The sequence below is a fragment of the Lactuca sativa genome, chromosome 2, assembly GCF_002870075.4.
Source record: "Lactuca sativa cultivar Salinas chromosome 2, Lsat_Salinas_v11, whole genome shotgun sequence".
Taxonomy (NCBI): domain Eukaryota; kingdom Viridiplantae; phylum Streptophyta; class Magnoliopsida; order Asterales; family Asteraceae; genus Lactuca; species Lactuca sativa.
The window spans coordinates 200,479,121-200,550,646 of NC_056624.2; the positions used below are offsets into that span (position 1 = coordinate 200,479,121).

Genomic DNA, 71,526 nt, shown 5'->3' on the forward strand with positions numbered 1-71,526 from the left:
CTCAAAAGCACAAATAACATGCACATAAGGCATCATCCCTAGATCCTTAGTCCTATTCTAGCATGTTGTTCTATCAACTGATAATCATAACATAAACTTGTATGGGTATTTTGGGGTACTTACTTGAGCTCGGCTGATTGCATGCACCACACCCTTTTCTCTTTTCAAAGTTCTTTTCTTTCTGAATTCTTTTTGTTTTTCTAAAACTGTTTTTCGTTCTCAAAATTCTTTTTACAAAAATGTCTTTTCATTTTTGAAAACTATTTATCCGACCCCTCAGTTTGAGTTCAGGTACACCCAAGAGTATGCCCGAATCCCTCAAACCAAGGCTCTGATACCAACCATTCTGGGGTGCCGACTACCCGTGTCAAGCCATTATGGGGTGCTGACTACCCATCGGTCCTAACAACCGATCCTCGGGGACTATTTCACCCCTTACTGCTACTAGCACATATATCGTAACATAACATATTATCAGACATATCTGGGGTGTCTGACCTACCCTTCGGTCCTAACAACCGAACTTGGGGACTGGTCCCCTCCTACTACCTCTATCGCATATAACATAACAGGCCAGCATGCAAACATATCATCACATACTGTCAGACGTTTCGGGGGTGTCTGAATACCCTCCGGTCCTAACAACCGAACTCTACTGATGAGCCATGGAACCCCATCCATGCTCCTACTAATAGTGAGATACGGGCCCAACCCACACTCACTCCTTCCCTAACTTGGGCCTCACCCCTGCTCTGCTGCTACTGAGATGTGGAACACCATCCACACTCTGCTATGGGTGAGATACAGGACCTCGCCCACACTCACCTCCCTACCAGGCACATACAAGTATCACACAGACAACAAGTATAAACTATCACATAAACCATTCCTTGGGCACCTGCCCGCTAACATTGGACCTCGTCCTGAACAACATACTAGCATACGATGCCTATGGCTAACCCCTGGGTCTTCTACTCATATCTACATGGGCCGACATTGTGGCCGTAGACCCATTCACACAAAGAGAAACTCACCTGCACTGGCTGAACTCGCTGATGATCCCACTAGCTGCTGCTCGGCAACTCTCTGAACTCCTGCTCCACTCGCTCCCCGAGCTACCAATATCAATGCAACACTGAGTCTAATTGACCCCCGAAATACAACCAAGTCAACTCTGGTCAAAGTCAAAGTCCTGGTCAAAGTCAACCTCCCAGGTCAACCCTACTCGCCGAGTCACCCTATTGACTCGCCGAGTTCATAAGTTCAAAGTCCTTTTATTCGCGACTCGACTCGCCGAGTCTATCGATTACCGAGTCCTGACCTGACCAACTCACCGAGTCTCCATTCGACTCACTGATTCGAGTCTCAACACGAAGGGTTTGGGGTTTCGCGACCTGACTCGCCGAGTCCAAGAACAGACTCGCCGAGTCCAAGACAACCTTCAATAGACTCTCCGAGTTGTTCATCCAAGTCGCTGAGTTCCTGCCCAACATCATCTGACTCGACGAGCTGTTCATCCCACTCGTCAAGTTTCTCCAAATCTTCATGCTACTCGCCGAGTCCACTCAAAGGACTCGCCGAGTCCATTCAGATCTCCCAACATGCAGAGGACTTTTGAGTCATGCAGGGACTCCAAACCATAGATCCTTACTTCCAAAGCTCAATCCCCACGTAAAGTTGCAAACTTTACGTATAACTAAAGAGATCTAGGCTCAAAACATACTAGGGTTTGGTTTAAGGACAAATGGGCTTCACCAACTACTCATCTCCTGATGCTTTATGACATATTGGACCATCCCAACACTAGATCTGAAGTTGCAACAACATATCTAAGCCCCTAACTCGAATTAGGTCTCCATCAACCATAAAACCCCCAAATCTCATAACAAAATAGATCTAGATGCAAAGAAAGGAAAATGGCAGCTTAATACCTCCAAGATGAACACAAACTGAAGTAGATCTCGGATATACACCTCTCCTTTGAAGCAACCTTCTTGATCTTCAAGTTCCTTTCCAAAATTCCTTCCTCCAAAGCTATATCTCTCAAATGATGGAAGCTCACACGAAATCTAGGGTTTACAGGTTCTCTAGGATGATATGGAGGCTGAGGGAGGGACATAACACCCTTTATATAGGATACAACTCCCGGAATTAGGGTTTTCCTCGCACAGACCAGACTCGCCGAGTCTCCTTGGCCGACTCGCCGAGTCGGTCACTTACTCCTCGACCCAGATCCCGCTCGGACTCGCCGAGTTCCTCCTTGGACTCGCCGAGTCGCCCCTAAAAATTAGGGTTTTTTTCCTTTCTTGGCCTTCCAGATTTTAGGTGTTACAAAACTCTTGTTGGATTATTGTCTAACTCCATAACTATTTTGGTATGTACATGACCCGATTATGAGCATGATCCTTTTGGGTTGCCTTCACCATAGCAATATGTAGGATGAATTAAGGAGAGAAAGGTTTAATTATGATTTATTAATATATTATGAGAATAATATATTAAAGGAGAAATCATATTGTTTAATTAATATTAGTCAAGACTTAATTAAGAATTAATTTTGTGGCTAAAAGTGTCACAATCATGAATTTTTGTGCCTTGTAACTATAATACTTAAGTCAAATTATAAATCCAAAAACATAAGAGCATGTATGATGCTTATTCTATAACAACAAAATTTCAATCAAATACACCATACAAGCATTACAAATGGTCAACAAGCAATTGGAAACCCTAGAAGTTCTTGTTTAGGTCCATTTTGGACTAGGACTTCCTTATTGGGCCCAATGGACCAATAAGCTTCCAATTTGACTATCTTGGGCTTAGAACTCATAAATGGGCTCTAATTGGACCCACTTCCATTTATTTCAACATTTTGGGCCATATTGGGCCTAGAATGAAATAAATTAATTATATGAACCATTTTGGGCCATATTTAACCTTATGTAGCCCTAATAGGTCATAAGAATCATATTTATGGTTATTTGGACCAAACACCACTTAACATAATCATGAAAAAGGCTTAAGCATACAAGGCCCAAATTCTTTTCTCTTCCTCCCTAATTCTCGGCCCAAGCCCATGTAAAAAGGGGAGAGTTGACTTCTCATGGCCACCTCATTTTTACAGTATGGTTTTCCATGCATCTTATCTCATATTTCCATGTATATATCACTTCAAGATCTATCTCTTTCCCTCTCTCTTGCATTCGGCCGACTCCAAACACACACACACACACAATTCTCCCACAAATCTCTCAAATAAACTCCCTCCACTCTTCATCGAGATCTCGAATTTTAGAAGGTTTTTCAAGAAGATATTTCCACAAATTCTTCATCTAAGGTAAGATTATGCTTGGATCTATGATCTAGATTCTTTGTTTTATCAAAAATCTCTTTCTAATCCATGCAAAAATCATGATCACTCTCTTAGAAACTCCTTAAGTTCGAAATCAACAAGGGAAGACTTGTTAGAGCCAAAAACAACATCAAACTTCTTCCAATCTTCTCCAAAACCGAAACCCAACTCAAGGTGAGCTTCATACCCCCTATTTTTCGGTTTTTATAAGTTTTATGGGGGGAGAATACAAGCAAATGTGTAGATCTATGAGTATATGTATGCTTTGTGTGATTTCTATGCTTATATATATGTTCTTATGTGATCGTGGTGTTGGATCTAGTCAAAAAGAGCTTAGAAACCGAGATCTACAATATGTTGAATGAAATAAGTACAACTTATATTATTTCATACAAATCAATTCTAGAAAAATAACCAAGTTGGTTAATATGAACATCTTTGGGCTTAAAACCCATTTTTGGGCTCAAAATGCTAAAAATATAAAACTAAAGGGCCCAAAATGACAAAATACAAATTCTGAGGGTTGAGATGAGTCAAAACAGTTTAAAAATGTATTTTCTGAAAACTTACTCTTTTGAAGGACTAAAATGTGAATTTTTAAACATAATGGGCCAAAAATTAACTTTTCGGCCCAATAAAGCCCAAATTGCGAGATTTTTAATTTGGAGGGGCTGAAACTGCACTTTTCTGTAAAACAGGGGACTACTAGTGTAACAATTCCATTTCAAGGATTAAAAATGCTTTTCAAATTTAAAAGGGACCAAAGATGCAAAAAATTTCCATTTTGGGCCAAAATTGTAAAAATTGCGAAAATAGAGGTTTCAACCGAGAAAACTTCATTTTGAGGGGCTAAAACTGTTTTTCAAGTAAATTTGAGCTGAAAAATACCTTTTCAACAAGTTTTGTTACTAAAGTGTCAAGAAAAATGGTTTAAGGACTAAAATGAAAATTCTTTTATATAAAGGGTTAAAAGTGTAAATTTATCCAAGAAAGGGCTTCAAAAGAAAATTTCTAATGTTTTAAACAATAATTCCTTTAAGATAAAATACGAGTACCACGACTACCGGCGAAACATAATACACCTTCAACACCAAAAATCGTTACCAAACGATTTGATTCGGTCTCGAATCAATAACAAATCAAAAATCAATACACGACGACACTCCAATACACACGCGGAAATTACGGGAAGTCAATACACACGTGGGAATTCACCAGACGTCGATACACCATCTTTGGGCCCGAAAGTTTCAAATCGTGCTTGTTGGGCCTAGCTAGCCCAATGACATGATCTTTAGGCCCGAAGGAAATGCGCTTACATGTTGTTGGGTCTTATATGACCTAATACCATGTAAAAGGACTTTCAATAGCTTTTGTGCTGTTGGGCCCCAAGGGCCCTTTGGCACTGCTAGTAAAGTCGAGAAGTCAAATGTGAGTCGGGCCAAGGGCCTTTCGCATTCACGATAGCCTTTAACGACTCATGGAATTAACGGGGGCTTCGCACCCTCTTTTCTTCTTAGGTTGTGGGGCTATGGGAAGTCAGGGTGGTTGGATTAGGTGAGTAGTACAGACAACGCCTAAGGGATCGTTTGTATAGTTGTAAGCTAGTCATTTTCATTAATGCGTGATTATAACAACTCACCACCCATAATTAATCCGGTGTCACCTGGAATCATCGAATACACACGTCGCAATGGTATCACAATATATAAACGCGTAATTTAAAGTATTAGGAAAACATCGGGTTTTCCTAGGGATTTCAACACTTACACCTACGTGATGCATACCAAGTATAACAATTTTTCACACTTATAGAAATAAACAAGCATACTTACGGATCTTCACACTTTTTCTTACTTACAATAATCTTTTCAGAAAATATCGGATTTTCTGGTTTTCTTTTTTCAAAACAATACAAAACATTATGTTTCAAACATTACTTATGAACTCACTAACATTTCATATGTTGACGTTATTCAAAATACTTGTATTCTCAGGTAACAGGTAAATCGAAGGAAAAATGTACTCGATGATGTCTTGTTGTTTGTTTAACTAGTATCGAACAATCTACTTTTTGGGAATGTAATGTTTTGAAACAATGTACTAAATGTAAACACTACCAGTTGTAATATTTCAATGCATGGTGATGAATGATGTTATGTTTCATGTATATTCACTGTGATGGTATTCAATTGAGTCACAACAGCCCTCGGACGTTTCCGCCGTCTGGTTCGGGGGTGTGACAAAAAGAGATTAATTAAACTTAAGGGACTTATTGTGTAATTATAAGATAATTACATAGATGGGCTAATGGACACTATAGAAGTTGGAGTGGACAAATTCTATGGGGAAACCCATTAGAAATCGTCCAAGGCTTCTAAAGAGGGAGTCCATGAGCTGCTTAGGGCTTAAGCAGTCAGATTAGAGTTTCCTAGCTGTAACCCTGATAGTAAGCATATATAAGGAACCCTTATGGCCCCAAAGACGTGGTGAATACTTCCTTTAGGGTTTCCAGCCGTTTTTGGTGCCTCCTCTCTCCTCCCTCTTCATCCAAGTTGCTTAGTGGTGTTTGTGACTCCATTAGAGGTGCAACACTTGAGGCACTAAGCTTTCTGAAGCCAATGATTGATTGTTATTGCTATATTACAATCAAAGGTAAGATCTAAACCCTAATTTTAGTTATAGTTTATTAGATCTAGGGTTTATGGCTTTGGATTATCAATTGCATGTTCATTAGACAAACTAGATCCAAAGCTATTAGGGTTTGCATGTACACCATATGAATGATGTATTGCTCAAAACCCATCAACTCTAACTTTCTTTTTGGTTCAATCATTGAAAAACTTCCTCCTTCTTGGAAGAATTTCAAAGTTATCTTAAGCACTTAACTGATGACATGAGTTTTGAGCAACTTGTGTTGAGAATTCGTGTGGAAGAAGATAACAGATTGAATGAGAAGGCAGATGCAAATTCCTTGGAACCAAGTGAAAACTTTGTTGGAGAAGCAAGTACTTCAAGGACAAAGCACAACAACAAGAAAAGGAAGCAAGGCTCCAAACACTCTTCAAAAGATGGCAAAACTCATGGCCCTAACAAGAAGAATTTCAGTTCATGTTATGTTTGTGGCAAAACTAGATACAAGGCCAAAGATTGCAAATTCAGGAGGGGTCAAGGAGGAAATAATGGAGGAAACAATGGAAACAATGGTGACAATTATGGTGGAGGAAATTCTGGTCAAACCAACATGGTTGAATCACCAAATCAGTTTGTTGGTGTGATTCAAACCAACATGGTTAGCAATTGTGTGGATTAGTGGATTGATATTGGAGCCACAAGGCACATTTGCAACTCCCGAACCATGTCTTTTACATACCAGAAAGTCTCGGATTCTGAACCAATGTTTATGGGGAATGACTCTACTGAAAAAGTTGAAAGAAAGGGAAAAGTGAAGCTACAACTGACTTCTGAAAAAGAACTTGTTTTATGTGATGTATTGCATGTTCCTGAAATTACTAAGAATCTGATTTCTGGTCCTATTCTTAGTAACAAGGGATTCAAACTTGTATTTGAGTCGGATAAGTTTGTTCTCACCAAGGGTGGGATGTATGCTGGAAAGGGATACCTTAGTGATGGTCTCTTCAAAGTCAGTGTCTTACCTTTGTACTATGGTGTTGAAACACCAAACAATGATGTAACCAATGTTAGCACTAATGCAACAATGAGCACTACTATTCCCCTCTTCTATGTATATGCATGATCCTTCATTTTTATGACATTCTCGTTTGGGACATGTCAATTTTTGTTTTATTCAAAGAATGGCAAAACTTGGCATGTTACCAAAATGTTCATTAGACAAAAACCTAAAATGTGAGGTTTGTGTGGAATCAAATTTTTCACAACATCCTCATAAATCAGTTGAAAAATCTAATAAAATACTTGGCTTAATCCACTATGATTTATGTGATTTTAGAGTAACACGTACAAGAGGAGGAAAGAATTATTATATTTCTTTTATTGATGATTGCAACAAGTATTGTTATATTTATTTATTAAATACCAAGGATGAAGCCTTGAATTCTTTTAAGAATTACAAGGCTGAAGTTGAAAATCAACTTGACAAAAAGATCAAAATTCTTAAGTTTGATCGAAGAGGAGAATATGAATCCAAAGACTTTGCTGAAATTTGTTCTTTAAATGGTATTATACATCAAACAACTGCTCCATATAATGTTGTATGATATACAAATGCTCCTCGTCACAATGTCTGAAGATATAGAAAGATTTGTCAATATAATGGACATCATCGAAGAAGATCAACAATAGAAGAACGAGTGCAAATATCATATATTGTGTGCAACCTAATTAAGAGCTACATGAAACTGTTTGAAAATCATGTAGATATTGTTAGTTTACACCGTATGCAAGTTCAGTTATCTTGGAAATGAACTCTAAATATAGAAAATATAATGTCATTTTAAACTTAAATATTTAAAATAGTATGCTTTTCCAAATGACACGATTTTTCATTTGCATTAGGTAAACCAACCTTACAAAAGCTATTACATAGTTAAATCCTTTTACACGAATTTGGAAATTGTAAGAGATACATATTTTGTTCGCGGTCGATAAAACCTCCTTTAATTTTAACAACATATATAAGACTCTTCTACCTAAAACTTTTCAATTTCCGCATTCACACCTCGAATCCACATCTCAACCTCTTTGAGTTTTACCAAGTTTCGGCCATTTGCCATAACTCTACTCGGACCAATCTGGTTCTAATAATTCGGTGAGTCTCCGGCCAAAAATCTAAAACAATTTAATTTTTTTAGATCAAGAACACACACACATCCATTCTTCAACTTAATCTATTCAAGAACATACACACACTCATGATGCTCCAATCCAGAAAATCGAGCCTCTTTCTTTCTGCTCACAAAAAGAAAATCAAACCTGTGTTTTTTTCCCTTGCTCTCAATATATTGGATGAGAAGAACAAACAAACTCCAAATTGAACATCTTCTTCCTAGAAATTGATGCGGGTGTTCTCGAACATCTTCTTCCCAGATTTCGATTTTGAAAACATGTGTGAGTTCTTGAAAAGAAATTGATGTGTGTTCTTGAACAAAAATCGTTGTGTGCGTTTATATTTTTTTTAGAAATTAAATGGTCTTCAAGGTATGTGTGTGTGTTTATCGTTTCATCTTCTTCACAAAAATCAAAAATCGATGTGTGTGTGTGTGTTCATCGTGTTCATCTTCTTCACATAAATCAAACGATCTCCAGAAGTGTTTGTGTGTATGTGTTCATGCTCGAACATCATATTTGGGTTTATTGAAGCGATTTTCAGATTTGTGTGTGTTCATGTTTGATTTTGAAACAACAGTCATACACTCATTTGATGATTATGTATGTTTGTGTTCATCACAGATCTTGAGTTCATGAGAAAAGATAAGAAAGAGAGAGGGAAGAATAAAAGCCTTGAATCTGAAAGATATCTTATGTGTATGTTGTGTGTTCATCTTCGTCAGAAAATCATAAACGTCAGAGACTCGCCAAATAAGATGACCAAAGCATTGTCGGAGTCGTCAAATATGCTAAAAACCAGCTAAACCTCCGATAGCAGGTCATAAGGATGTTATTTGAATAGTTCAACAAGCTCAATAGGAAAATATGATGAAAAAAAAACGTAATGACTAAATGTATATAATTCAAAAAATATATTATCCTTTTAAGTCATTATTCCTTATGAAAACGGAAACAAAAGAAAATTAGTATAAAAATACATATGATAACAACATAAAAAAAAAAAAAAGTAAAGAGCTAGTAAAGAGCCAAAACGATAAAAATAAAAATAAATGTAATTACAAGAACTCACATAGTTACAAATACAAGATCCAAACCAAAAAGGAAACAATTTTTTTTTCAATGCGTGTACGATTGTTATTTATCCATGTGCGACACAACACGACTCATCGAACAACACAGACAATGAGGATGGGGAGTGTCAAGTGTGTGTCGTTTTGTTAAAAGATTTTATAATGAAAACAGAAACTGTCAGTTTAAAAAATCACAGGACTAATTCTATAAACTATGTAACTGTCAAGGGACTGGTTTTGTAATTTCCGCTCAGAGAGATTGACGATATCAGAAGCCAGCAAGAAAGAAGACGTACATATCACATTCAACGAAATTACGCAGGGACGCGTCCCACAGTCGGAGGATAAGAAGACGCAAGATCTCTCATTGACTTTGTTCCTTCTCATAGTAGGTCATCTGCGTCTGTCGAATTGGGGATTGAAATCCGAAGAAACCCCTAAAATCAGCGAAAGTTTTGAAGTAATTCAGCGATGAGGAGAGTGTTCGGCGTTAAGAAAGACAAGGAACCGCCTCCTTCCCTTAATGACGCCTCTGATCGGGTACTCTCTCTGTCTATCTCATTCGATTATGTTTGATTTCATGTTTAATTTGATCGATCATTGTATATGGGGTTATTATTACGCTTACTAATTGGGAATCCTAAATAGGTAGGGGTGAAACCAATATTTCAAAACAGCATAATACTTTGATAGGCTAAAAAATCCTAATTCCTCTTTAAAGCCCTTATTTACTTATATAAGTTTTATCCATGTAACATAGATTCCTGTATAGTATGCATTATGCAATCGGCATACTATTTTGCATAATAGTTGTGATCCTCATCATGGAATTAAAATTTATATCATTATATGATCATATCTTGGCATCTTATGACATGGGAATGAGTCATAGTATGAATTGATTGCGTTTCAAGCTTATATATCTCCATGCTTTATATCGATCAACTGAATTATGTTCCAACAAACAAACGTAAACAATATTATATGTCATACACCTTCAGTGCTGATAATTAATACAAACTCTAAGTTGATCCATCACCATGGATTATCTACATTAAGTGTTTCTTACAAACTCTAAGTATCGTTTCTTAAAATGTATGCCTGATAAATTTGTATAACTTGTTTTAGATCAATAAAAGAGGTGAAACAGTGGATGAGAAGATCAAAAGACTTGATGGGGAACTTGCTCGATACAAGGAACAGATCAAAAAGACCAGACCAGGTCCCGCTCAAGAAGCTGTGAAGGCTCGAGCAATGAGAGTTCTTAAACAAAAAAGAATGTAGGCTTTGAATATACATACATCATATATATGTGTGGATATGTATTTGCTTATGTAAATTAATATACAATCAATCTTTAATGATTCTTGACAGGTATGAAGGACAACGTGACATGTTGTACAATCAAACATTCAATCTGGATCAAGTTGCATTCGCTTCAGAAGGGATTAAAGATGCTCAGCAAACAGTATGTGTCACAGTTATTAAGCATTTTGTTCAAAGACTTATTTATAAATTTTGTATCTTGCAGATGACAGCTTTGAAATCAGCAAACAAAGAGCTGAAAGGAATGATGAAGACTGTGAAGATTCAAGACATTGATGTTAGTATAATTATTTATGAATGTTGTTGTTTTGATAATTTCTAATTACTGACCAATCCATTTAATCTTGTTTATGTTTAGAATTTGCAAGATGAAATGATGGACATGATGGATATAAGCAATGAGATACAAGAATCTCTTGGTAGAAGTTACAGTGTGCCAGATGATATTGATGAAGATGATCTCATGGGTGGTAAGCACAAATTTATTATTATTATTATTTTATTTTATTTTTTTTTTAAATGTTAACTTCACTTTATCGAAATGTTTCAGAACTTGATGCTTTGGAGGCAGACATGGGTCAAGAAACTGAAGGTGAAGGGGTGCCTTCATATCTTCAACCTGATAATGAGCCTGATCTGAATGAAGAACTTAATCTGCCTTCAGCTCCAAGTGGACATGCAGTGCCAGCTGGCAGAGCTAACAATCAGGTAACTTTTAAATACAATCAGCTTCAAGTGATAATTGATAATGGTAATTTATGTGTTTTTATTTTTTTATTTTTGTTTAATTTTACAGGCTGTGGATGAATTTGGTTTTCCTGCTGTCCCTCATGCATCTCTTCGTAGTTAAGAGGTTTATTTTTTAAGGTGGATTAGGGTCAGTATTGTCTTTTTACGTCTCTTAAGTCTTAACAATAGTGTGCATAATTTGAACATGATACTTGCTGTCACTGCTTGGGGATGTATATGATTTGTTGGCACTTTTTAAGTAATTGATGCTTTATTCATGTAGATGCCTTTGGTTGAAGTTTTGCATTTGGTTTTTGGTTTAAAATTTAAGTTTTATAATATTCCTATAAATTTTTTTTTATATATTTCTTATGTTGGAAAATGGGAAAGAAATTTGTTATTCTTTTTCTATTGTTTTGTACAATATTTTAAACCGTGAAGTTGTTGGAATATTTAATAAAATGGTGAAGTAGTCTTTGTAAATAGACAAATATACAAACAAAATATAAATAATTAAATTGAAAAAACTCTCCTATTGTGGGGGCACATTAATCCTTTTAATGAAAAAATTATAGAAAAAAATTTCTTCTATTGTGGTTGCTTTTGCATCGGCTTTAAATCGTCTCCTTAACATTTTAGGTTATGCAACAACATTAAACCATTTGTAAAAAATTTAGTTAAAATTCAATCAAATGTAATAATATTAAAACCTTTGTAGACAAGTTAGTTAAAAATTAACAAAATATATCGACAACTATTGTATTGTGTAGGTTTTTGAGTAATATATTTTATAAATGATTTATGATTGTTTTATTAAACTGAACTGTAAATGAATTTACCTAGGAGAGTCATCATATAATTTGACTTAATTTTTTGTTTTAAATTTATAATTGTATATACAAAATAGTAGTTAATGAATCATAAAATACATGGCAAATTTCATAAAACGCAACTTATTATATGCATGTTGTTGAAAAAAAAACCTTATATTAAATACATGACAGTTTAAACATTCCCTTTTTTATAATGAATTCTTTTAATAAGAAATTTATAATATATTATGATTTTCCTAACTTTTATAGTTTTATTCTTAAAAGTTAAATATATTGTTATTTTATGATGTCAGTTAGGGGATAAAGTTAGTTTGGGTTTCCACATGACTGATTACTGAATACTGACGACCCCTACAAATTTGGGAATGGAACATGGGCGGATGGGTGTGTTGAATGTTGAGTGTTGTATTTGTATATTTAGCAATCTTTTTTCCTGGTAATATATACAAGCCATTGAAGTATTGCCATTGTTCTTCATTTTTATAACACTTATTTTTGTGTGTGTGTGTGTGTGTGGGGGGGGGGGGGGGGGGGGGGGGGGGTAATCATATATTCGACATAAACATTAAAAATACTTTTATCTTCATAGTTATATTAATTATATTATTTCTTTTAATTATCACAAATAACTATTTTAAACCCAAAATAATAACAAATATACCAATAATTACATGCTGCTATATTCATTGAAAAATGTAGCTTTAAATCTGCAACGCTAGTCTATACTTGTATATGTTTATCATGAGAATTGTTATTAATAAGTGAGTTTTATTCAACATATAACATTTTTTTGAGTTATTATACTTATATATGTTTATCATGAGAAGTATTATTTTATTTATTCATAATGGCCGTTAGGTAGTTTAAATTTAAGATTAAATGTAGTTAAGTTCATTTACTTTTTTAGAATATCAATACACTTTAATATATTTCTAAATTATTTTTGAATTTCATCTATGTCCGGACTTGAACCCTCAAACTTATGGAAAGATATGATTGTTCACTATTTTGATAAAACTGAATTATATAATTAGACTATTTGGTTTGAATATTCGGAATTTTTGATTAGTTTTCAACAAAACAAAATTATTATTTTTAATTTCGGATTGGTTTGGTTTATAAAATAAAAATAAAATATAAAAAACAAAATAACAATTTATTTATTTATTTATATTATTTATTTTTAACATATATTTTTAATAATTTATAAATTTATTAACTTATTTTTTTAATAGATAAAAATTTCATCCATTATAATATTTTAATATGTACTTCTTATCAAAAAAAAATTTGTCTATAAACTACTAAACCATAATATATTTTTCTTGATTGTTTATAAATTCTAATTCAAAATTAATTAAACAATTTTCTCTAGTTTCTTTTATAGAGTGGGTTAAGACACAAAGTTATATATTAATTAAAATGTTTTGCTTCTTGAAACTAAACTATGAAAACGGACCCAACCAAATAATAATTTATTGGATCAAATCATATTTAAATTTGGTTTCGCTTATTTAGATTCATGATTAAAAACGAAAATCAATTTGGATCAGATCAAACTGATCCATTCAAACGGACACCCTCAGGAGGGATGACATCTCACGATACTGCTACGACAATAATATCAAATGATTTCATTGTTTGTAATCAATATTACAAATGATATTTTTTCTTATATACATTTAATAATATTTGTTGTATTTAGTTAATATATACAAAAGTTGTTTTTTTTTTCCTTTTCTCATTGTTTTATTTTATAAAAAATAAATGTAAATCAATACATATGAATACAATTTTCTTGTGTATATATGTTTTTATTTACGAACTAAGATTTTTATTCTTAGTTGTATAATGAAAATACAAATTCTTTTTTATATTTGTTGTAGCGGTTTAAAGTTATAATTATTCATTAAAAGAACCAATTAGAAAGGATAAATAATACAATTGACGATCCAATGTTATAAACTACAACTACAATAGAATAGGTTTATCAAACGTCTATAATCTACAAAAAAAATATTGTTTTCTAATATCTATAGACCGTTAAAATAAATTAAAATTAAATAAATTGATTTTTTAACCTTAAAAGAGTTCTTCAATGCTGAAATTTAAAATAGTTCTAGTTTTACAACCATGAAAGGTTTCAAATTTCAATTCATTTAAGAGATTTCATATTAAAATCATACGGATCCTCTGTTGCTTATTCATAGACCAACAAATGATTAACTACATATTTTATCTTCTATCAATATTTTATTGTAGTTAAAATAGGAAATATATATATTTTAGAAAAAAAAGACATTATACAATATATTAAAGTTCTCATACCTTAGCTACAGTATTGTGTAGTCTCTTTTGTCAAATTTAGTCCTTCTACTATGCTATAGTTGCTGTTGGGGTTTGCCATCTTTTTAACTCCTTTCTTATGCATTTTGCGTTGGCTATATTCTACCATGTTTTTGTCTCATTTGACCCTTCTATTTTCCTCATTTTTGTTTTCTTTCTTCCTTCTTCAATTCTGTATCATCTTCCCCTTCTATTCCTCTTTATTTGTTCTCAGTGTTGTTGGTTTCATTCTTTGGAAGTGGGTCTATGGATGTATGCGTGTCCTGGGCACGTACCGCCTCTGCCCTCCCATGGGTTATTTTTTTTTTATTTTTTTTTGTTTCCTTGGTAATCGTTTTAGATGCAACGTGTTTATCACCGCTTCTATCGGCCAATATCTATCTTCCATTTGTTCCTCCACCTCTTCACCGCTTGTCGGTGGTTCCCGCTGCTCACCTCTCATTTGGAACATAGATTGCACCACAAAACCTCCAATTCAGACTGTTCATGGAGTATGCTTAATCCGACAACTGTCATCGTTTTAACCGATTCACCGCCTCAAAACCCTCTTCATCTGCTTCTCACTCTGTTCACCACCTCAAAACTCTCTTCGTTTGCTTCTCACGCTATTTTCTTCCAATTCCAATAGATCTATTTGCTTCCAATTCCAATCGATGTTGGCATCGACAGGAGTCGGTTGATTCCATCCTTTATTTTGCATCCCCGTTTGGTGTCTGGTTTGCTCCAATCTTCTTTTGTTTCGGATTTCGAGTGGAAAAGAATAAGTGAGGTGCAGAGGTTGTACGCCAACGATGGGGAAATCATCTGTTTTAGTTCTTCACAACACGAGTTAGGGTTTAAAATTGAAGGCTTTGACTTTCTTTGTTCCTAACACCTTCCATCACCGACCCTCGAAAGCATGCTTTAGAAAAAAGTCTTCTTTTTTTAGATGCCGATTCTCGATTTTGCGTTAGGTCACTAGATCGTTCACCAACTCAGATTGAAGCACTCGGAGATGCTATATGATATAGCTGGAAGAGAGACAAACCAACAACGCCTTTTTGCTGATGTTTTAAAGCTTCATCACCCTCCACCGTTGTATCATTCAACCAGGTGCGCACCAATTTTTTCTCTTTTCACCTGCGATTATCCTCTTTGTTTCAATTGTTTAATACCGGGTATTGTTTGTTTATTTGTAGCAGGATGTGGTAAAGAAGGTAATACTTGAACTCTTGTATATAAACTGAACTCTTCCATATAAACTGAAAGGGGAAGTTGGTCCTGAAGCTCTCTGATGGGAAAGAGGTGATTCTATTGCTTTTCTTTTTCCCCTTTCTGTTTTCATAAGAAATTTGGTTCATACAAATCACTTCGATTACAAATAAATTAATATTGTTGCATTTGCTTACTGTACGGAACAAGTTATTTTGTGGTAATGGTGTTTTTAATAAATTTCATATATTAATTATAATTACAAGATTTTGCTTTGCCTCCTACTTTTACTTTCCTATGCTCATGAACTTAAATTACAGGTAAATACTCATGGGTTCGACTTTTTTTCATCGTGTACAGCAAATCCCACTTCTTGGTCAGTTCTATATAAGTAAGAAATATTATATCCGTTGTTTTGGAATTTTATATCATGTTAAAAAAAACTATTGAAGCTAAAATGTATAAAAATAAAAAAATGCATGTTGCCTTGATATTGAGAAGACGTTGTTGAAAAGAGGATGCTATAAGTTTATTTTTAAAGAAAATTGAATAGACGATCAAACATTTAAAATTTCTAATTTGGATATGAATTTAATGCAATTTGTTAATGTGTATATGCTTTTTTTATTCATGACAATAATTAGATATTTAATCTATTTTCATTTTCTTGATTCAGTATGGACAAATAATTAGATACGTTTTTTTCATGAATAAAGAAAAGGGTTGAAGAATTGATTTTACTGTGGAGTAGCAGGTTTTGTTCATGCTTTACTGTTCTTTAAACTGATTGATTGGTCTGAAATAAAAATGTTTTTGTAAATTTTCAATTGTAGTTATTGCAGTTAGTGCCTTCTTCTAGGTGTATCTCATACACCCTCATAACTTCATTGTTTATACCGTACTCCGTGCAGCTATTGTTGTTGATCCTGCGATGCAGAGACTTTTGTTTTGAGAGAGATGCGGCAGCCCACCATTACCAATTCTGTTGGCTCTACCAACTCACCCATTATCACTGCTCGAAGTGTACACCCTAAATCATCTTTCTCACTAAAATTTCCAATTATGTGTTTGTTTGAAATTACGAGAATCTATCTGTTAATCAGTAATGAATTTGATATACGCTTGATTGTACTTTCTGATTAACTAAGCTCGTGTTTCATAAGGCATAAATTATGGTGGCTGAAGGGACATCATAAAGAGGCTCATGATGTGGCCAATGTGACCGGTAGGTAATTACCAGGAGTAGGTTACAAGTGCCTTTAAAGTGATATTAATCAATTTTATTTTAACTAAAGGTTAATGGATATAAGTCTCTTTGTTTGGAAACCACGATGTACTGCAGCTCTTGCTGGTGAATGGATATTTTTAATGTTTTTTCAGCCTTGCTTTTTTTTTTTTTTTAATTATTATTATGGGATTATGACCTAAATTAACCAGCGTCAAATTGACAATCTAAAACTGAGATAAAACTGCCATTCATGGTGAAATGACAACTCTTCCCCATTGATTGTATGTTGCTTTTTTGTTCCCACAAAATTCTTTAAAAGAAATGAATGAGGATATGTAATTTTGTATTTTATGGTGATACTATTGAAGTGTGCTCCAAATCTAGATGATCCACTTTCAAATAACATAGCAACACAATGGAAGTCAAATGATGCACATGCCGTGGAAACGGGTAGTTAATAGCAATGTACTTCCATTGTTTTTGTTTATTTTAAGAAATTAAACCTCACATTCAACATTGGACTATTTTTTATATTTGTTTACAGGAGAACATATATATTATTTGGAAATGTTTTCGAGAGCCCTGCATTGAATGAATTTATTCCACAATGAAGTGTAAGTACATTTTAATTCCAAGATTTCATATGTATTTTCTTTTACTTTAATTCAAAATGTATCTCCCACATTAATGAAAGATATGTATGTTATGTAGAAGCTAACGTAATTTTGTCGAAACCTTTATTAAAGCACTCGATTTTCTTGGGAATCATAGTTTTGTTATTTCTGTGTATTTGACAATTCAACACATTACAAAACAAAAGAAAAAATAAAACCAAACCAAAAAAACCATCCTGTTCAGTAGGATAAACGAAAACAACTTTAGTAGATTGATACTGGAAAAAACTAATAAAGGCGTAGATATAAAACAAAAGCAATACCTTCTGTCCCACGCGGAGCGTGGGCATTCCCTCTAGTTCGAATAAAAAATATTAATCATTTTAATCATTGTTGATGGTTTACCATGAGTAATTCGATTTTAGGTGCACAACATAATGTAATTGAATTCAAATATAACTATATCATTGATATAAAGTGACCTTTTATCTTTAGTCAATATTTCGTTGTAGGTAAAACGAGAAATATTTAAAAAAAAAGGCATTCATAAAAAAAATTATTATAATTTTAAGAGTAAATTACACGAATGATCCCTATGGTTTGGGGTAATTTGCACGTTTGGCCCCGAACTTATGTTTTTAACTCGGAAGGTCCCTAGTTTGTTTGTGTTGCGCGCGTGGTCCATGTCTTACCTAAAAAGACTATTTTGCGCTTGATTTTTTAATTTATTTAAATAAACACACTCTCAACCCCACTTCCACCTCACCTTATCTTACCTACCCAATTTGATTTAAATAAATTAAAAAATCAATGGCAAAATAGTCTTTTTAGATAAGACATGGACCAAGCACGCAACAAAAACAAACTGTAGGAACCTGTTAAAAAAATTAATGGCAAAATAGTCTTTTTAGATAAGACATGGACCAAGCACGCAACAAAAACAAACTGTAGGGACGTGTTAAAAAAAAAGTTAGAGACCAAACATACAAATTACTCAAACCATAGGGACCATTCGTGCAATTTACTCTAATTTTAATCGTTGTTAATGATTTACCATGAATAATTTGATTTTAGGTGCTCAACATAATGTAATTGAATGCAAATATAATTATGTCATTTGTATAAAATGACTACAATGATAATGATGTTTTTTAGTTTAGAAGATGGTTGAAAATGTTAGAAGACGGTAGTAATATTTGCGCTAAAAAGAAGACACACACCTTTTTAGGTATATGGTCTTCTAAACTCGAACACTCTACGAATGTTAATATATACATGTTAGCATAAGGTCTGTTTGACGCTACAAAAAAGATCAAGAAGATTACAGACAAAAATCAAATACTACCTTATAATATTTTACTCCGCAAACAATTAAGCTCTTATCATATACATAAAAATATCAAATATATAATTCTATATGCACCATGGGTCAAAAAAAAGCTCTCTAGTGGTCAACACAAAAATCCAAATCAAACCTGAAAAAAATTAAATTCATGATTTTTTAATATATCGTAATAGTTAAGAACACACAGGCCGGATATTTGAAAAGTAAATATTAATTAGATTACATTAATTCAGTCATATTGTATTTTATTTAAGCTCATGGAAGTGGCGTCAAGTCACAAGCCTTGTTTATTAACAATCTAATGACTAAAATGCGTTAAATAGACTTGTGTGGTCTTTATAAAACCTATTGATTTTCTAGTTTATCCAATGGGGAGGGGATTGAACTTTTTCTGTCCGGTATATAGAAATAGGGTTAATGACTTATTTAAATAATAAATTCATATTGTTTTGTTAGCATTTATAGCAAAGTACATATCCTAATCATTTTTATTACCTCAATTATTTTTATTACCTCAATTTATTACAAAATTCATCAATTTATATATGTGATAAGGGGTCCGTTATATGGATAGAAAAATGTAGATACATATGATCCAACTTCATGTCTAGTGTTTGTTCCATGTATAATTGTAGCTCTTCTAAGGGGGGCCTTGTTCTCTTTTTGACTAAGAACATCTTCAATGATAGTTTTTTTCTAAAATTTTATAATATTTGAAAAAGATTTTGGAAAACCTTTTTACATTTAGAGAATAAGGCTAATTTGAGATGACACTTCAAACACTTATTTCTCTCTAACATTTTTTTTAGACTATATCACAATTGATCCCTACATTAGTAACATTTTATTTTATATCCTAATTAGATTTAGATAATAGATTTCTTTTAAAATTTATATTAGTTAATTAATTGATTTAATAAACAAAATAAAACTTATAATGTTTTATGAAAAAAGTTATATAATTCAAAAATAATTGTCAACAACTTTTAAAATTAAAAAATATTAAATAATATAAAACATTGTAGTTACTAGGCACTTAACATCAAAAATTAACTTGAAAATTTTTGTCGGGTATTTTATAATTTATATCGACACTATAAAAGATGATACAATTTTCATAATCTAGTTACATGATATTTTATCGTTTTTTATATTTTAACTACATTGTGAAAATTTTATCATCTTTTATAGGGTCAAATAAAATACTCGGCAAAGTTACTTTTTAATTTTATTTTTGACATTGTCTAAAAAAGATAAATTAGTTAATGACATATATTAGTAAAATAATAAATTATATAAATAAACTTAATGATAGATTTATTAACTTTAGAGTGTCACTGACTCACTATTCATCTCTCTTTTTATAGAGTATAAAATGGAGTTGGGTCATGCACTTAGTCTATTCTACACCCTATAAATAGAGTGTAGTGGTAGAAACAGAATAGGTTGGAAATGCTATAGCTTACTTGTAATCTTGTTAGACCCAGGACCAAAGGGATATTAGTGGCCAAGAACATCAGCTGTGGTTTTGGATCTTTTATTTTGGATGAAAGGGGCATTTTGGTCAAAAATCCAGAGTCACGATATTACCGACTGGAAGTGGGAAATTTGTTGGGTTTCATATATCATGCTCCAAAAGCCGTTAGTGAGGAGAGAGTTCACAGTACACTATAGTAGATAGTAGCGGTCTATAAGTGGGTCCGAGAGTCTCGAGTCACCACACTTCCATCCAACCGACTATCACTTCTTCTCTGGTACGTTCATATTCTCTCTCTCTCTCTCTCTCTCTCTCTCTCTCTCTCTCTCTTCATGAGCTACGATGTTTTGATCGATTCTAATTCTACTTCAAATCTGGCAGTAAAAGCAGCAACATCTAGACTGTAGCTTCAATAGCTAACTTAACACCAAGTTTTGATGTTCCCAAAAACGAAAACAAATTTAGATCTTATCATGTTATGTTTAACGCCAATATTTCTTTCTCTTTCTTCCAATATTTGATCTACAGTTCATTTTGAATTTGAAGTATTTTTCTGATTTGCACATCAACTTGAATTGAAATCAAATCTGTTTCTCGTGATTCATATATAACACCCACAGCCTAGTGTTGTGAAACAATCTACAGCGAGATTCAAATGACAACAGCTAGTTCTAGCGATTCGCCTCTTGTTGCTCAAAGGTCCGTATCATACTAATCCTTAGTATTTAAACTTTCATGCATACTTTGGTCCTCCTTCAAGTTTGACTGAATATAATTTTTAATTTAACTCTAATACTGTGTTGTATATTAAATTGATATTTATTAATCATATGTACTTTATTTAATCACAAATATTAAGTTTATATCATTTTTCAGGTTATTAGGAAAGGTGGCTTTGGTAACAGGTGGTGCAACCGGTATCGGAGAGAGCATCGTGCGTCTTTTCCACAAACACGGTGCAAAAGTTTGTGTAGTCGACATCAAAGATGACCTCGGCCAACACTTATGTGAGACCCTCGGTCCCACCACCCGTTTCATCCACGCTGACGTGGCAATCGAGTACGACCTCTCCCGTGCAGTCGACTTCTCAGTCTCCAATTTCGGCACACTCGATATCATGGTCAACAACGCCGGTATAAGCGGGCCACCTTGCCCAGACATCCGTGAATTTCCCATATCGACCTTCGAACAAATATTCAATGTCAACACCAAAGGCACATTTATCGGGATGAAACACGCAGCTAGGATCATGATCCCATTAAAAAAAGGCTCGATTGTTAATATTTCTAGTGTGGCAAGTGTTACGGGAGGGTTGGGCCCGCATGCGTATACCGCGTCCAAACACGCGGTTGTGGGGTTGACAAAAGGTGCGGCGGCTGAGCTCGGGAAACATGGGATTCGTGTGAACTGTGTGTCACCGTATGGGGTTTTGACGGACCTCGCGTTGGCACATCTTTATGAGGATGAACGGACAGATGATGCCAAGGCGGGGTTCAGAGCTTTTATCGGGAAGAATGCTAACTTGCAGGGTGTGGAGTTGGAGCGGGATGACGTGGCGAACGCGGTGTTGTTTTTAGCAAGTGATGACGCGAGGTATATAAGTGGGGACAATCTGTTTGTTGATGGTGGTTTCGCAGCTACAAATCACTCACTTCGTGTGTTTCGGTGATTGTTTTAATTTTATATATGAGTTGTAATGTTTTATTGTTGGATTTGTGTGCATTGAATAAAAGTTTTGGAACTTTTTAACTTGGAACGGATTTGAAGTCTAATGTTCAACATCAAAAGTGACACAAAGTAAAAAATGTTTCAGTTAATTTGAAGCTTGCCCATGTCAATCATGTGCCAAGTATGCAATTTCTCAGAATCACCAGCAGAATTTGACCTAAAATGTGCTTTTATCTTGCTGCTATTGGCATAACGTTTCAATCCCTCAATTTCATTTCTCATAGACTGGTATTGGCCTGTGTATCAAAATTCATAAATCTTGTATGTCAGAAAATGTAAAAATTAATAGGATTGGGGATGAAGTATGAAGTATGAAGTATGAAAGATGAACAACTTACGTTCCATGAGAAATTTTTCTTGTTGTACTCTGGACAACTTGTGTTTTAGTTGCTTGTTCTCCACTGACAAATAGACATGTTGTTTTACAAGAGAATCAACTCTAATACCCAATTCTGACACGATATTCTGCATCATAACACATTATAAGATAAATATAAAAACGTTGATAGAAAATAGATTCTAAATGATGGCTTTACTTTGACCTGAAATTTTTCAACAGTTCTTTCTAGTTCTGCTATATACAGGAGTTTACGGACTCGTGACCTTTGAGCAGAGTGCCTAAATAATCAGTACCAAAAATTCAGCTTAACAGTATAAATAATTTGCTAAGACAATCAAATAAAAGAGTTCACAAACTAATAAATCTAACCTTTTAAATGGTTTAGCCTCCATATTAAGTTCATCAGTTGAATCTTGTAGTTGTACAACTGAATCAAGTTGCAGAGGAGCATGAGAGGCGTACTCTGATAAAGCAGAAACTATAGCAGTTTCTTGAATGGATGATACTTTGTCCTTGCTCCTAGGTGAGTTAGGGCCATATATGCAACCAGACTCCAATGAAGAAGAAGAAGATGATGAAGTTCCAATTTTATCATCTTTTTCAAACTCAACAAGCCCATCCAAAACAGTTCCAGAATCACTAGATGCCCTACGATGAGACTTAAGTTTTAAACCTGGTTCACAATCACCTAACAGATCGTCTAGCCAGTCGGGATGTTCTTCAAAAACAAAACTTTCTGATACAGTTTTCTGGAGCCGTGGCTGATTGCTCGGATCATAAATTGGGAAATTTGTCTTTGAGATAGGGCACCGAGGTGGAAGTTGAGGTTGCCTTGACATGGTTAACTAGATTTTTTACCTTTGTAGATGAAAACAAACTGAAAAAGGAAACAAGAATAGTTTGAGTAATTTCTGGAACACTATAATTATATAATTAGATGCAACAAGAAGCTCAAACAGTTGCATGCTAGAAGTAGTATAGTGCAATTTTCATAGGGTTAAGGGAGTTGAAAAGATTAATCTGTTTTGGACCTTCAAAACCTAGTTTTTTGCCTACAAAACCAAGATTTCCTACAGAAACTAGAGTCGGCGTTTCTCACTCTTTCAAATTAGAGAAAATAAACAAGGGACACGGTCTGATAATTCAAATTCGTTGACCTAGTTTATCAAGTTGAATAACTTGTTTGGCATCAAAATTCAACCCAAACCTACATACACACACGTCCTCTTTTGGAATAGAAGCGTTCTGCCGCTTCTTTCATGTACCAATCGGTTCTAGTTCTTGGCTCATGTAGTAATCAGGGTAGAAACAAAAGAACGGTAACATAATTTGAGCGATTTAGAAAACCTAGTCGATTAATTTAACTGAATGTACAAAAAAAACAACAATTCACCATTAACCGAAGCACGAAACCCCCCTCACACATCGAAACCACAGTATACCAAAACGAAATGCAGTTGAAAGCATCAAAATGAGTAGAAATTTTATCAAAAGAGACCTGAGTTTCATCGATTATTCATTCTCCAAAAGGTGAAAAGGAAACTGTCAGTCATATATGGAATAAAGCAAACCATGATACAAAGAAGATTAAGACAATCAAACTTTTTCGCATGCAATTGGAGAAACTTGTAGTAGAAAAGAGTGAAGATTAACAATGTAAGAAGAAACAAGGGAATTTTTGGGAAATTTGACGTACCTTTTTCCCCGATTTTCGAGAGAGTATGGAGAGGAGATACGATGCGTAGAGTGTGATTTCCAGCTGAGCGGTTCACGTCGTCACGCTTTGGGTCTTTACACGTTAGCTGGGTGACTGCTTTGTACAAGTGGGGTTCAACTTCAAACAAAAAAAAAATATTTAAACCATTAAAATTTGGTAATTTGGATTTTGGAGTTTGGGACGGATGGATAGGTTTATGACTTTGAGTCCACTTGATAAACAAATTTAGGCTTTTTCTACAGTATTCATTAAAATGATTAATTTTTGGTGGTTAAATATATTCAGGTGATTAATTTTCATCTTATATCGTAAAAGAATCACTAAAATTGTTTCACAGCCCGTGAATTCGTAATGTTACTTTTTCTTAACAAATAAATCTTGTTTTTTCTAGACATAAACAAAAAAGTTGGTAAATTAAGCCGGAAATTTGTATGCTCGTGAATTTTTTTGGAAGGTAATAAATTTGGTGTGTGTGTGTTACAGCTTTTTAGCAAATTTTCGTCCAGGGTTTTTATAAACGGCAAAGGGCCGAAGATGATGACCTTCACGAATGATAAAAATGATTTATTTGGAGTCTATGGGAGAGAATCATTGAAGGAACATTTAGTGTTGACCATGTGACTGATAAATATGTAAAGAGTTGTATGGGCTCAAGCTCACTCGCGAATTAGTTGGCCTGTATAGCATAACTAATGGATTTTTATAGATGGTATCATAGATGCACATTGGTGGTCTTGGACTGGTCTTAAATCAATCCGGTCTTTTTCCGGATCATTCTTACGGTCTTTGTATACGTCTTTTTTTTGTTCAATTTTGAGGTTTATTTCGCTTTAGAATTTTTTTGCTAATAAGTGTGTAATTAACACCAAAATGAGATCTAATAAAATTATACGCTAAAAATGATATACTAAAATTTGAAAAATGATTGACACAAATTATATTTACATAAAGAGAAAAGTGCACAGTTGGTCCCTATGATTTGTTGTTACTTGCACGCTTCGTCTCTGGAAATAATTTTTAACTTGGACCATCCTTATAACTTTATTTCGTTACCCGCCTAGTCCCTTAGTTAACGCTCCGTCTGATTTGGGGTTAGGAACTCCTCACGTGAGTGGCACGCTGGGGGAATTTTTGTCCTTTCAACCCTACAACGGACTTAAAACTACTTCTCCTTCCTTCTTTTCTCAATCGGTGCTTCCACTTCTCCTCTTCTACTCTATTTCTTTTGCTCGTGAAGATTGAAGATCCACAAAATTGATTATGGTGAAATGCAAGTGTGGAGCTGTAGGGATCATACGAACTTCAGGAACAAAGAGAAACCCTGGTAGACCTTTTTATGCATGCCCTTTACATGTATTGAGTTATCAATTTTTTTTGGTAATTTCTAGGATGAACCCTAGTTTGTGCTAATCGAGGCTATTGAAAACTTCAAGGACCAAGAAGTGGATTTATTTCGTGGGTAGATGAAGAAAATCATACGTATGAGGCTGAAAGCCAAAATCTTGAGCTTGAAATCCATAATGAAGAACTTCAAATCCAAAATCGTGACCTTGAAATCCAGAATGAAGAACTTGAAATCCAAAATCGGAACCTGAAAATGTTGTTAATTGTCAGTTGGATTTTGTTTTTTGGGATAATTGTTTACAAATTGTAGTATTAGGTATATCAGTAGTGGTTTTTGGTTGAAGATGATCTAATGAAAGGGTGATATTAGCATGTTTGTATAATTGTATTGTTGCATTTTAATGAAATGGTATATTTTGGTACAATTAATAGTTGCACTTTGTTGTCTTATAAAAGATTACAATGGATTATTACCATCTTGTATTGTTGGAATTGGGAGAGAAAGGGTATCTTTTGGTACATTAATAGATGCACTGCAAATGTTATCTTTTGGTATTTTTCATTTAACATATGACCAAAAACATGCCAAATGAAATGACCAAAAACATGCCAAATGAAATGACCAAAAACAAATGTCAAAGTACCAATAATTTATCCATTAGATAACATTAAAACAAAAGCATTACATAAGAGTTTAACCAAAAACAAATGTCTAAGTACCAACTGCAATTGTTTTGGTGATACTAAACACAATACAGTTTAACCAAAATACAAACATCACATGACATAATAGTTTAACCAAAACAAAAGCATCACATGATAAAAGAGTTTACAATGGATCCTTCTCTTTTCCTTTCTTCTTCTCTTTTCCTTTCTCCTTCTCTTTTCCTTTCTTCTTCTCTTTTCCTTTCTCCTTCTCTTTTCCTTTCTCCTTCCCATATGCACCACCAATAGTTGGTAACTGCCCTTTGCAAGTCCTGGGATTGTGTCCTTTGTTGTTACATTTGGTACATGTAACAGTTTTTTGTGCTCTAGAAACTGTATTCCTTTTGATCATATCCTTTTTTTCTGTAACTGACTTCCTTCTTTTCTTTTTTGGTCTTCCTATTGGGACACGGTGTTTTTGAGGCAACAAAGTAGTTGGACAAGGTGACTTCATCCACATTCTTCTACCATTTATCGGATCCACTTTGAAAAAGTACATGTTCCTCCAGGTTGATAGCCAATAACATTCATGAACAAAGGTTTCTGGAATACCAATTGCAACATTATTTCTCCTCATGTCCCAAATTGCAGATACAACATGTTTGCATGGCATTCCAGTTATTTCCCACTTCTTGCATGAACAAGTTCATTGATTCACATTCACTACACACTAATCTTGCGAAGGTCCACTCACTTGGTACTTTCCATTTCCACAAAACGATGCTATAGACTCCTCTGCCTGATCTTTGATCTTTTGCAATAGCTTGGTAGCTGTTGGAGTCAAAGGGCCTGTTGCTTTGTCAATTTATTTTTCAACATTCACAATCCTCTTCATGATGTACTCCCGGGTGAACTCTAAGCAATTGATAATTGGTGTATCACGTCCTTCTATTATTTTGCTATTAAAGCACTCACATATGTTGTTTATCACAATATCAGAATGTGCTCTCCCTATTAATTAATATAATACATGTAAAATTGGTTAGCAAACATTAGAGTATACAACAATAGTTATCATACATTAGAATATATAACATGGTCAAACATGTAAAGTGAGAACGTGCCCAATGGTGAGGTGGTATTTGTTTAAGCCACTCATAACATTCTTGATTTAGTTTTCTAACTTCTTCCATTCCTTTTCAAACTCTTGCACAGTACATGTTGTTGAACAATTCCAAAGCAGTTATTTAAACTTATCCCCCTCCAACGTGACAACATATTGTCGTGTATGTGGCGAAGACAATACCGGTGCTTTGCACAAGGAAACAAATATGCGATGACAGAACTTAAACCCTACAAGAAAGATACATTATGTAAGTGATATCTTTTCCTTTAGATATTAGTATTCAAAACACAAGAAAATAACCTTTTGTCTGTCTGATATAAATGTAAAATTTGAATTTGAAGCCAACCCTAGGTCATCACCCAAGTGAGTTAAAAACCATGTCCAAGAGTTCAATGTCTCAGCTTCAACCACAACATATGCTAAAGGATATATTCCATTATTCCCATCTAAAGCTTGTGCAATACAAACCAATAAATAAAAGTAAAAAAATAAATCAAAATATATGGTTCAACCACAACATAAGGAGAAAATGTACCACTGCAGATAAAATTTGACCATGGAAAGTTCCTTTCATGAAAGCCCCATTTACCCCAAGAAAATCCCTCTTTCCTACTGCAAATCCTTGCTTCAAAGCACCAAGGCACACGTACACGTGTCTGAAGGTTCTTGTCTCAACATCAGGATTTGGTTCACTTTCAACATCAAGCTTGATAGTGGTGTCTGGGTTTTGAGTCTGCACCTCTAACAAATAATCTTGTAAGATCTTGTACTGAGTGGCATAATCACCCCTGATATTTTTTAAGGCTGCTTCTCTTGCCCTAAAGGCTTTCATCTTAGAAATATCTACTTTGTAGATACGTTGAAGTTGTTCCCTTAAAGCATTGACTGGAATTTTTGGGTTTGCTTCCACCAGTTGTAGAATTTGCTTTGAAAGAAACTTGTAATCACAAGCCCTAACCTTTCTTGTTTGAAGACATTTATGTTCACTAACATACGTTTTAACTGTCCAATACTTGTCACGTTTCCACTTACTAGCTAAAAGAACCCAAGGACATTTACCTTCTTCGTTGACTACTTCTTGACCGGTCCCACCACCTAGGCTTGTTATGGTTCCCTTGCATACAACCCTTACTCTGTTTTTATCATTCTTCTCAAAATCCAACTCCCTTCTTGTGTCTATTGCATGTTGGTTAACCCTATCTTTAAACTCCTTTGACGAACTAAATTTCTGATATAAATAGAAAGGCTCACTGACTTGGGCGTTTTCGTTCTCATGTGCCCTTCTAATAGCTTTAATCTTTTTGTTTCTTTCACCTTCTATCCAATCATCCGATGAAGAGTCAGACAAGAAAAGTTCATTATCTATAGCTTCAAGGTCTGCTTCATTCCCATCTTCTGTAACTACACAATTCTTTCTTTTAGAAGCACCTCCAATCCACTCAACATCTGGGTCAACATTCAAGTGGAATTCTCTCATGTCAACTTTAACATCATCAATGATATTGTCTTCGTCCACAAGAAAGTCACCATCTTGACTCTCACTAACATCACCAATGTTGATCTCATCACCACTGCTACTATCATCACTACTATGTTCAATTTCAGTTTCCATGTTAATTGCATTATCTGTTACCGTGTCCACCTTATCAATTGAAGGCTAATTTCTAGTAGGTGAAACAGGAGGGTTGTTTCTATTAGGCTCAAATGTCAACACATCATTAGGCTCAACTTGTGTATCATGCCATTCCAAAAACAATCTTTTTAGGGTACAATCAATCTCAATTATACGTACCTTAGATGGGTTTGGTGACATCGAGTATGTGTGTAATTTCGTTTGCCCGTGCTCTTTATACACCTCTATTAGCTTATGTTGGCCAACATATTTTGCTAAATGCCTTACATCATTTGAAGCTAAAGCAAACAAGCCAAAATCCAAATCGCAAAGTGGCCTTCAAAAATGATAGTACATCTCCACATGTAGGTTTTCATCGATATACCCAAGTTTCACCATCATGTCATCAATATCGTGAACACAGAAAGTCTCAATGTCTACTAACTCAACGTAATGTCTCTTTCCGTTTACATACTTCCTTCCAAGGAAAATCAATAAACTTTCCACCATGGTTTAATAGCATGCAAAACATGGTCGGATGATCACCTATTAAGGAAATGCCCAAAAAATTTTGAATAACACTTGATTAGGGTTGTAGGATTTCACGAAGCAAATGCAAATAAAAACGAGATTAGGGACTAGGTGGACTTACCATATTGAATACGAACTTCTGCTTCACTGATCATCCGACCTCGTGCTTCACTTAAATTTCAAACCGGCATTGTTGATTATTTGGAAAAGCATACAAAGTTTTAGCTAGCGACTAGGGTTTTTCGTTTGAGAGAAGAAAGAGAATTTGTCTGACAAGTGTGTGTTTGTGTGTGTTTTGGTTTGACGGTGATCGGAATCGTAAAACCATCCGTCTTCTAAATGACGCTAATATATTGTAGGGTTGAAAGGACAAAAATGCCCCCCAGCGTGCCACTCACGTGAGTAGTTCCTAACCCTAAATAAGACGGAAGGTTAACTAAGGGACTAGGCGGGTAACGAAATAAAGTTATAGGGATGGTCCGAGTTAAAAATTCTTTCCAGGGACGAAGCGTGCAATTAACAGCAAACCATAGGGACCAACCGTGTAATTTTCTCTTACATAAACTTTCACTTTTGGTGTTTTTTTAGACGGTCTGACATCAATCTAGAAAATGATAAGTCTTTTTCGTGACACGCTATGTTCTTTTTTCCAATAAATGTTTTGTTAAATTGTGTCCGATGAATGATCTCTGGATCTATTGTTGAAAAGTGTTTGATAAATGTGTTTAAAATGTTGTTGAAATATGTTTGAAATGTTGCTGAAATTTGAAATGTGATAAATGTTTTTATTTGAAGTAGTGTTTGAAATTCGTTCATCTGAAATCTTTTACTGAAAAGTGTTGCACAAATATTCATTTGAAATCTTTTGATTTTGAAATGATATTGAAATGTTTTGTTGGGCTCTAATAAATGTTTTTGTCTTTGTTAGAAGGTTAAAAAAACATTTTTTTTCCGTTTAAAAACCTTACCAAATAGTAGTGAATCATTCATGTCTCTAAATCATTCAACAATCTTAATGGTACAACCTAATACTACAACACTTCAACCCCCTTAATGGTTTGGTTCAACTTTTAAAAAAACCCAACCAATTGAAGATGGTTTCCTAAAGATAAAAGATCAGCTTAGTATTGACCGGAAGATCAAACAAAAATCATAACTAAAGTAAGGAGCGCTATGAGCTAAAGGCGGGTTTAGTTGACACGTGTCAAAAACTCGGGACTGCTCCTTTAGATGAACCGAAACAGCCCACGCTTAGAACAACCACACTTGTTCGGTGATGATGTGCATCCAAGGTACGTAGACTTGCTTCTCACTTATTGTCCTCACTAGTGTTAGATCTTGACAAGTGTAAAACGTATCCTTCAATTTTAGTTTTGCAACAAGATTTTAATCGTTAAACCATAATTGTTATTAATAATAAAATTACTATTAATCTTTATTTTTATTGTGTTTCAAATTTAACAGATCAAATCAAATATATAAATTTTAAAAAGAAAAAAAAAACACCAAAAGAAAACGGTTTAAACAGGTCCTACGGATAGAAAATGAACATCGCAGGAATGGAGATTATGATATGATATATATTTCAAGTAGGAAAACCATTTACCAAGTAACTCATCCTATTTTCAAAAGTAAATATTACATAAAAGCTAGTAACGATAACACTTGAAAACCACAAACTCGTTCTATTAGTATTATACACAATTGAGGTCGAGTTTGGGCTTTTCTTTGCTTTCGGTTATAATTGGACCCGTTTAGGCCCTTATTGAAATATCCATTCCTTTTATCCAGAAAATGACGCCTTCCTACTTTCCAATTTCCAATATCACATTCACAACCTGCAAATCATTAAAAAAAACTAATTGAATAAAAGATATTGAATGATATTTAAATTTCAATAGGTGTAAGGGATATATATCAGGCGTATGGTCCCACGTGACACATAAAGGCCACGCGTTGTGGGCCCACTTTAATTTCCCACCGAAAAAATAGTGTTTATCCGAAATGGCATACCTCTTTGGCCGGTATCAGTCCCGGAAAATGACGCCGTCTGCCATCTCCATCAACGCCGGCAAGCAATCCGGGGAGAACTTACGTGCAAAGAAGTATGAGAATGTCGAATTTGAAACCCTCAGTGTCTGGATGAGCTCCGGAGATACATCCGGTGGGTGATACGTATGTGGGTGCCCATCCACGCTGCCGGTCCAATTTACCCGAGTGAGTGTGTGCTTACTAACTCGTTTTGGATCCTTCATTGACAGAAGTGTCGGAAAGTAATGCTCCTCCGGGTAACAAGTATCGACGTTTAAACATGGCAACCGGAATTTCTTCCATAATTTCCGGTCCTTGACCACCATCAACGAGTGAGCCCGAGTCAAAATGAAGAACTGCGATCCAACCCTGAATTTGTCAAAAGGGATCTCCGGCAGCATGACGTTTTCGCCTCTAGCGATGTATCGGTCCCACAGTTGGGGTTCCTCCGATAACACTTCAATGAAGCTAAGTCGAGTCGAAACCCGGGTCGACTCGGTGGGTCGTTGGAAGAGCGTTTGGTACATGTAACGAAAGGAATGTAAAGGGATGCACGTTTGGGAGACGAGGGCAAAGTAGGAATTTAAAGGGTCGTCGAGTATGGCGGTGGCGAGGAGGCGGCGAGCGGCGGAAATGAGTGTTGGAGAGGATCTCTCCGTTTTTTTAGCAGCGATGAAGCGGTTTTCGAATACACCGCCGGGAGATTTGACGTTCGATTTTGGGTAAGCATGGACGTAAATATTATACAGATCTCGTTGCCTATATTTACGAGCATCAAAGAACTTTTCCCAGAGAGGGGCAAAGTGAAGATCGGTATTGGTGAGAAATAGGAAGGCGATTTTGGGTTTTGCGTAGGTGGTTCCAAGGCGGGAGACATGTTGACGAGGTTGGACTGAAGAGAGGATTGCTCGCCGGAAAAGTGAAGCATCGTCTATCTTGTTGGGGAGAGAAATCAGGAGGCGTTTGGGAGGGAGGCTTCGAGGGGAGAAGAGAAACAAAAGCGGTGCTGTAAGTAGCAGAGTGAAGGAGAGTACGAAGGGGGCGTTTAACATATCTCGAATCTGTCAGTGTTTATGTATATTTCAACTGAAAATTGCTGGTAAAGCGGAGAAGAAGATGGAAAACAGCAAGAATTGCAGAAAGGGAGTAGACTTTGGGTGGAGGGGGGACTCGGGGTGAGCATGAACCGGTGGAAGTGAAGTAGGTATCGTTCAGTGGGATTCTTTTTATTGTGGGTTTGTTGACTAAAAAGAGTAAAAGACACCATTTTATTATTTAACAAAAGGCCCCTTAACAAAATAAGATAAAGATAGACTATCTATGTGTTTAAAACGGGGTATTATGGAATTGTTGCTGGTGCTTCAAAATTAAATCATGTAACTATAATACTATAATAGTATAATTTAGACATAATTGCAAAAATGGTTCTTGTGGTAAGTATAAATTTTTTTTTTTAATATTTAGTTTAAATTTCGATTTTTTTGGTTTTATGGTCTTTTTAAGTTAGGTTCATTGTGGATTTGATCATTCAGTAAACTGAAATGACTTTAATATCCTTATGTTATTTTTTTTTTTTTATTTTGTTTCATTTTTTTAAATCTAATACTTATTTATTTATTTAAAAAAAATAAGAGGTGTAACATTACAAAAATCAAACTAAAATTTTTGTTTTTCAAAAACAACCCAAAGACTATAATTTTTTTTACAAAACACTCTTTCAAAAGTATAAGTCATAAACATAAAAATACGAACGAATAAGCATGATCATGCATTTGTTTTCCCTTGAACCTTTGAAGTACCTGAAATAACAAACTAAAAACTGTAAACCAACGTTTAGTGAGTTTCCCCAAAGTACCACACACAACCATATAAACAACAACATGCATACATGAGCCTTCAACATGACTGGACCGCCTTGTAGGCTTACAGACTATATGGATCGCTCTTAGGGTCTTCTGTTGGATTATGTATCTAAGCCCATAACTATTTTGGTATGTATTTTTTGGGTTGCCTTCACCATAACAACCGATATGATGAATTAAGGAGAAAGATGATTAATTATGATTTATTAATATATTATGTATAATATATTAAAAGAGAAATCATATTGTTTAATTAATATTGATCAATAATTAATTTATAATTAATTTTGTGGTCAAAAGATATTAATTAAATTAAGGGGGTTGATATTGTAACTATAAGATAGTTACAGAGTTGAGCTTAGGATCTATAAGGAAGCAATCGTCCAAGGGACCTTTTGGAATGATCATTTGGAGTGCTTAAGGACTAAGCAACTGGATTAGGGTTTTGACTCAAATTCTAATTGCTTAGCTATATAATGAACCCTTGGGCAGGCCAGAATTGACCACTAGAAACCCTAGAAGGATTCCATAGCCGATTTTGAGCCTCTCATCTCTCTCTCTTATTCTTCCTTGTTGCTAGTGGTGTTTGTGACTCCATTAGAGGTGCAACATTTGAGGCACTAGGCTTTCAGAAGTCAAGATCAAGAAGGATTGAGATTGTTATTGCTACATAACAATCAAAGTAATGTTTCTAACCCTAATCATATGTCAATTTCGAATTATATGCTAGTTCATAAGGTTTATTGCTTTGATATTCAATGTTATATGTTCAAATTAGAAAACCTAGATCAAAGCAATTAGGGTTGCATGAACACCATAGGAATGATGTTATGCTCATAATGCATCAGTCGTATTAGAGCTTATGTCGTTTTTTTCTAGTTGAATAGATGCAAATGTGAACTGCCAAAGGATCAAAAAGTCGAATTTTTGCTGTTTGCGAAGCCGACTCGGCAAGTTCATTAGTGAACTTGGCGAGTCCATCAGTGGACTCGACGAGCCCAGGGTGCTGTTGACGGGATTTTCGATTTTTTGAGCAGATTTTGTTAAGGATAATTACCAAAACTCGTTTTTATTGCCTAAAATCGACGTTTTAAGTTTGGAATGATTATCCTTATCAAAATTAATGGTTTTTGTTAAATTTGAATAATATTGGATTATTATGAATCAAATATTTGACCTAGTAAGTTTGAAAAGTTTCAATTTACACCCTTTAAGTTTTATAGTTTAAATTTGAAATTAAAAGTTTCAGTTTTTGAAATTTAAATAATTAAACCCTAATATTTTGAAAGATTTTAAAATTTGTCCTCAAATTTTGGAATTTAAAATTTAATTAAAAGGTATTAATTTTGAAATTTGATTTATGTTTCTTGAATACTCATATATTATACATTTTGAAAACAAGTTTTGTAATGATTAATGGTTTTGAAATGTTTTTAAAAGTTTAAATTTAACATGATTTTTACGGGTGTTACAAGTACTATAAGTCCATGGTAAAAATGGTCAGACTAGAGTAGGTTATAGTTAATTGATAAAGACTCAAATGAGCAAACTTGAAAAAATAACTAAAAATAAACACGATAGGCTGGTTTAAATTGCAGTTTTTAAAGGTGACAAAAACTAATATATGTTTTTTATTCTATCATTTGGGTTTAGATTTGTTAATTTTGTTGATGAAAAAACTATAGAATATTCAGTTGAAGTAACGAATGAAATAGATAGATTTAATAGAATCAATCAAGCATAATATCATAAACATTTATTACAATATTTGCTCTTCAATTACTCTCTCTTTCATTATTTTTATCCTAGAATTAATTTATGGGAGACCTATGAGTTTTCTTTCCTAACTTGAATAACATAAATCTAAATAACAATTCAAAATTCAAAATTATCTAAAATTTTCTTACATAGTTTGAATAACATAAATCTAATTCAAAATTCAAAATGTTATTTTTACCTAAAATTATATAAAATTGGCTTATTGATCAATTCATTAGAGCCGTAATTATCACGACCCGATTAAGTTTACTAGTCAACATTGTCAAATATCCTTTGGTTTATTAGTCTTATTTTAATCTCTTTTGTATAAAAACTTAATAAAATATATTATTATAAGTTTATAAACAATTTAATTATTTAAGTACATGTATATATGTCAATTTTTTGTTTTTATCTTGTTCATTACATTACTTAGATGTAAGAATAAAATGAAAAAAATAATAATTATTCTGATAAATTAATTTTCTATTATAAAATAGTTAGTTGTCGTAGGATGCTTTTGACCATGGTTTTTAGGGTTTCGTTTTGATTCATACTTATAGTCGTATGCTCCTGGTGTTCTTTATTTCCTCTCCCCCTTTCCCGTTTATTTATTAGGGTTTCTCATGATTTCAGCCTCCATTATCTTTTCTCAAGACATCATATGGTGATTCTCTCCCTAAAGTTATGATATTTGTTTATATTCTGTTTTAGTCTTTGTCACATTGGCCTCTTGATGCGAAACCTTTGTTGTTTCTTCACCCTGGTGACCTCACCGTTACTCTGAATAAGATCATTTTCATTTTGTTATTTTCGTAGTCAATGTAAACATCTGTGCTATATATTATACACATACACATGGAGTCTTGAACTCACAATCTACTGTTGCAGAAGGCTTGATTAGCATAAATAGGGTGACCACTACCTGGATCTTTTTTATTTGATTAAAAAATTTCTGAGTAGTTTATACATGGAATAATCTAATATAATCTGCAATTGTAAGGAAAAAAGGCACCAGACAACGTTTTTGGTCATTTGATTAGATGTCCTGCCAGTTTTTAAAAATCTATCAAATTAGCCTCATATTGAAATTGAATCACCTTCTTGGAAAAAGCTACACCATGCTTTATGATGTGAAAGTTTGTACTTGTGCAATCTGTAGTTAATATGGACTTTGATCTCTTTTACAACATCAATTCTTATAATGCTCATCTTGCAGCTAATGTCACAAGGTTTGTTTTGGTTATGAAATTGGAAACTACTTATTCATACCATTTTTGAGATTAAATAAGTAAACCTTAAGTCGAAAGTGATTCTTTTAAATTTGTATAAGCCATTATGTTAAACTTGGAAATGGTAGGTTTAATGTCAAAAATTCAGTAAATTATGTTGGCAGGAATGCAGCATGTTATATGATAAGTATGATGCAAGTTTCAGTTTTGTATTTTTATGTAGAATTTATGCTGTTTAATTTCATTTTTATGTAAGTTTATCTATATCTATATCTATCTAGCTGTATTTTTGTCTGGAATGAGGAAGCTTAGCCAAATCAGACATTGATGTGCTCCATAGGGATGGATGGTTACACTTGACATCCTTTTGTTGAAGCGCATCTCTCTGATGATAAAACAGAGATGGGTTACTAGCTGACCAGATTAATTTACTTCATGCACCATATACATAATTTACAAGTCTTTAAACCAACAAACTCTTAAATTTTAAAAGCATCTACTCTATATATGTAATTCCGAAAAAGCAGCTGTAACACACATGCTTATGTTTATGTTAAAATAATTTATTCAGCTATACTTTTAATTTCATGCAGTTAGACTAATGAGTCGGAAGACTCAAGAACGATCTAGAAAATGCTAGATCATGCAAGAATAACTTGGATAATATCATAACATCCTAGAAATATCTAGAACATTATAGAATAGTGTATCATAATATGGAGTCTTGTAAAGATAATGTAGATATTGATAGAACACTCTAGAATAGTCGAGAATATACGGGACCTAGAAACTTCCCATGAGGAGGTGTAATGTCCCTATAAATAGGAAGGAGGTCTTATTTGTAGAGACTATCGAGAAGTCGTTGTAATCTCTTGAGTTCTTATAATACAAACACTCTTTGTATTCTTGAAATGTTAGTCTCTTGCTTTCCGATTTCGTTATTACATTTAAGATTGTTGAAGTAGCCTGACTTAGTCAAAGTAAAACTAAGTGGCACACGAGATAGACTAATCGTAAGGGTCATCTCGTGACAACAAGCCGGCATGTTTTCTTTTATGTCTGAAAATGTGTCTGTGTTGATAAAGTGTTGCATATAAAATGTCTATTTCTTTTTAAGTATGAATGAACTTTATCAATGTCAAATAAAGGATCATTTTACATGTTCTGTTATAAAGTTGCAAATGATCATCCAAGCAACAATTGCAATCCAAATAAAGCATAAAAATGACAAACCATTTACAAAACATACAATTTAAAAATACAAATCCATAATCTCATATCACAGTAAAATACTAAATTTAACCCCTTTATGGGTTCTAAATGAAAAAAAAATAGATAAGTGTTTTGGTGTAAATGGATACGCCTCTACCTAATATTCCCCAATGGTTTCTACCCCGCGATCACTCAAAAGTTTCCGTTTTCATCAAGGAACATGAGATGAGGGATTACATTAACTTTAAAAGATTCATCTAAAGCTTCTCGGGTTTTGGAATCAAAGAATGGAGCAGCGAGCCATGGTATTTTGGAGAAATAACCACTCAAGGATTCAATATTTTCATCACTTGAGATGAATATGATCTCTAAATCCCCTTTTGGGACGAGTTCTTTATATACTTCCACAAGGTTTGGGGTAAACCGTTGGCATGGGGCACACCAGGATGCAAAATAATATAAGCTCAACTTGTTACCATTTAAGGTGACGATTGTAATCTCAAAATTCCAAGATTTATCAATAAAACACCCATTTTTGTGTTAAACAATTTTAAATTTTGTGTAATTGCTTCAAACGAACATCTCAATCCAAGTATAACGAAGATGTAAGGGATCTATCACCTAAAGTCCTAATTTGGTGTTAAGAATTGTACGAAACAATACAAACCCATGACCACATTCCATTTATAGTCTTGAACATATCATAAACCCTAATACTAGATAAGTAACTTCTTCTCTGGCCAAACTCATGACTCTACGAACATATCATCAACCCATTTCCAGAAATCACCTTTTTTTTTTGTTTGGATCCTTCATGTGCAGCAAAAATCAATCACATACCAAGTATATATATATATATATATATATATATATATATATATATATATATATATATATATATATATATATATATATATATATATGGAAAAGGGTATGATAAAGCTTAGTTAAACATACCAAGCCATCAGAGGAGATGGGAAGAAGAATGACGGAGACGAAAAGAAGAAGAATGAAGCACTAATTCGATTTACGAAGGAGCCAAAGAGGATTACGTCACTTACAACCATGTCACCACTCTCTTATGGCACGTCACACACACTTATGCCATGTCACCAAGTATTAGGCCACATCAACATTTAACCTGTAGGAACAGGTTACCGATGAGTATGATTTGAACAAAATGTATACTTTGTTGTTTTTTTACAAAACCTTTAGTTGGATGATATTTTTTAAACATATAATATTTTGATGATGTTTTTTGAACGTTTTTAAAACATACTTACCCTTTATAAGCCATTTTCTCTTTTTTGTCTTAAACATTTGGTGCCACCTAGACGCCACAAATGATTTTGTCGTTTTTGTCATCTTGTTTATGGATAGGGTGTGGTTTGTAATCAATGCCAACCAAATTTTTTTTAATTAAAAAATGTAACAATTACTAATTAAAATAAAAAACGTAAATACGAATTAAAATAACATAATATTTCATTAAAATTAAAAGCATTACATTTATTTTAAAAAAACATAACATGAAATTTAAAAGAACTAAAACAATAACATAAAAATGATAATCCAAATATCATAAAAGCTTTCAATATGAATAATCTTCGTTATTATTGTTGGGAGGTTAATTCAGATCAATTTGATTAATTTGATATATATGTTCGTACAAATAGTTGCTAAAGCTCGTGATGTTTTGATTGTCATGTATCATGGTACCGGTTGGTATTGACACAATTAATGATACATTTTCGTTTTCTTGATACTGACATATCGGTTTGCTCTTGTTTTCTAAAATGATATTATGTAAAATGATACACACACACACACACACACATATATATATATATATATATATATATATATATATATATATATATATATATATATATATAGTAGCTGCAAGCTTTTCCACCGTTTGAGGACATTCATGCCAAATTTTGTAGTACGCGAATGCTTCTTGAGGAATTCAAATGCTCGTTCAACACCCTTTTTAGTTTTTTCTTGAAATGTTTAAAATTTTATGGGTTTTGGATCAATTGGACATGTTATGTTTTCACAAACACATCAAATTCAGGATATACACCATCGAAAATATAATACGCGTAGTCGTATGTCGTTCCATTAACTTTAAATGGACAACAAAATGCGTATTCGTCACAAAAGCTGTTAAATATAAGTGACATGTCACAAACATTTATACCATTGTTTGAACCGGGATGACCAAAATATAAATGCCAAACCCAAAGATTTTGTGATGCAACTGCTTAAAGTATGATTGTCGGGTGACCTTTATCACCCTATATAAATTGCCTTTTCCATGCATCAAGACAACTATCCTAATCACAATGAAGACAATTCAAATTTCCAAGCATCACAAGATAGCCATGAACATTTGCATGATGAGTGTATAATGATTGAACGTCATTAAAAGTAAGCTTACGTAAATATTTTGGACTATTTATTTTTGTGTTGAGTTTGTGTCCTGTTAACATGTTAAGCTTTAGACTTTGTAAATGTGTCATGTCATGTCAGATTGAAATAATTAATCCAAATCGAGAAAACATAACCCCCACCGAATAAGTACAAATAAGAAAGGGTATGAAACAAAAAGTAGGAGTTTCGTTGGAAAAAATATTTCCACCACCATGGTTTTTGATAGACCCGACAAATTTGTCGTGTCGGTTCGTGTCAAGTTGAAATATTAAACGAATTGAGAGTCTGGCTATAATCCGACTTATTTAATTAACCTACTGCATCGTGTCAACCCGTTTATTTTTGTGACAAGTTTTTGTCAAGTTAATAGGTTAGGGTTTAGACCTTAAACAATAGACATGTTGAGATAGTAGGAGTTAGGGAGATAGAAAAGAGAAAAAAAGTGAAAAATGGAAAGGGTAAGAGTTGGGAGGTGGAAGTGGCAAGGTGATGAGGACGAACGAGTGATCGAGTGAAGCTGTAAAGTATGATAGAAAAATAAAAATCTAAAATTGAAGACTCGACCTAGTTAGCTATGTTGTTTCTATATTATAAAGCGATTAAATCAAAGTTTTTTCTTTTTATATCTTATTTTATAGTTGGGTCGATCCAATTTATTAAAAAAAAAGGAAAAACCTTTATATATACAACCATGTCATTTTTCAATTAAAATTGTTAACATAAACATTACTTAGTTTAATTTTTTTTGTCATGTCAATTTATTTAATCGAAAGAGTTGAAAACTCTTTCCTGATTTTTTTTTTCATATCAGGTTGGTGTCTTGTAATTTTTTGCTACTCTAATTTTTGAAGCTGACAAATGCACAACAAAAATAAGAAAAATAATTGATTAAAGTATCATAAAGTTAAGAATAAAATAGTAATTTTGTATGTATTTAACAGGACAAAACAAACGGGGTCAATGACGGGATCTGATTCAAAAGAAATTGAAACCCTAAAGATGAAACCGTCAATAAATACTTTTCAGGGATCCAATACATAAGTTTTATATAAGTAGACGGACCATTTCTGTAATTTGCTATTGCTTCGATGTTTGACCGAGAACAGGAGACGTCCAACGGTGGAGATTTGTCGATAAAGAAAGTACAAGCAGACGGAAGCACAAGGAGCATTCTAGAGGCTTCTTTAGTATCGTTTATATAAGGATCAATCAATCTGGGCCGTCCACATCTACCTCGTTAAATACTATATACCTCCCACCCTCAAATTCCAATCCCCTCTCTCAACACGAACATAGCCGAGTCAAGTCTTCCCGTATCGATCTACTTCTTCGTTGGTACGCTTCTGTCTATCTAACAGATTTTTTTTTTTTTTTTTATAAATTTTACACCTATCTGCTTGTATCTTTCGGCGATCGGTTGATGAATTCGATCTGGTTTTGATATTATTGTGTTTTATATTTGCGTGTTTGTGTTAGATTTGTAATTGAATATTGAAGATCGCAGAAGAAGAGCAAGATGTTTGGAAGAGCACCGAAGAAGAGCGATAATACGAAGTATTACGAGATCCTCGGGGTCCCGAAGAATGCTTCCCAGGATGATCTCAAGAAGGCTTATCGTAAAGCCGCCATTAAGAATCATCCTGATAAGGGAGGAGATCCCGAAAAGGTTCTACTACCTAACCCTGACGTTTTGTCTTTTATATTTTTTTTTGCTTTGTTTGTCTTTTTATACGTTGCTTAATCAATTCTTGGATGATGTGCTATTCTCAAACGTAATCTGGTATTTGTTGTGATGGTAGTTTGTCGAAGATGATTGTGTAATTTAATTCCGTATCTGGTTTAAGATTAGCTTCAATGATTTGTTTGAGGATGGGTAATTTAGACCCAAAAGTTCTGAAGTGTTAATAAGTTCCAATAATTCCAGTCGTTGAATTTCCAAAAATTGCTAGTTTTTATGTGAACTGAAAATACTTAGCTACGTGAATCTTGTCAAATAATGAATATTATAAATTGAATCATCAAATTGTTGGTTAACTGATGCCATGTCTTGGTAATAGCAAGTCTCAATTTTTCGTTCATGTTCAATTTTCTACATTATATAGGCTAGATATCCTGTACATATTCTATATACACTTTCAAGCCCTTGTTTTTAACAACTCAGTAAAATGGTGTCTATCTTTGTACTCCTACTCACATACTCGAAATTGTGTCTACTTTTTAGTTTAAAGAGCTTGCCCAAGCATATGAGGTATTGAGTGACCCAGAGAAGCGTGAGATATACGATCAGTATGGTGAGGATGCCTTGAAGGAAGGAATGGGTGGTGGAGGTGGTGGTCATGATCCCTTTGACATCTTCCAATCTTTCTTTGGTGGTGGTAATCCCTTTGGAGGTTAGAAAACGTCATCTAGAACTAAGTTAATTTCAGATTTTGTTTTTTGGTATGTAAGTTTTTTATTCTTTAACTAATTTGAAATCTTCTGTATCCAGGTGGTGGTGGTGGCAGCAGCAGGGGTCGTAGGCAAAGAAGGGGCGAAGATGTCATTCACCCCCTTAAAGTTTCCCTTGAAGACCTCTACAATGGAACTTCCAAGAAACTATCTCTTTCACGTAATGTAATCTGCTCCAAGTGTAAGGGGTGAGTAGTGATGGAGTTCTCGTCTTCCTACCTGTATTGGTTCCCTTTCTTCTTTCACTAACTCAAGTTCAAATCTTGCAGAAAGGGTTCAAAGTCAGGTGCTTCAATGAAGTGTGCAGGCTGTCAAGGTTCAGGAATGAAAGTCTCCATCAGACATCTTGGCCCATCTATGATCCAACAAATGCAGCATCCTTGTAACGAGTGCAAGGGGACTGGTGAAACCATCAATGATAAAGATCGCTGTACACAGTGCAAAGGTGAGAAAGTTGTTCAAGAGAAGAAGGTTCTAGAAGTCCATGTGGAGAAGGGCATGCAGAATTCCCAGAAGATTACCTTCCCTGGTGAAGCAGATGAAGCTGTAAGCTTTTTTCATTTAATTATGATCTGAATGTATAAAGTCATGTATATTATATTATATATATATATATATATATAGATTATGGACTGATTTTGTTTATGTTTTTTTTGCAGCCTGACACGGTTACAGGTGATATTGTGTTTGTGTTGCAACAAAAGGAGCACCCTAAATTTAAGCGAAAGGGTGATGACTTGTTTGTTGAGCACACATTGAGTTTAACCGAGGCTCTGTGTGGGTTCCAGTTCATATTAACTCATTTGGATAGCAGACAGCTTCTCATCAAATCGGAACCTGGGGAGGTCGTTAAGCCTGGTAAGTGTTTTGTTTTCTTTGTGAGTTGCTTAATGTTGTTAGTTTTAGTCTGATTCTGATTGTTATTTTATGATCATTGTTTGTGTAGATCAATTCAAGGCGATAAATGATGAGGGTATGCCAATGTATCAGAGGCCATTCATGAAGGGGAAGCTGTACATCCACTTTACTGTTGAGTTCCCGGAATCTTTGTCACCTGAGCAGTGTAAGGCGTTGGAGGGGGTGCTGCCACCTAAGCCTTCCATGCAGATGACAGATATGGAGTTGGATGAATGTGAAGAGACAACTCTGCATGATGTCAACATTGAAGAGGAGATGAGAAGGAAACAGCAGCAACAAGCTCAAGAAGCTTATGATGAAGATGAAGATATGCATGGTGGTGCACAGAGGGTACAATGTGCACAGCAATGAAGATGTGCATTGAAAGATGGTGCTCGTTTATAGGGGGTTCTGGGAAGATAATAATGTATCTGGTGTAATTTTTATTTTTTTGTTATGTTATAGTGATAAATCCGGTCTATCTATTTTGTTAAGTGTTTAAGATGTATGGATGATTTACTCGTTTTGAACAATGATTTTGCGAAGCTTTTTCAGTCTTTCTGGATATCCTTGCCTGCTGTTTTTATTACCCTTGTTTGTTTCCAAGGGTTTTATTTTATTTTATTTATTGTTTGTTTTTTCAAGTAGGTTTTGGTTTTGGTTTTTTTGGTAGTAAAGAAATATTTTTTCTGTAGTGGTAAGAAATGTTTTCATACTGTCTCGATGTTATTTCCAGAGTACTGGTATCATGTTGAAGACTTTAAATCATGACAGTGACTTTTAAAAAACGGGTTAAAGAAACCCACAAGAAAGTGGTAATGACAGTATAAAATTATGCGGGCTGTAAAAAGGATATTGATTAACTAAGTTAAACTCGGGGAGGAAGGCTGGTGGTTGAGGTGTCTCGTTACCGGTCTGTGTCAGGTGGGGTGGGTTTTTAAATCAGATTTGGGCTAGATAAAGGTAAAACACGACTTTGGAGGTAGGCGGCTTGAACAGGTTCTTCGGGAACACCATTATCTCCAACTTGGGACTGACAACACCAGAAGGTTTGGAGGGTTCGATGACGTCGATTCCCTCTACTCTAATAATAAGATTCTAAACTTCTATCACAAAAACTGTTTCAAGAAGGTTAAGGTCTATTTGATATGTAGCCAACTAAGTTTGGTCAGTATTTTTGGCCAACTTGGTCCGGTCAATCCGTTTGATAAAGGCGTAAATGTGTCTGTCCAATGCTTTGACTCGGTCATCTTGAACGACGTAGATACTCGCTTCCTAGCTTGCAACCTCGTTCCTTCGTTGTCTCCTTTCTCCATCGACGCCGACCCTTTCTACACAACAATGTTGTTGTCCAACACCCTCCTCTTTGACGCCTTCCTCCATCGACCTGCAACTTCGAGGGTAAGTTCTTTCGCCTTTTTTTTTTTTTTTTTTTTTTTTTTAAATTAGATGTATATATGTATGTATTTTCTGAAATTGGATGTTATTTGTGCCTGTATTTCCTGAAATTAGATGCTATTTGTGTATGTATCTGTAGAAATTTTATCCTATTTGTGTATGGATTTTAGAAATTTGATGAATCACATTTATTGTTTATCACTTGTCTTCAAAACAGGATTGCTTGGATTGGATTGGATGTTGAGTTCACGCTTGTTGTTGTTATGATAGTAAGGTCTTTGGTGACAAATCTACTGAAGCAATTAAAAAGAAGTGCAAGTGGGTGAAGAAAAGGTAAAAAGAGGGCTTGCGTTGAGTTCACGGTTGTTGCCGTTCTTGTTCTTAGTTCTTACAATAAGTAGCCTCATATGGTCATTCCATGCTTATTATATCAACGGGAAACGACACAAAGCTTTTTGCATATTCAACCAACGAGTTCACCAACATTGGTCCACATGATATCTGTCATGCACCACAAACACTAGCCATTCAGTTGGTGTGCAGTAATGCTAGTTCTATGCTTCTGATTCAGTCTTCAAAGTGGTTGGATATGTTTATGGTTAATGTGAAAGGAGGATATGGTGTTTCGACTACTGATATAGTGGCTCGAGTGAAGAGCAAGAGCAAGAGGAAGATCATTTACAACTCCATGTCCTCTTCACAAAGATTTTTTTTCATGTTCACATTTGGTAATTTTATTTCTTTTGACTGTTTATGGAGCTTGTAACATCTAAATCTTGAGATGCATTTTATTTTATTAAAGTTTGGCCTTTTGAAGTTGCCACGACGTGGTGAAGGATTGCCACGACCTGGCGAGACATTTTTGGTCGCAGATTTCTTTTGACCCACCATGTCGCGACATATATAGGCCACGACGTGTCCGACGCTGCAGACTTAAACCCTAACCTTTCGGGCTTTGCACCCTATTTAAAGGAATGATGAGGCTATGGTTTGGTCTTCTCACTATACTTGTGGGCCGATGACACCAATCTAACATACTGAATTGTGCTATGTAGAATGTTAGCTGTTTTTGTGACTCTTGCATGTATGATTAGGTTGAAATATACCCAAGGATGGGCCCATTATTATATGTTTGGATTGAAGTATACCCTAGGACTGGGCCCATTATTGTATGTTTTGGTTGAAATATACCCCAGGGCTAGGCCCATGATTGTATGTTAGGTTGGAATATACCCCAGGACTGGGCAAATTGATTAGTATGGTATGTCGCATTTTGGAGAACTCACTAAGCTTTGTGTTTACGGTTTTGTGGTTTAACATTTCCAGGTACTTCCAGTTCGAAAGGAAGGGCCTGACATGCTCGCATAACATCCAAATCATGATTCCGCATTTATGACTATTTTACTCTGATGATTTTCATACACTGTATTGTGATTGATTTTGAGACACCTGATGTATGGATTGATGAATTTTAAAATGAAAAATTTATCACTTTTTTTTGGGATGTTACAAGTTGGTATCAGAGCCTTGGTTTGAGGGATTCAAGCATACTCTCGGGTGTGTCAGAACTCAAACTGAGGCATTGATAATCTTATGAAAAGAAAAATGAGTTTTCTAAAAAGATTTTACAAAGAAAAGGGGCTATGATGCGTGCAATCAACCAAACTTAAGTAAGTGATTTCCAAAATACCCATACCAATTTATTATGACTAATATGCATGTTATGTGAATTGCATGCTAGAGTAGGGCTAAGGGTACCTTCAAGAATGGTATGCTAGAATTTCCTGATTTGTGTGATGCCTTATAACCTTGGGGGGGGGGGGGGGATTGGATGCTATGTATTACTTGAGATTTATATTGGCTCAGTTAATTGCTAAGTGTATCCTTTAAAAATTGTATACGATTAGGATCATATAGCCCAAGAATGATTGGTTTGACCTTATTTTCTGTTCCTTGTTTGGTTGTGGGCTTAGGGTAGAATCATTTATTCGACAATCTATGTGATGGGTTTTGGTCCTAAGAACATCCTATGTGCTCATACAAACCCTAATGCTTGGATCTAGGTTTCTCTATTGTACATGCAAGTTATCCAAGACTATAAACCCTAATTCAAGTAATCATATTAACATGAGAATAGGTTTAAGATGTTACCTTGATTGTTATGTAGCAATAACAATCCCAAATCTCCTTTTATTGACTTTAGAAAGCTTAGAGTCACAATTGTCACTCCTCTAATGGTTTGCAAACACCATAAGCAAGAGGATGAAGAGGAGAGAGGATGGAGGCTGCCTAAAAATGTCTACAAACCCTAGAGGAGTCTTGTCCACGTTTTTGGTCCTTTAGGGATCTATATATAGTGAGGCTATTAGGGTTATCTAACAAGGAAACCTTAATTTGGATGCTTAAGCCCTAAGCAACCCATAGACTCCTATAATTAAGGCCTTGGACGATTTCATTATGGGTTTCCCCATAGAATTCGTCCACCCCTTAATACAAGGCAATCCATGGCCCAAATTGCAATTATCTTATAATTACAATTCCAGTCCCTTAAGTTTAATTAATCTCTTTTAGTCACAAAACTAATTACCAATTAATTCTTGACTAATATTAATTAAACAATATGATTTCTCCTTTAATATATTATTCTCATAATATATTAATAAATCATAGCTTTCCAAAGCCGCTGTCAACTCTGGTCCTATCAGATACGCGTGTCCTTAGATAAGGGATCATATATTCCTCCATTCTAGATATCGTATGAGACATGTTTTCAAATCATTCTCTTTGTACTATATATCGATTCCCGATTTATGACGACTGACTAATTGAACAAATCAAATTAGCCCTAGCCCGGCCGAGCATTTACGTTTGTCATCACAAAATCATCGAGGGGCCCAAAGATATCGCTTTTATCCTACTTTGGATAAAAGGAACATATAAACTTTGATACAATGCTTGCTTGCACTTACTCACCGAATCACACACAACAATATGTTTTATAACACCAAGTTACTAGTGCGTTTACATATTATCAATGTGCAACCGATTTGCAAGATACAACTCACACATCTCGGTTTCAAGAATATAAGATGTTATCGTCTCACTAATCACTCGTGATACAATTCATGGAGTGATCCAAGTGAACGTGGGTTTAATCCAATGCTCAAATCATATTCATAAGCACTCATGAACATTGCAGCAAACCTTTGCTATGTCTAATACGCTCTAGACAATCTACAAACCAATTCATGACAGTCTTCATTCATACTTACTTCCAACGTATGACTAACTGTGGTCCGTTTGAATAATTCGATTATTCTTAATAAACTAAATTATTTAGGAAGTCAAAACATGCAAATGTGAAACACAAGAATAATACTAATCCCATATGGCCTCAAACCTTTGAGTATAAATAAAACACCTTTTATTTATCACCATATCGATTACTCATTATTTGTCGTTTCGGGTAATCAACTTCTTACTTGAATTATTACACTTGTCCCATGCTCCTAGCATGCACACAATGTTTACCTATGGTTCTTACTTTGTGAAATAGACCAAATTGAGCACATTTCCAATCATTCTCATTTCACAACTCCAAATCCTTTTTCATAAGTGAAAGAATATCAAATTCTTGCTACTTATAGAATATGCTAGATTCTAAAATTTTATGCAATTGTCCTTTCGTAAATTCATTGCACCAAAGTCACAAAGACTATTGCCAATGATATTACAAAGTCCTCTATCGGAGATTGTTACAAGACAATTCCTTAGATATGATGTCTCTCACTCAAAGTACATTCCTTTGAACATCCTTTTGCATAAAAGTTTCTAATCTAGACATAGATTTTCAATATTCAATTCCCAATATGGACACGTTTCCATATTTTCCATATGACAACTCATTCTTAATAGAATCTCATCTACTCATAATAATGTCGATATGATCCATCAAATATGGAAACATTTCCATATTTTCCAATACTATACTTCCAACTACTCACAAGCGACCAATCCTCGACTAACTTTGGATTGTCCTTTGATAGTTGTTTAATTATTTTAGTCAAAACCGAATTTTGTCCTTTTTCCCTCTAAATGCGCTAGACATTTGGAAAATTTTAGAATAGTCAAATATCATAGCATTTGTAATCGATCCAATACCCGAAGCGTATGGGACACGATGCATAAAGATTTGATACTTCATCAATATTCTGCCATAATATTTTATTTGCTATGTTCTCAAAATTCGGATTGTGAAGAGGAATGCCGTAATCATAATCGAAATTTTAAGAACACACTATGTACCCTTGACTAAATTTATTAACATTTCTCAACCTAATCCTTTAGATTTGAAATGAAGCATAATATTCTCTCCCTTAATTATAGCAAAACAACTTTACAACCCTTACGACTTTGCAAGGTATAACTTTTGTTTTCTATAATTAATATTGCCAACTTGCCATACGTGCCTTAATAATCATACAATCATAACTTTTATGTTCCCACTATCATGATGATTATTATAAACATAACACTTATGCTCCCACTAGCTTTGACATGTATTCAGAAACAACTAACTTCCAGAAAAACAATACCTATTGAATTTCTTAAGTCCATGTTTCTAATACTTAGTGCTTTGATAATATTTTATCAAGGCCTCTTAAACTTATACACCTTTGCCTTAGATAGTTCATATGTGTGTCTAAACAATTAAGACTAATTGCCAAACCTCACAATTGAAATTATGGAAAGGGATACCGTAACCATAATCGAATTCGAGAATGCAATTTTACAATCACTATCTTCTTAAAATCTTTCTCAGTGAAAACATTTCCTCACAATCATTTTCATGAAGGAGGAAATCTTATGAAACTTAGATTTAAACGGTGTATGTGTTCCTATCCATGTGAATTTGTTAAAACCAAGGTTTACGACAAATTCAAACTCATATGGACCGAACTTTCTTAATCTCGATTTCTTGCCTTATGGTAGCACATCTGCCCACCACGTCTTCCAAGTAGTTAAGCAGCTCACCTTTTCTTATCAATGTACTTTTCATTGATCAAGGTCGTTGCCTTTTATGCATTCAAATGAGAACTCATAGGACTCACATGCATAATTAACTCGATTGGATCGGCACAGAAACAAAATAATGTCAACACGATGGGTTGTAAACCTCAACTCGTGTGCTAGTGATGACCGATAAGGTCTATTTGATTTGTTCTTGAAACCTTTCAAGACCAATAAGACTCTCACTGACTCCTTGACATATAAGATTCTCTTGTCAACAACCATTTCTTGACAAACAAATATTCAAGAGTTAGTGTAGCTTTTATCAAAACACTTCATAAATTGGTCCTATTTGGTCTTTGTCTTATCCAAGACATCACAACTTTCCACATTTGATGAATGTTATAAACCTTCTTAATACTTATCACTCAATGTCACACTCTTAACATTAAGACTTGTTTTGGAACGAAGTATGATTGACTTATTGATTTAACCATTTCTTCAATCCTTGATTCCTCTTCTTAAACATAAAATTGTACTAAGACTCACTTAGAGGATCAATTGAGATATGGTTCTTAATCATTAAGACCTATCATAAAGCATAAAATGTACTCTCCCTTCTTCTTAGAATGGAAAAACTTTTATTTTTCTACCTACTTGATTCTTCTTATTCGTTCTGCTATTGATTTAAACTTTTTCAATCAATTCAGAATTACACTTAATCTTATAAGTATAATCATATTTACTAAATCTTTAGTAAATCATGACGAATATCTTTGTTACTCTTATGGTGGACTTGATCAACACGCAGCTTTGTGTATTCGATCTCCAAGTCCTTCACTTGACACTTTGTCAATGAATTAGTCTAATTTTCAAATATGAAATTTCTCATTCATCGTGCAACCAAGTTGCATGATTCCAAGTTTCTGTCCAATTGAAACTTGGGCGATGAGAAACTCTCCCTATTTGGTAAATTCTCGACTTTTCATAAATAACATAATAAGAACCAAATCCATTATTGCTAATATTCAAACATCAATTTTTCATATACGCCATTGCAAGGATAAATAAATAATATAAAATCAAAATTTATTTTATTGCGGAAAATTTTTTGTCCTTACAATGCAATTCATTGAAAAACTATGCTAATACATCTTTCTTAGCAATCTAATTCTAACTCTAAGTAGTAGCTCAAGAATCTAATCTTCGAGAAATGCGATCGAAATCCATTCCTTCACGGTTAGATTCTGCTCACTTCTTCCCTTAAGCTTCCTTTCTTTTCTTCGATCCTACAAAACATCAATTGTAATCTTATCACATTATGTATTAAGGATCTAGAATAGAAGCTTAAAAGAGTTAGTTAATGGATTTTACCTATATTAGAGCCATACGTTTCGACTCTCCCATCTCTTAGATCTCTTAGGTAAATGGGGCAGCTTCGTCTCCAATGCCCCTTCTCTTGGCCATAAAAGCAAATTGACTCTTTTGGAACATGACATGGAACTACTTCAGACATTGACTTTCTCTTATGATCAAACTTTTCGATCATAGCATGTCTTTCGTTGCCATTGTCTATATCCATAGAGGTCTTAAAGGCAGATTCACCAATCAAATTTGTTTTTCCATTGCGCCAAACCATTGCTGATTCAGCAGCAATAAGCATATAGGTGAGATCTATAAGGGTCACGTCGCGGTTCATCATATAGTACTCTCTTACGAACTCACTATATGAGTTAGGAAGTGACTGAAGAACCCAATCAACGACCATCTCCTCACAGACAACGGATCCCAACATTCTTAACCTATCAATGTGTGACTTCATCCTTAGGACGTGTGCACACACCGACTTTCCTTCTTTATGTTTACTTGCCAAAAGGGCTTGAGTGATCTTGAACTTTTCAAGCCTTCGAACTTGTGGGTTAGGGAGAATAATTGGAGGAGGAGGAGGAAGTGAAGTATGATCTCTTGTTCCTTGATCGAATCGTGGAATATCATCTTCATGTGGAATGCTTGTTCCACGGGATTTGAGAAGACCATAGTTGTCAAACTTTGACATCTACAAGAGAAAATAAATTCAAGTTAGTTGATTGATTGAGTCCTTAGTAAATCACCCAAATGAGATACTAAGGCTAGGACCCAACACAATATTCTACAACTCGGGAGAGGGATGCCGTAACCCAAATTGCAGAACATTTGAAGGTAAGTGAATGACGATTCACTAATTTCCACCATGAAAACGAAAAAGAAATTTAAGTTTTAAATCTATGAAAACTCCTAGATCCTTTGAGATTCATTGAACATTTCAATGGCATGTTTAAATCTCGATATGCCCCTCTTGTTTGTGACTGGGATGCCGAGGATCACAAAGCGGGTGTGAATAACCATGCAAACTTACATGGTCCCCTCACATGTTACAGTCACCTATTTGATGTGCCGGTAAACCACACACGCTCCACCGAACTATGACAAACATTGAGTCACCCTTTGCTACCTTTGCTTAGAACCATTTGGTGTGCCGGTAAACCACACACGCTCCACTAACGTCTTCGCAAGGGCACAAAGTGTAATTTCATGGAATTGCATCAATTCACTTTTGCCTAAGTAACTAAGATTGAGAATTTGTAAAACATTTAGTTACTTTTGTATATCATTATACTTATAATGGAAGGTTTCGTCCTATCCTACCCGTTCGGCTAACGACCCTCCACTAGTCAAGAGTGTGGTGGGTAAGAGTGGATACCCATTCAATCGTCATTTTATAGGCAATTCCTTAAACACCCCTTATAGACCAGCTTCGTGAATGAGGCCCATTAACAGTAAGACTGACTTTTACTCATACATATATATAATGTTAGACTTTTAATGTTATATATAGTATATGGTGTATTTTATACTTTTAAAATACTAGGTGGTCTAATTTAACAATTATACTTTTAATTCAATTAAATTGTAAACCTAAACTTTTATGGATTTATTAAACATCTTTTAATTATACACCTTAATTAATTAATAAAACCATAAGGGTGTGATATGAACTTTTCAAAACAATACTAGGGTTTTAGAATTTAACATTCCTAAATTAAACTTTTAATCAACTTTTAAATTCCAAAACTTGAGGGCAAGTTTTGAAACATTTCAAAACATTAGGGTTTAGAATTTAAATATACATCAAAATTAAACAATTAATAAAAATTTAAATTCCAAAACTTGAGGGCAAGTTTTGAAATCTTTTTCAAAACACTAGGGTTTCAACTATTTAAATTTCAAAACAATAAAACTTTTTGGGTTCAAATTTAAACTATAAAACGTAAAAGGGAAAATATGAAACTTTTCAAAGCACAAGTATCAAATAACAAATAATCTAAATTAACATTTAATCACATAATTATCCATATTTGATTTATTTAATGATTTCTTGCAAAACAATTTACCAATTTAATCAAAATAATTAATCAACTATCACATAAGGAAACAAATATTTTATTAATTGATAAATATCTTCAATTAGATCAAGAATATAGTCAAATATATCATAAAATCGGATTTATATTGATCTAATATGATAAGGCAACTATCCTTAAGCAAAAACAGCATGAAATCCCGAAGTTTGCTCCATCTGACGAGTTGACTCGTCGAGTCAGCATGGACTCGGCGAGTTCAGCTATGGACTCGGCGAGTCCAGCCTCCAGAAACCAAAAAAATCGAATTTTTCAAACATATAATGCATCAATACAATAGAAACCAGTCTAGGCTCTGATACCACTGATGGGTTTTGGTCCTAAGAACATCCTATGTGCTTATACAAACCCTAATGCTTGGATCTAGGTTTCTCTATTGTACATGCAAGTTATCCAAGACTATAAACCCTAATTCTAACATTCAAGTAATCATATTAACATGAGAATAGGTTTAAGATGTTACCTTGATTGTTATGTAGCAATAACAATCCCAAATCTCCTTGTATTGACTTTAGAAAGCTTAGAGTCACAATTGTCACTCCTCTAATGGTTCACAAACACCATAAGCAAGAGGATGAAGAAGAGAGAGGATGGAGGCTGCCTAAAAACGTCTACAAACCCTAGAGGAGTCTTGTCCACGTTTTTGGTCCTTTAGGGATCTATATATGGTGAGGCTATTAGGGTTATCTAACAAGGAAACCCTAATTTGGATGCTTAAGCCCTAAGCAACCCATAGACTCCTTTAATTAAGGCCTTGGACGATTTCCTTATGGGTTTCCCCATAGAATTCGTCCACCCCTTAATACAAGGCAATCCATGGCCCAAATTGCAATTATCTTATAATTACAATTCCAGTCCCTTAAGTTTAATTAATCTCTTTTAGTCACAAAACTAATTACCAATTAATTATCGACTAATATTAATTAAACAATATGATTTCTCCTTTAATATATTATTCCCATAATATATTAATAAATCATATTTAATCCTTTCTCTCCATAATTCATCCTATCAAGTTGCTTTGGTGAAGACAACCCAAAAGGACCATGCACCATCGGGTCAAGTACGTACGAAAATAGTTATGGACTTAGACACTAATCCAACACTATGTGGTCCCGTTCCTTGTATAATTTGCATGCATAATGTAACCAACGGTGTTGATAAAGGTTCCTAGTATTGTAGAGGCTGGTGAGTTGAGATTTCCTAGGAGAGTCTAGGAAATGCCCTAGTAGGAGATGTAAGTTGGTTAGCATAGGGACTGTATGTTTATGGATTAGTAGGGTGACTTAAAGGATTCATGATGGTTCTTGAGGGAAGTACGGATAGGTGTGGAAGTTAGTATTTGGACCGTACTACTGAAAGCACATGATCTATACTCGATTCAAGGATGGTCTTGGAGGCTCTAAGGAGCATGCATATTGGGAGTTCCCTCGAGCTTATTATGATTGTTTGTATGTTGTATTTTAGTATGGCGACCACTCGAAGAGGAGCTTCTGGTTCTGGTTCTGGTGCATAACTGATTGGTGAGCGGTTGCATGAGTTTATCACGTCGGAGATTACTCGTGGTATTATGGAGGTTACCCTTGTGATTTTTCGTACCATCAAGAGGGCATTATGGAGCTTTTGGATGAGAGTATCGGGGCCTTTCGAGCTGAGATCATGGTAGGACAGTTAGGAGCGCAGACTCCCTCTTTTCGGGAGTTCAAGGCCTGTGGAGCTCCGGAGTTCTTTGGGGCTAATGACCTTATTGATAGCCACCGATGGATCTCTAATGCTCAAAGAAAGAACTTCTGCCATAAGGAGGCGAAGGTGGGGTTTGCATCCTGCCTTTTGAGGGACCGACACCGTGATTGGTGAGAGGAGGTTGGTTATACGTTGGGATCTACAGATGTGGTGGCCATGACTTGGGAGGGTTTTGTGACTAGATTCCAGGAGGAGTTTGCACTGGCTATTGATGTGCAACAGATGGCGAGGGAGTTCCAAGACCTTTTCCAGATTACTGAGAGTGTGGCAGAGATCACCGCCAAATTCCAAGAGAGGGCTTTGTTGGTTCCGCAGTATGTTGCAGATGAGGAGATGAAGAAAACGAGATATCATGACATGTTGAGAGATGACATCAGTGAGTTTGTTTGATATTTAGTGTGCAAGACCCCAAATGACATGATTGCTAGAGCACGAGAATAGGAGATGAGCTGGAGCTTTAGGCGAAGTGCTAGGCAAAGCAGGTGCAAACAACGGTGGCCAGGAGAAAAGGCCAGGGGTTTCTGATTCGCATCCTAGAGGCCAACAGGGTAGGAGCCGTTGTGGCAAGTGCGACAAGCCGCACAGTAGGACATGTTGAGCAGCGGGATCAGGTTGTTTTAGATTTGGGCATACTGGACATAAGAGTAGGGATTTACCTCGAGGCGCACTGATTTGATTTCATTGCAATCAGACTGGCCATAAAAAGGCCGATTGTCTGAGCCTAACGGGAGGAGCAGTGGCTGCGTATTAAACCATTGTCGTGCACAATATTAGCAAATAGTATTTTCACTGCTTGGTTGCACTAAATGAAAGCACAGGGAAGCAGGGTTGAACCGTCAGGGACATAACCAAACAATCAATGACTTATTGCATAAGGAAAATAATAGTGATTTAAACATCATATATGAAAAAGGGGGATTTTTAATTAATAACTAAACTAAATAGCAGTGAAAATAAACTAAACAAATTCAATAAAAAAAAAATTCAACTCTGCTGCGACTTACATAATCATGCAAACAACCCAAATTTGGTTATTCAGAATGTGTTCCATCTAAGTTGGTACTGAGAAAAACAAAGAAGCTCTAGTATAAGGCCGGGCGGTATGGTGAGCGGGGAAGGCCACAGGAAACGTCCCGCATGGAGAAACACCGCACCGGGGGTGCGGGAAAGGAAACGCGGGAAAGAGATGGGGGGAGGGAGTCCCACACACTCTCTCTGTTCATTTGATTGGGTGTTTATTTTATTTTTCTTTTTTTTATTCAAAACGGCTATATAGCCGTTATATATATATATATATATATATATATATATATATATATATATATATATATATATATATATATATATATATATATATATATATGTATATATATGTATATATATTCTTTCCCTTTTCTTAAACTATAAATACCACAATATCCAATCATTTTTTAACCCATACCTTATACTTCTCTCCAAAAAATATTATTCAAAATGTCATCATCTTCATCATCCGATTCGACGGCTGTAGAGGAGACTAAGTTTATTGGTTCTGTCATGGCGAAAACGGTTGCATACTATCAAAATCTACTAGGCGAAACATCACATGCACGATCTAAGCTAAGAAAGCCGCGGTTGCATAGAAATCACGAAGCCGTACACGATCACCTTATAGAAGATTATTTTGTAGATGACGCCATCTACGCTGTAAAGTTTCGACGTCGGTTCTCGATGAGGAAGGAACTATTCTTACGTATTGTTGGCGATTTGGAAGGCCTCTTTCCATATTTCCAATGGAAAATGGATGCAAGGCGGGTAAAAGGTTTCTCTCCCGTTCAAAAATGCACGACTGCATTTCGTCAGCTAGCATACGGCATGGGCACAGATAAATGGGACGAGTATTTTAGGATGTCAGAGCATACCGTGCGGGAGTTCTGCAAAGCGATATGTTTGGTTTATGGGGTAACGATATTTGCGCAAACCAACTATCAACGATGTCCACCAATTGTACACGGCGCATGAAGGCAAACATGGATTCTCTGGAATGCTAGGTAGTATCGATTGCATGCATTGGAGTTGGTCATTATGCCCCAACGCATGGCATGGTTAGTACATGAGAGGCGGCCACAAAGAGTCGACGACATTCTAGAGGCTATCGCATCACATGATCTTTGGATATGGCATGCATTCTTTGGTCCAAATGGTGCAAACAATGACATCAATGTGCTAGACCAGTCGTCGGTATTCAACGATATCTACCTTGGAAAGTCGCACGATGTACCTTTTCAAGCAAATGGGGTAGCATATAAGCGTGGATACTATCTTACTGACGGTATATATCCTCCCTTGTCTGTTTTTGTGAAATCGTTTACATGTCCTAACGACCAGAAAAGGAAAAAGTTTAAAGAGGCGCAAGAGTCAGCTAGGAAGGATGTGGAGCGAACATTTGGTGTACTTAAGAGACGTTGGCAAGTAATAACAGTCGGGGCAAGGTCATATGAGGTGAAAAGGTTACAACACGTAATGTATACATGTATCATATTGTATAATATGATTCTTGAAGACGAAGGATGAGCGATATGCCGATACAACGAAAATGAAGTTTTGCCAAATGTCGAAGGAGTAGCCGTTGGTACACAAGAGTATAGGGTGAATAGAAGAGAAGTACACAATCGCGAAATTCATCACGCCCTTCGTGCTGATTCGGTGGAGCACATTTATAGGTCTCATATTCAGCCCCCGTTAGAGTTTCCTCACGAGGATTTGTTTGACGAATCAGACAAGGATTCTGATATGTTCGTCGAGAGTGAAGATTCCGACGACGAGAGTGACGTTGTGGAGAATGATGAAGACGGTCAAGGCGATGACGAGGACGATGAGGGCGATGACGAACACTATGATTCTGAGTGACGTATTTTGGTTTATATAAAATTAGGATATTAATTATTTTTCTACTTATTTAAATATTAGATTTAATGTAATTTTTATTTTAATTAATGAAATGATTTTTATTTTTAATTAAATTTTATGTTTAGTATTAATTTGAAAGTTATAAATCATAAAAAAAATTAATTTTATTTAATAAAAAAAAGTGAGGGAATGGTTCCCACCCATTCCTTGGGTTTTAGGTCAGAGAAAGAAATGTGAGGGAAATGAGGGTATGACCAACAAAAAGTGAAAGAAGCTTCCCTCCCATACCCTCCGGCCTAATCTCTTTTACCTAGTTAAATTAACAAAAACAAGCTTTTCAATAACCCTAACTTTTTATTGTCTGATTAAACAAGCGCTTAATTAAGATCATAAAAATTGCATTAAGATCTTTGTAAAATTCCCAACAATACTTAATACTTCTCACAACCTCAGCGTAAACAGTGGCGGATCCTCACTAGGGAAGGGGGGCCATGGCCCCGTGATTTTTTTACTTATTAATACTTGTATTATATAAAAGGATAGGTTCATCTTTTTTTACTAATTTTATGGCCCCTCCAGTTTTTGATATATGACATTGAATTATCAGCTCCAAAATAACAACACAAAAAATCAAGCTTATTTGGTGATAAAAAGATTCTATATAATTAACAGATTATCCGAAAATCACTGAAAAAATCACAACCAAATCCTAATTTTAAAAAGATAATATCTTACTCTATAAATAAACCCCGAAAACTATTATAATTTACATTTTATTAACACAATGTTTCAGAAAATATGAAACGTAAAAACTTAAGAACATTGTTGCCATAAAAATTGCTCACCGGAAAACACTCCCGGAGTCCTCGAATAGGCCGGTCTTCTCACCAGAAAATATGCCGCCTAATAGTGAGTGCTCAATCACTCACTATTTCTTCTTCGCCCTTCTTGCACTATGTGTGCTATGTCTCTCGTCTCCTGGCCGTGCCATTCGATGAACTACTAATACCTCCGGTGTCTCCTCTTCACTTGTAATGTGATGACCTCTGTGCGTTTGGTCTTTCCGCTCTCTGTATGATTTGTAAGCTATTTTCTTTTTCTTACACTTTCTATCTTTTTATTTTTCTGTATCTTTCTTAAATAAGATTATAACGTTGGAATTTGAGAAGGATAAGAGGCAATTGAATGTCTAAAAGCTGTAAAAGTAAGTTTAAAGGCTGCAACAAGTACTACACATGTATTTTCATTTACTATTTGTTAGTTTATGATTTTTTTTTTTTAATTTAAAGATTCCTACGGTAATCATAGGAAATTAATTTGGAATTTAGTTTTGTTTAGCTGAAAATATATATATTAATTGTTAAATATTTTATAATTATGAGTTAATTTTGTAATTTGTTAAATGAAAGTTGACTATAATTATAAATTTCTTGTAAAAACTTCAAGTAATGTTGAAGAATAATTTTACAATATTAAAAAAAATTAAAAGATAATATTCATTTTGACGATAGATGTACGATATTTCATATATATATATATATATATATATATATATATATATATATATATATATATATATATATATATATATATATATATATATATATATATATATATATATATATTAAATTTTGATATCTATTAACTTTGAATAATATTACATTTGTTTATATGATTTTAGTTTGAAGTTTTAGATTCGCCCCCCCTAGTCTGAATGTTCATGTTTCGCCCCTGGGCGTAAAGGTATGAAATTTCAGTTTATATCATAGTTAAATCCCTAACATGGAACAAATCTGATACTTGTTACTTATTATCAGTTGACAAGAACAATTACAAATTCTATTAACCGATTAATTGTAATGGTTAAACCCTAGCTATGTGATCAAACTAACAAGAGTCAAAATCAAACATTCATTAAGCTTAAAATTAAAACAACCAGATAGAAGCACATAATGAAAACCAAATCTGATAACTGATCATATGAAGAGTACTAGTCTATTGCAGAACTAAAAATTAGGGTTTTAGCTAGACATAGCTAAAATCTGATACAAACTAGTAAAATGAAATATTAAACTATTAAATCTTACTAAACTAATTGAGAGACACAATCCACAGTCTTCAGATCTTAAGAAATCGCTGAAATCAGAGAGAATTTTCTTCAGAAATCGTCTTTTCGTCGTCTGGAGCTTCAGGAAACGGCCAACCTTCAATCTGATCAGAGAGTCATCCAATATATATATATATATATATATATATATATATATATATATATATATATATATATATATATATATATATATAATCTAGAGTCTTCAGGAGAAAGAAATCATAAAATTACATCGAATTTTTGGTCATTTGATAGAATTTTGCATTTTGTTTTTGATTTTCAGGACTTTTTTTTTCCACGACGTATTTATTCGATCGAATTTCAAGGCAAAATTCGATCGAATTTTTGCATTTTCTGATTTTTTCACAAAGAAGAAAGTCGTTCGAAAGTTTGTCTAGTTTCTGGAACATTTTAAATCTTGTCAATCAGAGTTACGAGTCATGAGATATGGTCAAAAATACTGACATGGGGTCAAAGTTGCCAGCAACATCCTTTAGGCTTTAGAATGTAGCAATTTATATTCGCTGGATCAATTCGATCAAAATTTTCTTGACCAAAACAGCTTCCAAGCATTCCTCAGAATCCTTCATAAGTTCCAAGCTTCATTTAACTTCAATGCTCCATCTAACACATACAAAGTTGCTCCCAAAGTATTGCTCCATCCAATTATTCGAAAATGACATAAAAATGCTAGTAGTATGAGAATTCTAACGAATGACATGAGCTAAACATTATTTAAACTAATGACATGCAAATGTGTAAAATATGATTCTAAATGCTAATAAAAGCTACCCTAAATGATGCATAAATTGACATCTATCATTTCTCCCCAAGCTTGAACCTTACTTGTCCTCAAGTAATAAAAAGATTAAACATTATAACTGAAATGGAAAGATGTAGATGACATAAAAAGAACTTAGAATACAATGAATGAAATTAAAAACTTGAACTAAAAACACTTCACTTTTTTTTCTTCATATGATCAGACTTAACACCAAGGAAATCTCCAATGGAATCACTACCTAGACAATCATCACAATACCTTCTATCTTTCACAAATTCCCAAAGTCAAGAAGAAGCTTGACGATGTGAACCAATAAATCAATTGTAAATTTTATTTCAACTTTATACCTTAATTAGCCTTGCAAGAGAAAATAACACATTTCAGAATTTCATGTCCTCAAGACTAGATAATTAAGAACAAGGATAGACACATCCATAAGAACCCGTCACGTCAAATAAGCTTTCGCTGAAGTAATGGACCACACCCATAGGGGTCCAACTCTTATACTTTCACTTTTCTGAGAGAAACAAATATCATATCACACAGGTCTTCATTCGCTCCAGATTTGTCTTTGAGATGACTTTTGAATTGATTGAACTTGATTCTTTGTATTTTTGCTTTCAGCTTTGAGTTCTTCAATTATTTTTTGTGAGTTTCTTGAGATTTCTTCAATTAAGTGCTTGAACTTTGACTTGGGTACACGATATGACTGTTAGTACCCTTCTTTTTTTTAATTGTATGGATCTAATATAAGGGGTCTCTGTTACCGCGAAGGTAACACGTGTCAACAAATAGGTCCGTGTTCTGTGGGTCCATACTTGTCGATCAAGGTTCTTTTTAAACATTCCAAAGCAAATAGTTCTAAAACTATTATTATTGTCCACACAATGTTTCGGTACACCATTTTTATTTTTATTTTTTACAGCTAGCGTCTCAGATCACGGTATTTTGTGACTCCTAGATATGAGAACTATTACTGCACTTACCACTATTGATCTGATCGCTTCAGACTTTCGATTTCCATTTATACATAGCTATCGAATGCAAGAATATCATCATATCATGAAACTTTTTTTTTTAATTTTTTTTCTAGAATTTTTATATGTATGCAGAAAATAAAAATGAAAACCTTTTTGGTTTTTTTATGAATGCAGAAAAATAAAAACATAAACATAAAATATTTTTGGATTTTTTTTCCAGATTTTTTTTAATACAAATGCAATGCAGAATGCAAAAAGGAATACAGAAAAACTAAAAAATTTGAAATTTGAAATTTTTAACAAAAAATGCAAATTTTCACACTAACCCCCTCCCAAACTTACAATGATGCATTGTCCTCAATGATTAGAGACGAATGAACAACTAAATAAAACATGTAAAAGTAAAGGTTGCGGCCAGGAAATAATGTATATGATAAGGTTTCATAAAATTTGATTTAACGAAGATGGTGGCGAAAATTTGAATGTCAGCAACTTTGAAGATCATCTGATTTCCCCAAGGTTGCTTGGAACTGCGACTATCTCTTTATTGAAAGCAGAAAAATAAACTAAATCTACGTGGGTTGCCTCCCGTAAAGTCGTCCATTTTTAGAGTCGTTGGCTCGACTTTGCCCGACCAGATGTTTAACTGGTGTGGTTTTGGAATTTTATGAAGTTCAACTCTCTTCTTCCTCACTATAGATACCTTCAAATGTGGCATAATGAATGAATCTGGTGGTTGTACAACAAACTGTAAATACTTCAGATTTTTATCATATAAGTTTTCTTCAGATTTTTGATTCTCTTTCTTTTTCTGATTCTCTTTCCGAAAATCTTCTTCCTTTTTTTTTCTTTTTCAGCTTCTTATCAGAAATCACCATTTTCTCAGCAGAAATCATCTTCTCATCCTCATCAAGTTTTCTTATTTTCATATTCTTCTCAGTATTCATCATCTCCTGTTCTCTTTTCAAAAGTTTATTTTTTTTTTCCAGTTTTTTGTCTGTTTTTTCTTTTGCAGAAATCAACTTCTCCTCCTCCCCAAGCTTATCTGCTTCTGTCAACTTCGTATCATTACCTTTAGCAAAAATCATATCTAATTCCACACCCCCAAGCTTATTTCGTTTCAGCTCCTTTGATGCATCATCAGATAATCATCTGTCTACAAATATTTCTTGCACAAAAACATTAGAAAACTCATAGCAGTCCTTAGATAAAGGACTGCTGGTACCCAAACAATTAACATAAACTTTATAAAAAATAAAATCAACATCATTCATTTTAAAATTGATCACATCCCCATCAAATTCCATTGAAAGTGTACCAGTAAAAACATCAATCCTTGTTTTGGTAGTTTTCAGAAAAGGTCTTCCCAAAATGATTGAGTTTTTATTTGATACGTCTAAAATCGCCCATGTCTAGAATATAAAAATCAGCGGGAAAAATAAGCTCACCCACTTGGTCATGAACATCCTCCAATACACATTTTGGGTGTACTGTTGTACGATCTGCAAACTGAATAAGTGTTCCGGTCTTTTGTAAAGATCCTAATTTTAATTTTTCAAAAACTGATAGTGGGAGGACATTGACTGAAGTACCTAAGTCTAGCATGAATTTTCGAAAAGTAAGGTTTCCTAACTTACAAGGAATCAAGAAAATTCTCGGATCCTTACACTTTGGGGGCATACCTTTTTGCAAAATCGAAGAAATATTTTCGCCAACTTTGACTATTTCGTTTATTTTCAGCCTTTTCTTTGAAATACATAAATCTTTCAGAAGCTAGGTATAACAACAAATTTGTTTAATTATATCTTAAAGTGGGATATTTACGTCCACGTTATGAAAGGTTTCCATGATATCCCCGTCTTCATGCTCACGCTTCGTGATTCTTAGTCGTGATGGGAAAGGTGGCACCAACTTGTAGTCTTTCAGATTTAACTTGTTTTGCTTGGGAGGCTTTTTTTCTTCCAGCTTTTCAGCTTCTCTTTCACCCAAAACTTATTCAGATTCTTTTTCAAATTCTTTTTCTGCTTTAGACACGCTTGGGCCTTGTAACAGCCCGGAATTTCAGGTATTTCTTTAAATTATTTTTGGGGCACATTTAGGAGGGGACTCGGCGAGTTGGTGCACGACTTGCCGAGTAGGGCCATGGTCTTGGTCGCAGACGCGCGACTGGACTCGACGAGTCCAATAAGGGACTCGGCGAGTCGACGCTGTTCAGCTGAACCCTAGCCGTTTCGATTCTGAACCGTATATAATGATATTATGGCCGTCATGTCGTGTCTTTTGGCCGATTGAAGATCCCCTGGGAGTGTGTGAGCATCTGAAGCAAGAGAGAGGACTTGAGAAGGCTTGAAGAGATTGTTAGACAAGGAGGAGCAAGGTGGTGATCAAAGGAATTGAGTGTTGGAGGTTTGGAGACACAGGAAACACGTTTCCAGGTAATTTTCGGATTGAAATCTGTAACTTTTACGTTGTATGCGAGTTAGGGTTTAGGAAACCCAATTAAGGGTTAGTTAGATTATATTGTTGTTATAAGTGTTTAAAAACCCTTGTAATAGTATATGTGAAAGTCCAGGAAGCCCTATATCTATATACTTCGAAATCATGCGAAATACAGGAGGCAGCGGGTTGACTGCATGGCGGGGACTCGCCGAGTCCAATGATCAGACTCGGCGAGTAGCTTGAAGATTCACTAGAACTCGCCGAGTTGTTCTTCGGACTCGGCGAGTAGCTTGAAGGTTCACTAGGACTCGTCGAGTTGTTCTTCTGACTCGGCGAGTAGCTTGAAGATTTACTGGAACTCGTCGAGTCGTTCTTCAGACTCGGCGAGTGGTGTCAGGATGTCTATACTCGTCGAGTTACCCTTTGCACTCGACGAGTCCGGTCAAAATTGACCGTTGACCTGCATATATCTTAGAGGGGTCAGTTGTCTTGTTTGATAAGATCATTAACTAAGGCTGTGGTATTATAGGGAACCTGCGGACTAGCGGATTGTGTGTGAGTAGCTCGAGGAGGTTATAGCCTGCGTACTACGAGGTGAGTTTTCTCACTATACTTCACCCGGAAGGGTTTGACTGTTAGACCGGAAGGTCGTGTGTGTTACATTCATGCTATGTCTAGAGAGATAGATGCTTATTATGCGATGTGTGCTTATATGTGTTGTATGATTATACGGGCCGGAAGGCGAGACTTAATGTGTTAGAAAGAACGGTATGATATATGTGCTTTATGTGTTAGAGTATTTGAATTATGTGTTATATATGTGTATGGGCCGGAAGGCAGTTATCTTGTGGATCGAAAGATCCGGGCCGGAAGGCAATGTTATGTGGATCGAAAGATCCGGGCCGGAAGGCAACGTTACGTGGACCGAAAGGTCCGGGCCGGAAGGCAATATTATGTGGACCGAAAGGTCCGGGCCGGAAGGCGTATGTGGGTAAGTCGTATACTGGGGAACTCACTAAGCATTTATGCTTACTAGTTGTGTTTATGTTTTTCAGGTACTAGTGACGACCGTGGGAAGGCGCCGGCATGACACGTACACACTGCCACTGTTGGAGATCCTGGAGATTTATTATTTTTATTTTGAAATAAACTTGGAATAAACCCTTTTGTCGAATAATGATGTTTTATTTTTAACGAAAAATTTAATTGAGAATTTGAGCCGTTACAATTGGTATCAGAGCCTAGGTTTGAGGGATTCGGGTGTACTTTTGGGTGCAACTGAACTCAGACCGGGGATTTGAGGAAAAACTTTTTCTTAAAAATAATAAGGACATAACATTTTATAAAGGGCAAGGCGGTAAAAACAAGGGTGGAACAGTGTGTACGAGCAGCCAGCGTCCGAACGGTAAAGATCCCCAGAATACCTTACGATGTTATGTTATGCACTGAATTATGAATTGTTATGCATGCTAGAAGACTAGGTATACATGATAGGAATAGAATTGCCTGTTTTGTGATGCCTTAGTCTAGGGAGATTGCTTATATGAGATATTTGGTAGCGTGCAAGTAAATAGGACATACTAGAAGTAGAGTACCCGTTATTCGGGATTTGGGGAGGAAGATTTGGGACGAATACTGATACGGTGTGGTCGGTAGTATTGGGCCCGTACTACCGAAGGCACCGGATCAGTGGAAGACTCAAATAAGAATCCCTGGAAATCGGAGACTGGGTAGGGCGCGTATTGAGTACAATTGTACTTGGTGGAGTCTCTGATGATTTTATGTTGTATTTCAGAGACATCATGGTTGTCACACGCAATGGGGCGAGTTCGAGCGGTGCGAGTGACGAGGAGATTCGTCAGATTATTCAGGAAGAGGTAGCTGCGGCGGTCCGGGCTGAGATCCCGGAGATGTTTGGGTCTATTAAGACCACGTTGATGGAGGAGTTTGAGGAGCGGTGCGCCGCAATTTCTGAAGCTGCAGTTGCTGCCGCTACCGCAGCGGTGGCTGCTGCCAGGCCGCAAGGGGGTGATTCATTACCATTCAGGGAATTCAGCAACACGAAACCCCCTGAATTTGATGGGACGCAGGATCCGATTGCAGCCATGAGGTGGATCGCCGACATCGAGGGGTGCTTCTATACTTGCTCATGCCCGGAACACTTGAGGGTACGGTTCGCCTTGAACCAGCTCCGTCTGGGAGCGAAGGATTGGTGGAAGTTCGTGACGGTGAACTTCACTCAGGCAGAGATTACGGCAGTGACGTGGGAGAGGTTTACGGAGATGTTCAGGGATGAGTACGTTCCCCCGGTGGAGAGGGAGCGGTTGATTCAGGAGTTCTTGACCCTTAAGCAGGGTACTGATTCCGTGGCAGTGATCACACGGAAGTTTCATGAGAGGGCAATGTTCTGCCCTGAGCTGGTATCTACGGAGCAGTCGCGGATGAGCCGCTATTTGGGTGTTTTGAAGAGGGAGATTCGGGAGTTTGTGTCAAACTCCACCTATCACACTTTCACTGAGCTTCAGGCGAACGCCAGGAAGCGCGAGATTGAGTTGGAGACTCAAGCGAGGGAGGAAGCTGAGTCTCGGCAGGTGGATCGACGGCCGGCCCAGTCTCAGCCGGCAGCCAAGCGGATTAAGTTCGCTGATTCGAGGATGGGAGGTTCGAAGGGTCGCACTTGCGCGAAGTGTGGAAAAAGTCACGAGGGGGCGTGTCGAACTGGTGGTTGCTACAAGTGTGGCAAGGACGGACATATTGCCAGGGATTGCCCTAAGGGGTTTATGGTTTGTTTTCACTGCAACCAGACAGGCCATCGGAAGGCCGAGTGCCCGCAACTTCGTCAGAGAGCTACACCTACTACCCGGACTACTGAGACCCGACCGGTGAAGGTCGAGGCCCCGAGGGCTCGCGGGAGAGCCTTTCAGCTGACTGCGGAGGAGGTCCGCGCTGCGCCCGATGTTGTGGCAGGTATGTTATCTTTCATGTATTTAATTAAAGGTCGAAATGTTATGCTTATGTTAATATATGTGTAGGTACTTTCCTTGTGAACTCTATGCCTGCTCTAGTATTATTTGATTCGGGTGCGAGTAGATCGTTTGTATCGTTAGCTTTTAGTCAGCACATCGGCATTAGTCGTGAGCCGTTAAGTCGGCCTTTGAGCGTTTCCATTGCGGCTGAGAGGGTGATTTGTGCTACGGAGGTTTTTCGGGGATGTGTGCTAGAGATCTTCGGGGTCGCATTTCCGATTGACCTAATTCCTATTGCGATGGGTGATGTCTGTGTCATTGTAGGCATGGACTGGTTGAGCCGATTCAGCGCTGTCATCGACTGCGAGCGTCAGTTTGTGACTATACGAGACCCTAGTGGGGGAGTTCTTACGGTGTACGGCGAGGGTACCCGTTCGAGATCAGCTTTTTGTTCGGCTGCTAGGGCGAGGCAATGCCTACAGCGGGGATGTAACGGTTTCGTGGCGTATGTGATGGATACGCGGGAGAGTCCCGAGAGACCGAAGACATTGCAGGAGGTTCCAGTGGTGCGCGAGTTTCCGGATGTTTTCCCCGAGGATTTGCCGGGAATACCTCCTGCGAGGCAAGTGGAGTTTGGTATCGACCTAGTTCCAGGGGCGGCGCCTATTGCGAAGGTGCCTTATCGTCTTGCACCTCCAGAGATGCAAGAATTGTCCTCGCAAGTTCAAGAGTTGTTGGGGAAGGGATTTATTCGGCCGAGTAGCTCGCCGTGGGGAGCACCGATTTTGTTCGTCAAGAAGAAGGATGGTTCACACCGGATGTGTATCGATTACCGGGAACTGAACAAGGTGACAGTTAAGAACCGTTATCCGTTACCAAGAATCGATGATCTATTCGACCAGTTGCAAGGGGCATCTTGGTTTTCCAAGATTGATTTGAGATCAGGATACCATCAGGTAAGGGTGCGGGATGAGGACGTCCAGAAGACAGCCTTTAGGACGCGATATGGGCATTACGAGTTCGTGGTGATGCCTTTTGGGCTCACGAATGCCCCAGCAGTGTTCATGGATCTCATGAACAGGGTATGCAGGCCGATGCTGGATCGGTCTGTGATTGTATTCATCGACGACATTCTGGTGTATTCGCGGTCTAGGGAGCAGCATGAGGGACATTTGAGGGAGGTCCTTGAGGTACTGAGGTCGGAGAAGCTATATGCAAAATTCTCCAAATGTGACTTCTGGTTACGGGAGGTTCAATTTCTGGGGCACGTTGTAAATCAGGCAGGGATATTGGTCGATCCGGCCAAGGTGGAGGCGGTGATGAGATGGGAGGCACCAAAGTCACCTTCGGAGATCAGGAGTTTCCTTGGGTTGGCAGGGTACTATCGAAGGTTCATTAGGGACTTCTCCAAGATCGCAGTGCCACTTACCAAATTGACCCGAAAGGGTGTTACATTCTCATGGGGACCCGAGCAGCAGACTTCCTTCGAGACACTTCGTCAGAGACTGTGCGAAGCACCAGTATTAGCCCTTCCTGAAGGGATGGAGGATTTCGTCGTATATTGCGACGCATCGATTTCAGGACTGGGTGCAGTGTTGATGCAGAGGGGCCATGTGATAGCCTATGCATCGAGGCAGCTGAAGCCTCACGAAGCGAGATATCCCACGCATGACTTAGAGTTGGGGGCAGTAGTGTTCGCCCTCAAAATTTGGCGTCACTACCTGTACGGGGTTCGTTGCACCATATACACGGACCATAAGAGTTTGAAGTATTTGATGGATCAACCCAACCTAAACATGCGCCAGAGGAGATGGTTAGACGTGGTTAAGGATTATGACTGTGAGATCCTATACCACCCAGGCAAGGCTAATGTGGTAGCCGATGCATTGAGTCGTAGGGCGGAGGGTACTCCGTTGCGGGACGTATGTTTGAGATTGACGGTGGTGACTCCGGTATTAGATACTATTCGTGGGGCACAGGCCGAGGTTGTGAAGTCTGGGATGCAGAAACAGGAGCGGGTCGTCGGGTTAATTTCAGAGTTCGTTACGGATGGGCGGGGACTTCTGACATTTCAGGGTCGGATCTGGGTGCCATTCGTGGGCGGTACGCGTGTCATTTTGATGGAGGAGGCACATAGATCGAAATTCTCGATCCATCCCGGTGCTACGAAAATGTATATGGATTTGAAAAAGGAGTACTGGTGGCCTTGTATGAAGAGAGACGTTGCGTGGTTCGTGGAGAGGTGTTTGACCTGCCGTAAAGTTAAGGCCGAGCACCAGAGACCGCACGGTAAGTTGCAACCCTTGGAGATCCCTGAGTGGAAGTGGGATCAGATCACGATGGATTTCATCACCAAATTGCCGAAAACTGTCAGGGGAGTCGATGCGATTTGGGTGATTGTGGATAGACTAACAAAGAGTGCACATTTCCTTGCCATTAGTGAAAGTTCATCAGCAGAGAAGTTGGCGGAGTTGTACGTGAGAGAGATAGTATCTCGGCATGGAGTGCCGACCTCGATTGTTTCGGACCGCGATGTACGTTTCACTTCCAGGTTCTGGAAGAAATTCCATGAGGAGTTGGGTACTAAACTGCATTTTAGTACCGCATACCATCCCCAGACCGACGGTCAAAGCGAGCGGACGATCCAGACATTGGAAGATATGCTTAGAGCGTGTGTGTTAGACTTCGGGGGTAGCTGGGATGCGCATCTGCCGCTGGCTGAGTTTTCCTACAACAACAGCCATCATTCGAGCATTGGTATGCCACCTTTTGAGTTGTTGTATGGAAGGAGGTGTCGGACCCCCATTTGCTGGGGAGAAGTGGGACAGAGAGTGATGGGCAGTACAGAGATCGTACTTCAAACGACTGAACAGATCCAACGGGTGAGGCAGAGGTTATTGACCGCCCAGAGCCGACAGAAGAGTTATGCGGACAGACGCCGGTCCGAGCTCGAATTCCAGGTCGGCGACTTCGTTCTCCTAAAGGTTTCTCCTTGGAAAGGGGTGATTCGGTTCAGGAAGAGGGGCAAGTTGGGGCCCCGGTTCATAGATCCATTTCGGGTAATTGCAAGGGTAGGTCGGGTAGCTTATCGGTTGGAGTTGCCAGCGGAGCTGAATCAGATTCACAATACCTTCCACGTATCGCAGCTGAGGAAGTGTATAGCCGATGAGGCAGCAGTGGTTCCGTTAGAAGATATCCAGGTAGATGCGAGTCTGAATTACGCCGAGAGACCAGTAGCTATCAGAGATCGGAAGATCAAGGTTCTTCGGAACAAGGAAATACCTCTGGTGTTAGTTCAGTGGCAACATCGGAAGGGATCGGAGATGACTTGGGAGCCGGAAAGAGAAATGCGGGAGCAACATCCGGAGTTATTCGCAGAATGAGAGACTTCGAGGGCGAAGTCTAGTTCTAGTGGGGGAGAGTTGTAACAGCCCGGAATTTCAGGTATTTCTTTAAATTATTTTTGGGGCACATTTAGGAGGGGACTCGGCGAGTTGGTGCACGACTTGCCGAGTAGGGCCATGGTCTTGGTCGCAGACGCGCGACTGGACTCGACGAGTCCAATAAGGGACTCGGCGAGTCGACGCTGTTCAGCTGAACCCTAGCCGTTTCGATTCTGAACCGTATATAATGATATTATGGCCGTCATGTCGTGTCTTTTGGCCGATTGAAGATCCCCTGGGAGTGTGTGAGCATCTGAAGCAAGAGAGAGGACTTGAGAAGGCTTGAAGAGATTGTTAGACAAGGAGGAGCAAGGTGGTGATCAAAGGAATTGAGTGTTGGAGGTTTGGAGACACAGGAAACACGTTTCCAGGTAATTTTCGGATTGAAATCTGTAACTTTTACGTTGTATGCGAGTTAGGGTTTAGGAAACCCAATTAAGGGTTAGTTAGATTATATTGTTGTTATAAGTGTTTAAAAACCCTTGTAATAGTATATGTGAAAGTCCAGGAAGCCCTATATCTATATACTTCGAAATCATGCGAAATACAGGAGGCAGCGGGTTGACTGCATGGCGGGGACTCGCCGAGTCCAATGATCAGACTCGGCGAGTAGCTTGAAGATTCACTAGAACTCGCCGAGTTGTTCTTCGGACTCGGCGAGTAGCTTGAAGGTTCACTAGGACTCGTCGAGTTGTTCTTCTGACTCGGCGAGTAGCTTGAAGATTTACTGGAACTCGTCGAGTCGTTCTTCAGACTCGGCGAGTGGTGTCAGGATGTCTATACTCGTCGAGTTACCCTTTGCACTCGACGAGTCCGGTCAAAATTGACCGTTGACCTGCATATATCTTAGAGGGGTCAGTTGTCTTGTTTGATAAGATCATTAACTAAGGCTGTGGTATTATAGGGAACCTGCGGACTAGCGGATTGTGTGTGAGTAGCTCGAGGAGGTTATAGCCTGCGTACTACGAGGTGAGTTTTCTCACTATACTTCACCCGGAAGGGTTTGACTGTTAGACCGGAAGGTCGTGTGTGTTACATTCATGCTATGTCTAGAGAGATAGATGCTTATT

The 71,526-nt window shown here is 36.1% G+C and overlaps 6 protein-coding genes, 1 long non-coding RNA gene and 1 other non-coding gene across 27 annotated transcripts; 6 read left to right on the forward strand and 2 right to left on the reverse strand.

Annotated features, from left to right (window-relative positions):
* The first annotated feature begins 9,519 nt into the window (after positions 1–9,519).
* On the forward strand, positions 9,520–11,568 carry LOC111916297 (vacuolar protein sorting-associated protein 60.2). 2 transcript variants are annotated; one of them, XM_023911916.3, is made up of 7 exons: positions 9,522–9,771; positions 10,360–10,511; positions 10,606–10,699; positions 10,763–10,834; positions 10,916–11,027; positions 11,108–11,265; positions 11,354–11,568. In XM_023911916.3, exons 1-7 carry the CDS (start codon positions 9,703–9,705, stop codon positions 11,405–11,407), a joined length of 711 nt encoding a protein of 236 aa, XP_023767684.1. In that variant the 5' UTR covers positions 9,522–9,702; the 3' UTR covers positions 11,408–11,568. The 2 variants fall into 2 exon arrangements, with proteins under 2 accessions (XP_023767683.1, XP_023767684.1); XM_023911915.3 differs by having other exon boundaries at positions 9,520–9,771; positions 10,606–10,834.
* A 2,943-nt stretch (positions 11,569–14,511) lies between these two features.
* LOC111916298 (xanthoxin dehydrogenase) lies at positions 14,512–22,071 on the forward strand. Of its 17 annotated transcripts, none has more exons than XM_042899421.2 (9): positions 14,534–15,557; positions 15,647–15,749; positions 15,977–16,047; positions 16,333–16,410; positions 16,568–16,679; positions 16,820–17,498; positions 20,325–20,597; positions 20,941–21,019; positions 21,197–22,071. In XM_042899421.2, exons 8-9 carry the CDS (start codon positions 20,976–20,978, stop codon positions 21,987–21,989), a joined length of 837 nt encoding a protein of 278 aa, XP_042755355.1. In that variant the 5' UTR covers positions 14,534–15,557; positions 15,647–15,749; positions 15,977–16,047; positions 16,333–16,410; positions 16,568–16,679; positions 16,820–17,498; positions 20,325–20,597; positions 20,941–20,975; the 3' UTR covers positions 21,990–22,071. The 17 variants fall into 17 exon arrangements, 14 of the variants coding, with proteins under 14 accessions (XP_042755355.1, XP_023767703.1, XP_023767694.1 ...); XM_023911935.3 differs by lacking the exon at positions 16,333–16,410 and having other exon boundaries at positions 16,820–16,881; positions 16,952–17,498; XM_023911926.3 differs by having other exon boundaries at positions 16,568–17,498.
* Positions 22,043–24,233, reverse strand: LOC111916300 (basic leucine zipper 6). Of its 3 annotated transcripts, none has more exons than XM_023911938.3 (5): positions 24,085–24,233; positions 22,758–23,265; positions 22,591–22,666; positions 22,387–22,513; positions 22,043–22,284 (listed from the first exon to the last, which is right to left on the reverse strand). In XM_023911938.3, the coding sequence occupies exons 2-5, from the start codon at positions 23,225–23,227 to the stop codon at positions 22,130–22,132; spliced, it is 828 nt and encodes a 275-aa protein (XP_023767706.1). In that variant the 5' UTR covers positions 23,228–23,265; positions 24,085–24,233; the 3' UTR covers positions 22,043–22,129. The 3 variants fall into 3 exon arrangements, with proteins under 3 accessions (XP_023767706.1, XP_023767707.1, XP_023767708.1); XM_023911939.3 differs by lacking the exon at positions 24,085–24,233 and adding an exon at positions 23,887–24,067; XM_023911940.1 differs by lacking the exon at positions 24,085–24,233 and adding an exon at positions 23,782–23,901.
* Positions 24,234–30,914: 6,681 nt separating this feature from the next.
* On the reverse strand, positions 30,915–32,635 carry LOC111916301 (glycosyltransferase BC10). Its single transcript, XM_023911941.3, has 2 exons — positions 31,377–32,635; positions 30,915–31,201 (listed from the first exon to the last, which is right to left on the reverse strand). Exon 1 carries the CDS (start codon positions 32,444–32,446, stop codon positions 31,391–31,393), a length of 1,056 nt encoding a protein of 351 aa, XP_023767709.1. The 5' UTR covers positions 32,447–32,635; the 3' UTR covers positions 30,915–31,201; positions 31,377–31,390.
* Positions 32,636–35,543: 2,908 nt separating this feature from the next.
* LOC111916302 (uncharacterized) lies at positions 35,544–37,187 on the forward strand. Its single transcript, XR_002858474.3, has 2 exons — positions 35,544–35,681; positions 36,840–37,187. It is a non-coding gene; the product is annotated as an uncharacterized LOC111916302 (long non-coding RNA).
* LOC111916456 (small nucleolar RNA snoR127) lies at positions 36,540–36,669 on the forward strand. Its single transcript, XR_002858525.1, has one exon. It is a non-coding gene; the product is annotated as a small nucleolar RNA snoR127 (small nucleolar RNA).
* A 3,887-nt stretch (positions 37,188–41,074) lies between the features above and the next one.
* On the forward strand, positions 41,075–43,796 carry LOC111916303 (dnaJ protein homolog). Its single transcript, XM_023911942.3, has 7 exons — positions 41,075–41,229; positions 41,371–41,560; positions 42,116–42,284; positions 42,383–42,530; positions 42,612–42,888; positions 43,002–43,200; positions 43,289–43,796. The coding sequence occupies exons 2-7, from the start codon at positions 41,411–41,413 to the stop codon at positions 43,609–43,611; spliced, it is 1,266 nt and encodes a 421-aa protein (XP_023767710.1). The 5' UTR covers positions 41,075–41,229; positions 41,371–41,410; the 3' UTR covers positions 43,612–43,796.
* A 12,525-nt stretch (positions 43,797–56,321) lies between these two features.
* LOC111916437 (uncharacterized) lies at positions 56,322–56,849 on the forward strand. Its single transcript, XM_023912116.1, has one exon. The coding sequence runs from the start codon at positions 56,322–56,324 to the stop codon at positions 56,847–56,849; it is 528 nt and encodes a 175-aa protein (XP_023767884.1).
* The last annotated feature ends 14,677 nt before the right edge of the window (positions 56,850–71,526 follow it).

Coding starts and splice junctions, on each gene's coding strand:
- LOC111916301 (XM_023911941.3), bottom strand. CDS start 32,446: ATGTTAAACGCCCCCTTCGTACTCTCCTTCACTCTGCTACTTACAGCA.
- LOC111916298 (XM_042899417.2), top strand. CDS start 20,976: ATGACAACAGCTAGTTCTAGCGATTCGCCTCTTGTTGCTCAAAG. Junction 21,020..21,196: donor TCGCCTCTTGTTGCTCAAAG/GTCCGTATCATA, acceptor ATCATTTTTCAG/GTTATTAGGAAAGGTGGCTT.
- LOC111916437 (XM_023912116.1), top strand. CDS start 56,322: ATGTCATCATCTTCATCATCCGATTCGACGGCTGTAGAGGAGACTAAG.
- LOC111916303 (XM_023911942.3), top strand. CDS start 41,411: ATGTTTGGAAGAGCACCGAAGAAGAGCGATAATACGAAGTATTACGAG. Junction 42,531..42,611: donor ATCTGCTCCAAGTGTAAGGG/GTGAGTAGTGAT, acceptor CAAATCTTGCAG/AAAGGGTTCAAAGTCAGGTG. Junction 43,201..43,288: donor TGGGGAGGTCGTTAAGCCTG/GTAAGTGTTTTG, acceptor TTGTTTGTGTAG/ATCAATTCAAGGCGATAAAT.
- LOC111916300 (XM_023911938.3), bottom strand. CDS start 23,227: ATGTCAAGGCAACCTCAACTTCCACCTCGGTGCCCTATCTCAAAGACA. Junction 22,667..22,757: donor GAGGCTAAACCATTTAAAAG/GTTAGATTTATT, acceptor CTGATTATTTAG/GCACTCTGCTCAAAGGTCAC. Junction 22,285..22,386: donor AGAAAAATTTCTCATGGAAC/GTAAGTTGTTCA, acceptor TTTGATACACAG/GCCAATACCAGTCTATGAGA.
- LOC111916297 (XM_023911915.3), top strand. CDS start 9,703: ATGAGGAGAGTGTTCGGCGTTAAGAAAGACAAGGAACCGCCTCCTTCC. Junction 9,772..10,359: donor TTAATGACGCCTCTGATCGG/GTACTCTCTCTG, acceptor AACTTGTTTTAG/ATCAATAAAAGAGGTGAAAC. Junction 11,028..11,107: donor TGAAGATGATCTCATGGGTG/GTAAGCACAAAT, acceptor GAAATGTTTCAG/AACTTGATGCTTTGGAGGCA.